Source organism: Felis catus, chromosome A1 (genome assembly GCF_018350175.1).
Source record: "Felis catus isolate Fca126 chromosome A1, F.catus_Fca126_mat1.0, whole genome shotgun sequence".
NCBI lineage: Eukaryota > Metazoa > Chordata > Mammalia > Carnivora > Felidae > Felis > Felis catus.
The window spans coordinates 75,090,322-75,162,410 of NC_058368.1; the positions used below are offsets into that span (position 1 = coordinate 75,090,322).

The 72,089-nt window shown below is 40.6% G+C and overlaps 1 long non-coding RNA gene across 2 annotated transcripts; it reads right to left on the reverse strand.

Annotated features, from left to right (window-relative positions):
* Positions 1-4,153: 4,153 nt before the first annotated feature.
* Positions 4,154-31,879, reverse strand: LOC109499098. 2 transcript variants are annotated; one of them, XR_002156234.3, is made up of 2 exons: positions 31,314-31,879; positions 4,154-4,482 (listed from the first exon to the last, which is right to left on the reverse strand). It is a non-coding gene; the product is annotated as an uncharacterized LOC109499098 (long non-coding RNA). The 2 variants fall into 2 exon arrangements; XR_002156233.3 differs by lacking the exon at positions 31,314-31,879 and adding an exon at positions 4,712-5,131.
* Between the last annotated feature and the right edge of the window lie 40,210 nt (positions 31,880-72,089).

The following is a 72,089-nucleotide window of genomic DNA, read 5'->3' on the forward strand; positions in this document are numbered from 1 at the left end:
ATGGGGTTTACAAAAATGCGTTAAAAAACCCGAGCAAAAATTCAGAAGGGATTTCTAGTGCCTGAAGCAGCAAGACCAGGGGCTGTAATAAGGACAGTCTGGGGACAATTCTACTACGAGGCTAACTCAGTTACCCCAAACTCTCCCCAGCACTGTCAAGACTGGCTCTTTGGGGGTTTGAGCTATGTCAGGGCCTCACCGAAGCTTCGCGGCTGCTCGAGGCCATGCAAGGCAGCACATCCTTCCCGCCACCCCCTTTAGAGAGACAGGTCCCTTTTCTCTCCAACTGCTATCCCCTTCTGGTGCAAGGAGCTTGGGGAGACCTTCCGCACTCCACTGTGCGCAGAGGTTTTCTTTTTTTCTTTTTGTGTGTTTGGTTGATGAGAACAGGAAGGAAAGGAAAGGATTTTGAACAACAGAAATAGAGAAAAAAAGAAGATGGGTGTAGAGATTCAGCGTAGGTGGAAATACTTAAGTTTCTAAACTCTCGCAGTTCACATTGTTAATGGGTCCTGTTGGCGGTATTGCCTGTGGCTTGAGGGGCTCCGTCAAGGCTTCAGGGACTCCTCCAGCTTTCCTCAAGTCATGCTGGGTGTGTGTGTGTGCAAGGGGGAGAAACATGGCGGAGAGATTACGTTGGTTTCTGTTCTGGTGCAGGTGGGGCCATGTGTGATTGCCTCACCCTTGAGTACAAAGGATATTCAATCAAATACCATGATCAATAAACACCAAAGGGAAGTCTCCATGGTGGGAGTGGACATGGCTGGGAGCCAAAAAAAAAAAAAAAAAGCAAGAAAATTGGCCCCATCTACCCTCAACATAAAATGGATCCTGGCCTATGCAATAATTACTGTCACCTCATGAACTCGGTCTTTTCTTCTTGTTCCCATACTCAGTTTCAGCGAGAGAAAAGAGGAGGGGTCTGTAAAGGAACGATAAAGGTAGAGGGTTTATAAAATGTCCCCAGCTGCCATCCTGCTTCAGAAACTCATGCTGTGCCCCCTCCCCACCCCCGCCTTTTCAGAAGAAACCCCGAAAAACTAATGAGAAAAAATTTGAAAGTCCACGAGAAAAAAAAAGAGAGAGGTTTTGCCCCCATCTTTTGATGCATAGAGCCTACCAAATACAGATGTTCCTGAGCGGAAAGCATAGTGAATAGTAAATGAGAAGACAGAGTATGTTCTCTAAAGTGGAGTTGTCTTAACCAGGATTTAGAGTTCCTCTTAGAAAAAAGAAAGAGCTCTGAAAAATTGGAAGATAAGCCTAAGGAAAGCAGGCTGGGGCAAGAAAGACCGGAATCTAAATACATTTACTTAAGTTTGTATTTATATACAAAGAAATACCAACAACGGTCTTTATTAGAAGAGTTGTACTGGGTTTTTCTATATGCAGTTTATCGTGTTCTTCCCCTCCCCCCCCCCCAAAAAAAACAAACTTTAAGACTATGCACACTTTTTTCAGGATGAGAAGAGAGAGGAAATCATGTTTCTTCGGAACCGAAGGTCAAAGGGGAGGAGCACAGAGAGAGGATGAAATGGTCAGCCAGAAAGTGAACTTTGGCCCCGGGGGGGGGGGGGGCCTTAACCTGTGGTTCTAGGCACGGCTTCCAAGATTCTCATCCTGTAGTTATTGAATCAAACACTAACCTAGGGGCCATTGGGAAGGGATTGTTGGGATGTAATTAGGTATGGTGAGGATTCCAGTGGGCACAGCCCAGCTGGGCAAGCCCTTGACACGCACGGATTTTCAGGCTGGTGGAGGAGGTCAGAGGGATGCAAGAGAGAGGGAGACTTGGTGGAAGTTTGGCAGGAGGGTGGAATTCACCTGCTGTTGAGTTACTAGAGGGCTTCGCAGTAAAGAATGGGAGGCGGTCTCACGACCTGGGAGCGGCACCTGCTGACAGCCAGCAGGGACGCAGGGTCTCTCAGTCCGGCAGTCTCCAGGTACCGACCTCTGCCGGTGACCGGGAGGACTGCAGGAGGCGGGGAGCTCCAGGTGGAGCACAGCCGGCTGACCTTGGATTTCACCCTCCAGAGAGACCCGCGGCGGAGAACCCAGCTCCACCCTCCTGGCCTCGGGGCTTGCGGACCTGCAAGGTCACACACAGGTGGTGTGGTAGCACTGGGACTGCGGTACTTGGTCACGACTGCGACACACACCCCCTCCTTACAGAAATCAACGTGAAAGGAAAAGATGAGCAAGTAACCTTGCAGTTCCTTCTTCCTCCATAAAAGGAGCTGGATTTTCTCCTCCCTTTCCTGACACAGGGCCAGCTGGGGGTCCGCGCCACAGGCCATCTAAAGTCCCCACGTCCTCACCTGAGCCTCTCCCGACGGCCTGTGCTAGAGTGAGCCCCATGCCCACGTCGGAAAGGCACCGGCTCTTCCAACGATAAGATTTCTGAGACAACTTTCTCTTTGTGAGCCCCCCCTCCCTTTTTTTTTTTTTTTTTTTTTTTTTTTTTTTTTTTTTTTTTTTTTTTTTTTTTTTTTTTTTTTTTTTTTTTTTTTTTTTGCCCCCCCTCCCTTTTGAACGTGCACTTCAGTTTGTGAAGGAAGAGCTAAATCCTTGTGAGATAGCACCCCTGCATTTCTTAAAGTATACTCTCCCAAGTTGCAACTAAATGAGCCACGAAACGCGAAGTGTTGGCAGATGGGAAACCCCCTTCAGTGTGTGCGGGTGTGCTCCCCAAATGACCTTCCTTTTAATTTGCTGTCATGTCAACTGCAGATTGATTAATAGAAAGGACTGGAAGTGTATTCTATATAGCAGGGGATAAAAATGCCGTTTTTCTCTTGTTTTTGTTTGACATTGGAAATCAGGGAAGAGATTGTTAGGATAATAACTATACAGTGTCTTCCAGGGAATACTAATAATCTCTGTCCCACCCCTTCGGAGCAAATAAATAACCTCATTATTACCATAATGAAAACAAGTTGGGGAATTTCCCAAGGACACGTGGGGACAAATTCCATCTTCCTATCTCCCTGCCCAACATCTTTGGCGTATAGAACGAAAGAAAGCATAGAACCACCAGAAATCGTTTTTTTTTTTTCCCCTTACTCCGTTTCACTGCTGGACACTGTTTCTGTCCACATTCTCTCTCTTTTTCTTTTTCTTTTTTTTTCCGAGCCTCGACATTGAATCCAGTTATTAGGAAGTAAATTAAAAAGAAATGTTCTTGTTATATTTCCTTGTCAATAGGCTGTCCGTGTTGGCAGGAATTCTAAAGTCGAGACACTTATGAAAGCAGCAGGAACCTAACTTAAAAATTACGTAGAGAAGTGGATGAAGTAAGACGTCACAGTGTGAGCTCTCTGCCTGCCGAGCACTTTAAATTTTCTCTCTCATTTTTTTTTTTTTAATGATCTAAAAATATCCAGGGCAGATCAACTGGGACTGCAAATAAAGAAAAAGAGGCATGGGGGGAAATGCAACTCAAGTTTTTGGAAATATTTATATTTAAAAAGAAAAGAAAAATGAAAGAACGTTTTAATCAACATTTTCTTGGTTATTATGAATATAATATACCCAGAATTTTTATCTCGTGGCTTTCTAATTCAGTTGTATAGCTAATGGTTGTAGACTATGGTAGCATTTTAAGCCCTCCTTTCCTATATCTTTATCTTTTGTTATTTATTTCAAAAATCCAGGAATATCTATACAAGTTACCCTGGATAGATGCACATCTATGGAAATAGAGAAACCCAGTTAGGCACAAGGATCTGACTTCATTACTCTACCTCTGGCTTGAACCCATTGTCCTGTAAGCTCAAAGTTCCATAATATTTAATTCTGATACTCAAAAAAAAAAAAAAAAGTGAATTCATTCTAAAAAACCAACCAAACCACCTACAGGTATTATTTTCTGCAGGCATTGGCTATTTGATGTGTATGGGAGTTTTAGTGGTTAAGGATATGATTGCAAGCCTGTGGGGTTTTTTTCAAGGCTTGGTAAAATCAACCTTGTTTTGTGAGGTTGGTTTGATTTAGTACTATTTTGTGACAATTAAGGAGTCAATCATGGAAAATATATCCTAGCTAATTAGAGACCCCCCCCCTTAATATGAGATTAAATAGATCCTTACAATCCTTTGGGAGATTATACCAAAATTGCACCTATCTGATGCATATTTAAAAAAAAAAACAGAAATTAGTTCATTTCATTATTAAATCTTCAGGTAGGCGGTAGGTATAATTTCCCCAAATGCCTGATGGACTCCCACGTAGTAGCTTCTGTGATGAGAAAGTGTGACTCACTCAGCCTACGGATGAACTGTTCTTTGTCATTCTGTCATCATTTTGAATGCGGCGGGCTTCGACTTGGATAAGTCTCCGTAAACCTAAGTGGCTCAAACCATATCTTATTTAGAAGTCTTCGTATCGTTTCCCAAGCACAGGAAATCAGTGGAATTTAAATTTCGTTTTGGTCCCTTGTAAAACCACCGTCGTTCTCTTTATTTGGAACTTCAGGAAAATCACCTAGGGTAACATAAGAGTAGAAAGAAGAGAACCACCATTTATCTCTGACCCCACGCCAGGCACAGCACTACGAAGCTTGCATATTTCATTCATCATTTGTCCACTCACAATGCCAACCCGCTGACACTCTTTGGGAAGTCACAGTCAAGAATCAACACAGCACTTGTGAACAAATTCAAGTTTAAAACCCACACAAATACATTCCTATTAGCGATATGCAAAATATTACCTGCCGCAGTGTGAAGCAGGAATCCTTTTCCCCTCTGGCCAGTCCCCCAGAAGGACACACATGATTGACATTTAGGTTTTGGCTCTTAAGAACAAAGGGACAATGTATACAGTCTGTTTCCTTTGATAGCAGCTCTACTCTTTGTGTCTTATTTCCCCTTTAATGAGAAATCTCTTCTTTGTTTTCAAAATCTAGGCGTACACATGCTTTGCCTTTTTCTTCCACGACCTAATTCTAACAAGTATCTTCCAAATGTCTCTCCGATTTCTCTGGAAAGAGGACTCACCCGGCAAACTTACCCTTCGGGATGAATTTATCCCTACCAGAGCTTATCTCTGCTCTTTGAGATCTCATTTTTTTGGAGTTCCTTTCCCAAGAGAGAGGCCTGCTTGTAATTTAAGCTCGTGCTAAACAATGATATTTCCACATGTTCTCAGTTTAACACGTGAAAAGTGTTTTATTTTGTTTTCTAACCTGACACAAATTTACTTCTAAATGAATCAGGAAAAAATTGTGGGATTTTTTTTTTTTTTGAGATATAGCAGCACAAGATGATATTACTAAGGATGTTTGGTTTATAGTTAACTTTTGTGCACAGACCTCTGCCTTACATTGGAAATCTTTCCAGTAACTACTGACTCAGACTCGCCAAGAGTTACTAAATAAAGGCAAAGGTATCTTGACTGAGGGCCCAACTTTATGTCAACTCTTCCCTCTGGCAACTTGCAGGAGCCTACATGTCACAAGTTTAGGGCTTGGTCCAAGATTTCTCTTCCACAGATACTGGCTTAACTTCGGGACTTTTCTATTTCCTCTGTCAGTGTGCCCAAGCCTGTGGTTTTACTCAGTATGTGAATAAGTATCTCCAGTCCCTGTTTCTGGGATGATAACCATTCAGGTGAATAGGGGAAAGGTACACCATAAACTGTTGACTGAAAAACACATACTACGTAAAAGGGCACTAGAATCTTCTTCAATTTTTCAATGAAATCTAAAACACTTCCAACATTGCTTCAATTAATTATTGAAATCTAAAGAAACAAAAAGGCCCGAGAAGACGTTTATCCCAATTATTTGGCTTATCAAAAGAAAATCATACAAAAGGGCCCTTTAAATTTTCTCAACAGTTTCTCACCACAGCAGAAGTTTGTTCTTCTCTTTGCCTGGAAGGCTGTGTCTCTCCATATTCACTTTCTAAGCATTGCAGCCCGTGTTCAGCACTCCCTCCTGCCACACAGGTAAGTCTTTATTCTGTCCACCTGTTCTACGAGGCCATTTCTGGCTAAGGCTTCTCCCTTCACACCAGACTCGGGACATAGGACACTTCCAACCACTCTCTCCCACCTCCCTGGAGGGCATGTAACCCAGAGAAGCCAGCCAGGCACCGTCCATCCATCACCACTTGGTTCCCAGCCATGGGTCCTCTACCATAGAGGAGTGTGCTGGACATGGGACATGTGGAATTAATTGTAGCATCTTTAGGCTACAACCTAGCAAGTTACTAAATGCTCATCTGTGCTCTAGGATCAACCAAACGTTCTGCCATTTCACTACAACCCTCTGCCTGTGCTTGACTCTGCAGGTTGAAAAGGAAACTACGTCTCCCTCACCAACCGTAGTTGAATTCTAGTCCCAAAGCTTGCCACTGTACCAATATCATCCTCCTCAGCACATTCTATGCTCTGTGGTGTGCACTCCCAGCTGCTTAGCTCTCCTGGGAAAAATTCAGATTTGGTATATCCCCTTACAATGCCAATAGTCGTGACGATCAAACTTAGAAACCCCAGCGACTTAAGATACATGGGAAGTCACTTCTAATTCACATCAAATTTGATCTGCACCAGGGAGAGGGGGGTTAGGGCACAAAAGCAAGGGAGCCTCTACACCAGGGAGGGAGTCAGGCTTCCCAGCAGGGGCAAACTGCCTTCTTCAACACAAGCTTCCATGTTGCCGACATCCAACTTGCTGGATGGTATGGGGTAGAGGCGGAGTAGAGGACCACCCAGGACATTTTTATATGCCAGGCTTCAGAGTGGTAAATATCAGTCCCTGGCCATGCCTAATGACAGGGTAAGAAGACACAGTCCCTCTCTGAGCTCAGGGGGAAAGAGAGGCAGGTGAAGTGAGAAACTGACCGATCTATAACGGAAATTTAACTGTCACATCAAGAATGTTCTTATTGTTTTTGCTCTAAGTTTCGGTGCCTGCTTGGAGTGCCCCCCTCCCCCATGTGCAAACAACACAAAAGTAAGCAAACAAAATACCAATATTTGTTCTCAGCTCCCTTGTCTTTTGTTTTCCCTGGCGCAATACAATAAAGACAGCCTCTTTGCTACTTGAAAAGGGCAAAAGGAATGATGGGCACAAGGAAGAAATGGGCAGTCAAATTTCAATATAGAAAAAATATTATCCTAGTACTTATATATGCACAGAGAATGCTTAACTTTTGGGTGGCTTTTATTTCAACGGAATATTCCCCTGAATGTCTGGCTTCGTACCGTGAGCTGGCAATACACTGAGCACTGTACATAAATTATTTGATTGAATCCTCTCAATCCCTGGGTAATGGGCACACTTATTACTTCCATTTTTCTGAGTGATTGAAATGACTTGTTGAAGGTCCAATGATCCTCCTTCCGGTTTGGCTTCCTGAGGACCCAGTATCTATGTTGGAACCCTTAGAACCGATATATCTTGCCTATAGAATCAGTGAGCTATTGTATTTCATAATGAAAAATATTTCACATGCTCTAAGAAAGCAGGTGTTTTAAAGAGATCCAGGAGGAAACATTTTCCTAAGTCAAGGTTTTGTCCCATAACTGCTATTTTTCTCATAAATGAAACACATGTTTACTGTAGAGTACCTCCTTCCCATTCAGTTGTAAAAAGGAAAGTGTTAATAGCATTAATTATGGCCTCTACCCCCTCCCCGAGGCTAACTAGAGACAAGTCTGGGAGAGAACAATAAATAAAATGCCTCAAACAAATGGAAAGGAAAGGAGACATGGAACCCAGCCTGAATGTTTTCGCTCGAATTGTATATGCTTATTAAGGATCCTGATGATCGGGTAGGGTTCTGTGCACGAGGAGGGAACTGAAAAAGAAGAAAGGATGATGGTGAGGTTGGGGGGAGGAGGGGAGAAGCGGAGGGTGGGGGGAAGGAAGGAAGGGAGAAGAGAAGGTCTTTGAGGAAACCATGGGAAAAAGCTCAGAGGTGAGGAAATAAAATCAGAGCTGGAGGCTGAATTCCACCTGTGGAATACTGGGTGATTACTGTTGACCTGTGGTGAACGATGTTAGGCTGAAGACAGGAACCAACAAGTACAGACACGTGACTCCGGAGGAGTAAATGGTACTTGTGTAAGAGTGGAGGTCCAGACACATATCAGCATAAGGGTACCATTTCCCCACTCAGGACACTTCAACTGCCTCTTTTTTTTTTTATGTTTCAATTTTTTTTAAGTTTATTTATTTTTGAGAGAGAGAGAGAGAGAAAGAGAGAGAGAGAGAGCAGATGAGGGACAAAAAGAGCGGGGGGCGGGGGGGGAGAGAGACAGAGAGAGGATCCCAAGCAGGCTCCACACCGTCAACACAGAGCCTGACGGGGGCTTGGTCCCACAACCCTGAGAACGTGATCTGAGCCGAAATCAAGAGTCGGACCCTTGACCGACTGAGCCAGGCAGGTACCCCTATTACTGATTAACAGATAAAGAATATAATCTTACCTACTAACCTTTAAGTCAGATATCTTTTGTCGCAGGGGATTGTTGCAAAAACGAACTGGACGGATATATGGGAAAATATTGTCTAAACACTAATGCTCTTTAGCAATACCTGTCTCATCTCCCTTTACTGGGCCAATGAACCCGTTTTCTCCACCAAACACCTCTAGCATGTTTATGCCCGTGTAACTTTCTGTTCACATCCGCAGCTATTTACAAAGTTAATTACACATCAGCATAAGAAATAGCTGGTTGCCTGTGCGAGGGGAGTTCGGATTTGAGAAGTAAGTAGATAAGACTCTCTGTCCACCTTTCATCAGATCATCTGGAACTTACTCCTACTTTTGAAATCTAATTCTCCTTAGACCTCTGAAGCCAGGCAGAGCTCTCTGTCCCTCTTACCCTTTACAGGGCTGTTGGTATTTAGTGCTTGTGTCAAGACTTTAGAATTCTAAGCATCTTGCGTATATAATCCCTTAGATCTGAGTCTGATATTTGAAAATATTTGATTCGGTTTTTAAACTCTTTTTACCAACATCCGACTGTTCATCTGCTTTTCTGTCTTACTCTGCTGGGATGAAATTTCCTTGAATCTCATATTTCCATATGAGATTCTCATGCTGAAATTGCTTGTATCTCATATTTTCTACGCTATCACTTGTGCACATGAGTGTGTCTGACACACCCCGGGCACAAAAACAGAAGATAATTGTTGCATTAGGACCTGCCACCCCCATGTGTTCTGCTCACATCCCTGGAGCAAATAGCCCAACACACTCATATCAGTCCAGTTCATTAAGGTTCTTGTCAAGAAAACACGGCTAGCAAACAAAGAATCTTACATTTGAGCAACACCACCCTTGTCCCAGAATCTTTTAGCAATGCCATGAGGAGGAAGAAAAGAAAGGTGCGAATGATATTGGAAAATCAAGACAGTAATAACGCATGATCAGATATTTAAGACAAAGCCGCTGGAAGGCCACGGGTCCGCTAATCAAATACCGGTAATAGGAAGAAAGAGGGGAATAAGGAAGAAAGGTGCTGGGGAAAGACAATGGCCCACTAACCAAATGTGAAGGTGAATTAGGAGAGGTGATTGAAGGTAGAAGATCAAAAATGAGAAAAGGAAAAGGCTGGAGCAGTGGAGGGGAAAGAATTAAAGTCAGTTTCAGCAGCTATGGTTCCAGTCTCAGCTGCACAGACCATGGGCCTGGTGAGCCTGAGGAAGCCTCTTCGCATGGTGAAGTCAAACCCTGTCAACTACTCAACGGAGGCAGCATCGGTTGGTGGTCCATGCTTAGTGTTTTGTGGGGATATGTGAGAAACTATTTTGAAAACTGGAAGTGGCTTTACGGGTGTAGCCTTATTATTGCACGTGTTAAGGTTCATTTTTTCTTCCAAATTAATCGTCATGGAGCCTGTGTCTTCGCCTGTAATTGCTTTTCTTTGGCCAACAAGGAGCCAAGAGAGATCAGTGCGCATGGAGTTGCAAAGTGCACCTGTTATCGTGTGTGTCCCCATTAAAGTTATGTGCGGGGCACCTTGGTGGCTCGGTTAGTTAAGCGTCTGACTCTTGATTTTGGCTCAGGTCATGAGCCTAGCAGGGCTCTGCACTGACAGCTTGGAGCCTGCTGGGGATCCTCTCTCTTCCTCTGTCTCTGCATTTGCCCCACTCACTCTCTCTCTCTCTCCCCCAAAAATTAATAAATAAACTTAAAAAAAACATAAAGTTTGAGGTTCCTGGGGCTCAGTTGGTTAAGTGTCCAACTCTTGGTTTCAGCTCAGGTCAGGATCTTATGGTTCCTGAGTCCAAACCCTGCGTCCAGCTCTGTGTTGGCGGTGTGCGGTCTGCTTGGGATTCTCTCTCTTCCTCTCTCTGTCCCTCCTCCTCTCTCTCTCTCTCTCTCAAAGTAAATAAATAAACATTTAAAAATAAAAATAATGTTATACATGAAATACCTACACAAAGAGAGACAGTAGGATTAGGGATAGGAAGACTTTTTTTTTTTTTTAATGTTTATCCATTTTTGAGAGAGAGACAGAATGTGAGTGGGTTAGGGGCAGAGAGAGAGGGAGACACAGAATCCGAAGCAGGCTCCAGCCTCCGAACTGTGAGCACAGAGCCCGACGTGGGTCTCGAGCTCACGAGCCGTGAGATCACAACCTGAGCCGAAGTCGGACGCTCAACCGACTGAGCCACCCAGGCGCCCCAAGGATAGGAATACATTTTTAAGAGAGGAGCAGAACCTAGCAAAGTAAGACATAATAGTTCCTGTAGCATCTCTGTACCAATCTGTAGAATTTGCAGTCATGTCTGTCTTGTCTTTACAGTAAGTACTTCTAAGACAGCGCTAATCCTTACAAATCGTGCTGTGATGTAGAGGGCGGTATAAGGCATTTTACAAATGAGGACACCAGGACTCCAAATCTGCATGTATTAAAAAATATTGATGTGCTTATTATTTCCCGGCCCTGAGTCCACAGTGTTAAGTAATCTCACAACGATTCATGGGGTAATATACACAACACATGAATAATATTATACACAGCATATAGGTGCGGGAAGACATATATATATATATATATATATATATATATATATATATACACACATACATGATCATGAATATCTAAGTAAATACAATGAACATATGAATGATGATGTTTCAGAGCCCAGATGTTATGCAGAGCATCAACCTGAGTGATGGGATAACATCAGACCAGGGAGGATTGCTTTCTACTGGTTGATCAGGGGACTGCTCTCTGATTTTGGAGCAAAGACCTGGATGAAAAGAGCCAGCCGTGTGAACACCGGCATTCAGATAATTGCAGGCAGTGGGGAAGTGAAGTGAGACGTCCTCAAGGGAGAAGCAACTGCCAAGTTTAAGGGATCTGCAAAGTGATATTACTGGCACTTAATAAGAGACAGGGAGGAAACAGTGACACTAACAGCAGAGACATGGGCAGGAGCCTGATCAGTTGGGCCACGTAAGGTGGCTGGACTTTTATTCTAAATCCAAAGGGAAAATGTTGGAATTTCTTCCAAAAGGCAGTATTGTGATCTGGTGTTTTCAAAGCTCGCTCTGAGGGCACTTGGAGGGCTCTGTCAGTTAAGCATCCAACCCTTGATTTTGGCCCAGGGCATGATCTCATGCTTCGTAGGATCGAGCCCGGAGTCGTGCCCCTTCCTGGGTGTGTAGCCTGCTTGAGACTCCCTCTCTCTCTCTCTCTCTCTCTCTCTCTCTCTCTCCCTCCCTCTGCCCCTTTCTTCCCATTCCTGTCCTCTCTCTCTCTCTCTCTCAAAAAAAAAGTCATTCTTTCCGTTGGATGCAGAAATTATTTGGGGATGGGGAAAGGCATGGAAGAATTGAAGAGAAGGGACGAGTTCGGAAACTTTTTTGGTAGTCCCAGCAGATGTCCATGGGGTGAGCCAAGGGAAAGTGCACAGGTTTGGTAGTCCCAGCAGATGTCCATGGGGTGAGCCAAGGGAAAGTGCACAGGTTCAGAGTATGGCCTGGAGAAAGAACCAGTAGATGGGCCACAAGGGGTTGAGGAGGGAAAGAACAGAACTCACGATGACTTTCTTTTTGGTCTGAACAGCACATGGATGGTGAAGGCATTTGGGGGAAAGGGCTGGAAAACGGATACCCAGCAACTCCGTAAATGATTTGCTGGACACCATTCAGATAGTAAATAGTAAATCAGTCAGAGCTTGACCCCAGCCTTGGAAAGTTTCAAGGAGGTAGACACTTCACCACTTGGTCTGGTGTAGAATAGATGTAACACACACAAAATGTCCAAGATTTGGAAAGACATCAAATTATGAATACATTTAATTGTTCACCTAGAATATGCTTTTATACACTTTTGTTCATGTGAGCAATTCTCCAATCGAAAATAAGTTATGAACATGTTCACCCCGGAGAACTTAAGAAAATCCAGTTCTGGTGCAAATGCCACATTTCAAAGACAGACTTATTTATTTTTTTTTTTAGTTTTAGGTGTAAGATGTTTCTCCATTATTGCACTTTTGCTGCAAAGTTTGCGTCTTTTAAAATACAAAGTCCGATAAACTTGCCACGTAGGTCATAGCAGAGGAAAGTATCAAGGGGCTAACACGGCCCGTTTTGGATAAAGGAAACTAAGTTATGCAAAGAAAATTGTAGTCAGAGTAAAACTATAAATATTGACTTAAACACTAAAACATCTAAGCCAATTGGTGGCCCAGCCCTGGGCTGCTAGAAAGGTTCCCACACTTCGAGCTTAGTGACAAATTAGGGTACGTGTGGCCAGAAAAAAAACTTCCTTATGGTCTAGTATTACTTTAGGTGAATTATGGGTCTCATTTTTCTTAAGCATTTCTCACCAGCCACCTAGAGTTAATGGTGAAGTGTTAGATCATGCATCCAGGTTGCATGAGCATTTAAATTAATTGAATTACATCGAGATTTACATGATTTAGAACTTTCTAGATTCCTGGTTAAAGGCTCTTCATCCTTCAATGTAGCCCAACCCTAACATTTTAGGATTCTAGTTTTAGATCATTATGGAAGTGAATTTTATTTATAACGATCACAGAGACAGACCTAGGGACCATTTATTCAGTAATGAAAATAAATGAATTCAGAGGCACCTGGATGTCTCAGTCGGCGGAGCATCTGACTCCCGATTTTGGCTCAGGTCACGATCTCACAGTTTGTGGATTTGAGCCCCGAGTCGGGCTCCACGCTGACAGCACGGAGCCTGACTGGAATTCACTCTCTCTCTCTGTCTCTGCCCCTCCCCTTCTCACACTCTCTGTCTCTCTCAAAATAAATAAATATTTTTTTAAAAAATACAATAATGGGGCGCCTGGGTGGCACAGTCGGTTAAGCGTCCGACTTCAGCCAGGTCACGATCTCGCGGTCCATGAGTCCGAGCCCCGCGTCAGGCTCTGGGTTGATGGCTCAGAACCTGGAGCCTGTTTCCGATTCTGTGTCTCCCTCTCTCTCTGCCCCTCCCCCGTTCATGCTCTGTCTCTCTCTGTCCCAAAAATAAAGAAACGTTGAAAAACAAATTAAAAATAAATAAATAAATAAATAAATAAATAAATAAATAAATAAATAAATAAAATAAAAAATACAATAAACGAATTCAGATTTAAATGCTTAATTAAAAAATATAGTGCTTTGTGAAGAATAACAGGTAGCGTAACATAGATATATACAAAATAAAACATTTAAAATTAAATATGTATTGGGGCACCTGGGTGGCTCAGTCGGTTGAGAGTCCGACTTCGGCTCAGGTCACGATCTCAGGGTTCGTGGGTTCGAGCCCCGCATCGGGCTCTGGGCTGACAACTCAGAGCCTGGAGCCTGCTTCAGATTCTGTGTCTCCTTCTCTCTCTGCCCCTCCCCTACTCACACTCTGTGTCTGTCTGTTTCTCAATAATAAATAAACGTTAAAAAAATTAGAAATGTATGTATCATAATAGAATGAGATCAATTGATCACGGTGCACGTAGGCTTTTATTCTTTGTATCTGCCATGGATGAGAATAAAACTTCGAGGTAAAAATGACTTAATTGTTTTTCCTTAAATGTCATGTATTGTTGCAATCAATATCAACCCCTGCTTTATGCGGATGGTATGCCACCCTGAATATACGTCTGATATTCTAGGTAACGGGATACTTCTGAAAAAAACATGTCCAAGAACAATTCTAACAGAGAAGAATTTTTGAGGTTTGACTGGATCTGCTTTTCTTTAAGGGCTGACTAACTGTATTTGCCCTTATCCTGGTGAAGAGTTGAAAGGTACTTTTTCCCCCCAAATTAACGTATGGAAATTGGAAAATTAACCCTAAGCTTTTAGTGCAATGTTTTACTCTGGATATAAAGGTTGCGTGGGGCTAAGAGGAATGGGCCAGGAGACCTCACTCACTGGTGTGGCACAGCCCAAGGGAGGAAGGAAGGGAAGGGTCATGAAATCAGAGCCATCTCTCTAATAAACATGGCCCACGATGCATTTTTTGTATTTTCCATTTGTTCTCGGGGAGGCCAGTCATAAGTGGTCAAAAATGAGCATCAGAGGCTGGTACGGGGCATTTTCAATGAACATTTGCAGCTGTGGCTTTTGCACCCCCTGGCAGTTTGCCTGAGCCTACGTTTGGAGACTTGGTGCAAAGACACATCACCCCCTACAATTTCTTGACTGTGGCCTCCACCAGGAATGCTTTCTTTGAAATAGCCAGCGGTGGTTATCAAGAAGGATGGCGATGTCTGCTGTCTGGGTCGGAAAGCTATAGATTAATGTGTTGTTTTAAAGTATGTAATGTGCCCATAGGCTGTTGCGATAGCGAAATAAATCATGTGGGGAGGGGGAGATTCAGGAATGCGAGTGTGGGGGGAAACAAAGTATGCCGGTTGCCAAGGGAACAAAGTTCTGATTAGTAAGAGCAATATACTAACCTGTCCCACATAAATCTTCAGAGCCTTAGAAGAGAGCTTTCAAGTGGGTAACAAAGGTGGTTCACGATTTCTCCTTGACACTCGAGCTTAAGATCTCAATTAAGTTGTTGATGACACTTGATAACTTCCTTCAAGTGTGATAGTACGATTCTTGCCCCCCCCCCCAAAGGCCAACTAAATAAGCACATGTTTTGAAGTTTGGGGACAACTTCAGGGTACAATGAAAGAAGCCACCGCTGAACTTGGGATCAATTTTGACAGTGGATTTCTACAATAAAGTGAAAACATATTTCAGTCCAATTAGGCCCGAAAAACATAACGCACTTTAAACTGTCAGACTACTTTTAAAGTAGAAAATTCTAACAAATATCAGGTTAGGACTGAAGATTATATGGTGAAAAGCATTGCGAGGAAGCATAGTAAAATTATAATGTGAGTTGCAAATAAACTTAGTTTCATTTGCTCGCAGTAAATACATATAATTTATAGCAATATATTATTGATATAATAGGTGTTTTCCTAAGAACACACAGAAATCAGCTTAAGGAAGAAAAGAGGTCATTGAAATCTTTTAGGGCAAAAAAAAAAATACACTAAGCATTTAGATGTCAAATTGGAAACAAAACTACTTTTAAGAATATAGCCAGATCATAGAAATCATTTTTTGTAACGTGATGTATTGAGCAGGAGGAGTGGTAGACCCTGTTCTTTCACTAAAATTAAACACTTTTGGGTACTGTCTCCACTGAAAGGGGTATTAGAGTTTTAGCGTTCATTGTTGGCATCCCGTGGAGGTTGCCTGACTGGAGTATGTGGGAGACCGAGAGGACAGGCTCTGTCTTATCTACCGTTAGGTTTGAACATGCCTTTGTGTAACCTATTTTTTTAGGAATGGCTTTGTTGAAGTTCCCAGAAGGAGCCTTGGGGTAAATAGCGTTGCTTATTGCTACTATCCATCTGATGATAAGGATGAGTTTGGATGTGAAGAGGACATTTCTCCCCTTCAGATCAAACGAGACGCAAAATCATGACAGCTTGCAAGGCTAGCCAATATCTGTAGGAACAAAAGAAAGAGAAAGACAGCAAGACAGGGGGAGGGGGCGGACGGGCTCAGGGCCAGTTACGAAGCCATGTCTGATACTGACGAGAAGTGAATGATACTCTTAGGGGTCCAAATCCCTGGGACCGAAGGACACTCAGAAATCAGGTCTGACTCTTTACTGTCCCAGGGCCCCCCTCTGTTCTGGGAGAGAAACTAAAAATACAAGCTGTGCTCCAGAGAACACACATGAGGGGGACCGCCCTCTGAGAACCGAACAATACCATAATGTTTGTTTCTCACTCTTTTGATGGGTGTGTGTGTGTGTGTGTGTGTGCATCCCTCACGTGTGTGCGTGTGGGATCCCTCACGGATAAGTGCTTTGTTTGACATTTCGGGCATACAATATCCTTTTGTTACCTTGTGGTCTCCACAGAGCCAACGTTTATGGTCCCGATCTGTTCTTTAGGTCCTTTCCTTGGCCGTCCTTTGTTGTTTGAAAAGGCAAGACATGGCTGAAATTGTTTTCAGTGATCCATGTGAAAAATAATGGATAACTAACTGGAAGCATTTGATGTTGTTTTACCAAAGTCAGTTAAGATCTCTAGCTTTAATCTCTGAAGGCAGGATTTCTTTCATGGTAAGGGATCTGTGCCTATCTACTTGGTTTTTTTTTTCTGATATGTACATCTCTCTGGATGTCTCAGAAACATTGGGACATAAGACTTTCCACATCATCAGATTAATAAAAGTGCTGGTGTGAGTGAAATGGGATAAGTTAATTTTAGTTCTAATTTGAAATATCGCATGAAGTTCTTTTGAGCGAAAAAAAAAAAAAGAAAGAAAGAATAAAGCTGTCTCTGGGTACCCTGTCTCAGGATAGAAATTGTTTTGGATCAATGTATGTCCATGAAAGGAAAGATTATGCATTCTATTTCTAGATTTAAGAGCCATCAAAATTCAAAGCACAATATTGGGCCTCTAGAAGATGTTTACGTAGGAAACAAAAATGTTAATTTATCTTGACTTTTGGCAACTTGTAAAACAGAACCGTAAAATAAATAATAAAAATGTGATATTTTTCTAGTATGCTGTAAATATCCAACACAGCTGAGCAGGACCTCCTTGCAAGTTATGCACCCACATGTTAGAGTATTGAGCTTGACTTAAATGCAAATATCACAGAACCCCACTCAACTCTGATTTAGAGGCCAACACCGTGGGGAGTTTTTAGGATGCACCTCACCAAACTGAGGGATTATACCATGGAAAGGGTTATGTGCGATCCAGGAAGCAGGCAGTCACGAAATGGGTTAGTCATTCATTGCTGGTACTTTCGGTGTGGGCTCTGCCCTGCTCTCTCCTATATCACATGACTTCATATCCGCTCACATTCTCTACCAACTCTCCCTTCCTAAGCCAACTATCAACTTCCTCTGGGTTATCTCTGCACTTTGGGAGTTTTGCTAACTTCTTTTGTATTCTGTTACCTGCTGTCCTTTTTGGTCCTTACGGTTTTCTGCATTTTTGATGCCTTTCTAAGCATTTTTGCATTTCAGCGGGGTTGATGGACAGAGCAGAATTGGATCATGCATTCAGCCTACCATGCTCCCTTCAAAATTCCTGATATTTGTGATAAAAATAACAAATCTTTCTCATGATTGCATAACATACACCCCACCATTCCGTTCTTTTCTTTTTGCTTGTGATGTGGAAAATGTTTGGGGATATGATTTTTTTTTCTTTTCATCACAGATTATTTTCTTTTCTTTATTGTTTCAAGGTGGATCGAACAGTTACATAACTTTTCATTATTTTTAAACGTATTAACTCAAATTTAGCTGCGATATATTTTGGTTTACTGCGTAAACTGAGGTACCAATTTGAATTATTTTTTTTACTATTTTTTTTCAAGTCATTTTACTTGAAAGAAAATTCTTGGCATAATGTTCCAGTTTCCAGTCTAGTGATATTTCTATTATATTTACTTATATATTATGAATCCTATTTTGACCTATTACTCTGATGATCTTTCTAGGAGACCATAGCATACTTTATATTATAAAGAAATCCTAAATAGGAGTGTGTGGGTGGCTCAGTCAGTTAAGTGTCCAGCTATTGGTTTCAACCTCAGGTCATGATCTCACAGTTCATGAGGCTCTGTGGGCAGCATGGAACCTGCTTGGGATTTCAATCTCTCTCTCTCTCTCTCTCTCTCTCTCTCTCTCTGCCCCTCCTCCACTCAGGCTGTCTCTATCTCTCTCAAAATAAGTAAATACACTTAAAAACAAAGAATTCCTATATAGACACTATGTTCTAGGAGACTCTCCTTTTTTAAAAAAAATATATACTAATGCCCAGAGTCTAACCTTTCCTTTCTATTCATTTTTAAAGTTTTCTTGATCATTTTGTTTCTTCGAAAGCCTAATTATCAATTTTGCATTAAAAATTTCACTAAGCTTTTGTAGTTAACCTTGAAACATAGAGTGAAAACATCTTTGAAGACTGAATTTCATTTCTATTTTCCATGTAGAAAGGGAATTCAAAATAGCTGTCATAGAAAGAGGCAATCAAAGACGCAGCCAAATAAATCGGTGGGGGGGAGAAACATATTTTATGCACTCGGCACACAGTAAACTCATAAATATATTATGTCAAAATTATCTTATTTGTGTGCATGTGATTTTTATCCTTCTCATCCTGGAATACAGCAGTGGTCTCTCTTTTCCATTTTTTTTTTTATTTTCTTGCAGATTTCTCCTTGAAGTTTTGAGAAACAACTTTCCTCGTTTCCTTACAGAGGTATCACCTCGTGGTCATAGGAATTATCTGAGTGAATTTCACCGCAGAGCAAAAGGGAGTTACTGTTCAGTTGATGAAGCTCAAACTTCATCCTTATTTAATTTCTAAAACCCTAATAGGGGCACTAGGAGGTCCTCCTAACTGTATGTTGTTGTTTTTTTTTTTCAAAATTGTAATAGTAAGTATTTTAAAATTTTCTTGTGCTAAAAGAGGGTGCCCTAGTATGAAAAAAAAGGGAACACTTAAGGGTTCCTCCATTTGAGACTTAGATCTTCCTTTATTAACTGTAATTGGTTCTTTTTGCTCCAAACATGAGCTCATGTGGCAGTGAGCATCAAATGAGATAAAATATGCCAAAAAAAAAATCGGTAACACACTATGAGAATGTCAGCCGTTATTTTAGATTTTTAACAATATATTCGAATCAGAATAAAAAAGGCATAAATTTTGGTGTTGAATGAAAGATGGAGCCAGTTTAGGAAGGCACTAAATGCCAAGGGAGGGGATTTCGAAGGAACCAGGGTGGAATTCTGTTCTGTGTATTTTCTCAGAGTCCCACAAACGTCATCTGTAAATTTCTAGAGCAGACCATGCATTATTCCTCCCTGTCTGTTGGGCTATGTGAATGAACTCTCAAATGATCTCACGAGGTAGCATCATCGCCTCCCTTTTATAAATGAAGAAACAAAGGCGTTGACATGTTAACTAACTTGTTCAAAATTTTGCGGCTTTGTAAAAATGAAACTGTAGGGCAATCTAGGTATCTCTCCTCAGAGCCCACATTCCTAAGTGCTGAACCATTTTGCGTCTTCTTTGGCAATAAATAAAAGTGAGATCGGAAGAATTGTGGGTAACGTGTAGGAATCTATTGCATTCATTCAAGTGTAAGGACACGGTGGTCAGAATGAAGAAAACACGCCCAGGAGACGCATTTCAAGGCCAACATGGGCAAGATCTAATGATACGCTAGTCAAGAGAGTGGGGCAAAGAGATAAAATAAATTCAGGTATTGAGACTGCCTGGCTGTGCAGATAACAGTCACAGCCCAAGACGAGGGATTTGGACTCTAAGCTCACAGATTCGAGTTGTTCACATGCTCATTCTTATCCGCCATCGGAATGCTAAGTCAGAAGGCCCCTGGAGTCAAGTGAAAGCTGACAGAGAGGTCAGACCTTGGGATAAAGTCGGAGCTGTTGGCCTCATGGTGAGTGGCTAATCCATAAGAATAGAAGTTCTCTAAGTAAAGACCGAGGAGAGAAAATCCTGGAGGACCCACTATATATTCTTAAATACCCAGTTATAGGGAGGAAGACAGGACTATCAGATGTGACAGAGCAGGACGCCTCTGTGGCAGGAACTGTGATAAGCACAAGAGTTAAAGCAAAAAAGGCTTCCTCCTCTACCTCTGCTCATGTGTCCGGGGCTGCTGTTTCACAAGCCATTTGGGGATCCTGGGTGGCAGAAACTCTGCTTCCAGAGTCTCTCTAAGTGGAGCCTCTGTAGCTGGGTTTACATGAGTGAAGGCAATGGCATTTGCGCCATTGGGCATGGCCTCAGAAAGTGTAATCAAAAGTCATTTTAATGACGGCCCTACTGAAGGCCTTTGCATCAAAGAGCATGCGTTTGACAGAGTGCCTCATTATCTTAAGTGTGTGCCTATCTATTTGAAGAGGGAACATCCTCTGGACATTATCCGAGTGCACATCCAAAGCAAGTTATTTATACTTTAGTTATGTCTTTGTCAACACATTAGATATTTTTGTACTGTGATCTTTTACATGTAGCCGATATTTTAATTTTTCCATTCTCTGCGGGAAAGTACGAGTGTGGCATATTAGAAGGCTCATCCTCAGTGTGAGGTTACTGTCTCCATTACTGATGAGTCTCAGAGGTTAAGTAAACTACCTCTCTCCATTTGTAGGAGGTGGTGAGTGACCACCGATTACTGGATCCCACCCCCAGGAAAACTGTAGGGGTACTGGAAGGTTACTGCTCATTCAGATTAGTTACCATTCGGCAGCTAACAACATTTCCCCTGCATTACACAATAGAAAAAGAAGAGAAAACAGACAAACTAAAAATTAAAAAAAATATATTGTGTCCATCGAGTTGGAAAGAAAAAATAAAATGAGACGTAAGACATGAGGAAATAAGGAGAGCAAAAAACAAATTGAAAGATTTTATTAGGGAATAATATATAGCAATTAGATGCAATGGACTGAATTCATATGTGTCAACATGAATAGATCTCAAAAACACAACGTTGATCAAAAGAAGCGAGATTGGATTTGTGCATCACACCAAGGGTACAAAACTAGGGCAGCCAAGAAGTATTTTGAAAAATATACCAACTTTCAAAACAAACCAATAGTATTTGGACAGGAAGGACATATTTTAAGTATTTTAAGGTGTATTTCTGTGGAGAGGAGACAGTAGGATTGGAAATGCAGAAAAAGAATAGAATGGAATGGAATAGAATAGAATAGAATAGAATAGAATAGAATAGAATAGAATAGGTGTCCGTATAGACTGTACCATGTAAACTGCAGAATATCAGCAACTCTGTATTGTACCCTGAGGTCCTCAAGGGAATTGTTGTCCTTGTAGAGGCTGGTTGTAGACAACAGGCTTGAGCAGTGGAAACTTGATCAAGTCAAAATGGCCCACAGCAACCCCCTGGTGAAACAGGCCCATGAGGCAACTCACTGCAAAATATCCATATGCCCTAACTAACCAACGGGATACGTGCAAGCAGGTACAGTTACCAAAAATGGAAAATTCCATAGGCCCTCATACTTGTTCCCATTTCCCCTTTAATACATCTCCCACTCATTTCTTCCTTGCAGACAGCTTCCCCGCTGCCCTGCCCACAACTCCCTTGTGGTATATTCAGTAAACTTCTATCTCCTTTTTTCTGCCTCTTGTGAATTTTTTCAGCACCCAGGCCTCCTGCTTCCACCCAATGTTGTCTCACATTTGGGAACCCCCATCTGATCACGAGAGACACCACACTCTTCATTTAAGAAACATGAAAACCCTCTTCATTTTACAGTGTTCTCTAGATTATTTTATTTTATTTTATTTTATTTTATTTTATTTTATTTTATTTTTGAGAGCGACAGTGTGCGAGCAGGGGAGGTTCAGAGAGAGAGAGGGAGACACAGAATCTGAAGCAGGCTCCAGGCTCTGAGCTGTAGGCACAGAGGCTGACACGGGGCTCGAACTCCGGGACTGTGAATCATGACCTGAACTGAAGTCAGGTGCTTAACCAACGAAGCCACCCAGGCACCCCAATAGACTAAAATAGACTAAAATCTATGTTCACACTCTAGAACTCATATAAATTAAAGAAAACATATTCAGATATTTAGGCTTAATTAAAAAAAAATAAGATGTAAATAGTGTGGCTCTCATTAGACTATTTTAGACCATATTTTGCAAAGACTCTCACGAGGCCAGTAAAATGCTTCTCAAAGAAATTTATTTATAAGAAACAATGTGGTCCCATGATGCAAATGTTTCAGGAGCCACTGATGATCATGGAAAGGGAGGTAAGATGCTTCCTGACTAATCGAGCTTTCCTCTACCAGTATACAGACACACAGGGATGCAGGGAAGGCTAAGGAGCCTTTGCCCAGACCTTCAGGTGTCCACCCAGTGGAGATCCAAAATGGCGGCTGCGTCCAGCCCAGCACGTTTCCTTAGCAGGTGTTATGAAGCACCTGAGAAGACGTGGCATGTTACCTGGTGAGTGGTTCCCTGACAGCATTCTGCAAACTTATGAGTAAATAAATGGGATTTGTTTATGAAAGCCTTTAACTGCTTTGCCTAGGTTTCACCACTCAGGACTTGACCATAACAACAATACTGCCATCTTAAAAGCAATTCAGGCCTGCAGGGTTTTCTCAGGGTCTAAAGCAAACTGAATTCAGATAGAGTGAGGGGATGGGCAGGAGGTTCCCATTGTAAGGACTGGGCTTCTGTACAGGATTCAAAGTTTCAGGAAGCTCATCTCCTTGTCTGATCTGCGTCTGATCCCCTTTGTTCTCTCTCTTTGTTCTACCTTCTCCGGGATGATGACGTGCCTACTTTTCTATTGCGTCACCCCAATCTCATTTACCTAAAGACTTTATATTGCTCTTGTTTATATTCCCCAATCTTCTTTATTGAACCCACAACTCGAGCCTTGTCATGCTTACAGCATATTTGCTCTCTACGTGCTCTGGGGCATATTACAAATCCTTCCTCAATTGTCTGACAACAAAGTGTGCCACACCCAGACTTCCTCTCTTAGTCCAAGCATCTCCCTTGGATTCGGTATATATTGTGTGATGTCAGTTTACAGCGGCTTCGTGTGCGCTACATGTCTGGATTTGAAAAGACAGACACCTTTTATTTCCATCTATTATATTTCTTTCACATGGTTTGCAACCTGTTTACTGAGTATCGTCCACACTATACTGCACTACACTACTCTGCCATGACTTTGAGATACAAGATGTCTAAAGTGTGTGATCTACCCACTGAGACTCTGAACATTTGACCCGCATTTCACTTAGAGTAAAGCTACAGATTTTGCTTTTTGCCAAAATTGGTTTTTATGCGTTGACCGATGAGGAATCTGTCACAATTTTCTTTCTATGAAAACTCTGGACATAATATTCCTTTTTTACAAAAAATGTTTATTTATTCATTTCAAGAGAGAAAGAGCACAAGCGAAAGAGTGGCATAGCAAGGGAGAGAGAGAGTCCCAAGCAGGCTTCATGCTGTCAGCACAGAGCCTGATGTGGGGTTTGATCCCACAAAACATGACATCATGCCCTGAACCGAAATCAAGAGTCCCACGCTCAGCTGAATGAGGCACCCAGGTGACCTTGGACATAATATTTCTAAAGATGAAGTCAAATTATGCATCAGTCTTGTTTTTTTTTTGTTGTTTGTTTGTTTGTTTGTTTTAATATGCTTCCCAAATGACAATGACAAGTATCTAATTGGCTTTTGGGTAGTTGAAGAGGGAAGCCATAAATATTAGGATGGACCAAGAACTACACTTAACATCTTCTGCTTTGCCTGTGGTTTCCCCACATGAACTGAGGTTTCCATCTTGCCAACTCCAACTGCAAATTAATTTAGATTACAATTGACATTTAGGGTCGAAGAGGGAGAGGGAAAAAAAAAATCAATGGTATGTGAACACTGAAACCATAAATAGTAACAAGTGGAAATCCCAAACCTCAAATGTTTTTGAAGCATTTTGTAAAATCCTGCAAAAACATATGCAAGATTACAATGTACAAAATAATCACGGAAGGTTGGTATGTGGGGCTTAAACGATGGGACCACAAGGGGAGTTTTTTTTGTTTGTTTTTTTTTTGTGTGTGTGTGTTTTTTTTTTGTTATTGTTACTCTAATACTTCAAGGTAATTCCTGGCATAGAAAAATATGCATATGTTTAAGAAACAAGAAAAATGTGCTTATTTTATTAGGCTTAATTATCAGGGAGAACAAAAAGCACTTGGAACTTTTTAAAAATGAATTCATCTCATTCACCAAAACCAAGAGCCCTGAAATCACTTCTAGATTTAAAAATGCCTTTTTCCCCCTAAGATCAGGGTACCGATTTGATGAATGTTCTCAAGTTAATCACCCATATAGGACTTCTTGAACATTACTCTGACATTGAGTGCTGTCTGTGTAACTTAATGTTATAAAACCTGGAAGGCATATTTATAGCCCAATCCAGATGGACCAAAACAAAGTACAATTATTCCTTCAAAAGCCGACCTTTGCATACAGATTAAAATGGATTGCTTCCAAGTTTCAAATGGAGAAATGGACTCCATTCCCCAATTGTCGCGCATTCATTATGGCCCTATTCGACTTGGTTTTGGGCAGTGCTAATTAGTGACATGTCTGTATTAAAAGTTGGACTCCCAGCCTGATTTGCAAAGTGGCAGGAGGAAGAGCTGTTAGAAAACTAATTACAGCTCTTCGAGATTGTGCGATTTTAAATAGGCTGTGGATTAAGTGGTTTCACAGAATCAAATGAAAATGATTTTACTACTGACAGCGGGCATTCCCATACAAGGATGGCAATGTCTGTGTATTTGGCCATTTCTAGATAAAACTTATGCTATTCTAGTCACCTTGGACAACTCAAAGGGAAGTTCTAATCTCGATTCCCACCAGGATTGGGATATAGAGAGGAAATGTGTAGCCTCTTTTCCTCTTTCATAATTTTAAAATGAGCAAAGATTTATTTTAAAAAACCTTAATCTTAAGGACTTTGTGGTACTCATTTTGGTGTGTTTACAGAATCTTGTTTCCTTGTCAATTTCGTTACTATTACTGGGTGCTATGAATTCTTTCCAAATGTTAAAAACATAGCTTTTAACTCTCATGAGAAAGACCGTATCCCAACTATTTATTTTTTTTTTCAACGTTTATTTATTTTTTTTTGGGACAGAGAGAGACAGAGCATGAACGGGGGAGGGGCAGAGAGAGAGGGAGACACAGAATCGGAAGCAGGCTCCAGGCTCTGAGCCATCAGCCCAGAGCCCGACGCGGGGCTCGAACTCACGGACCGCGAGATCGCGACCTGGCTGAAGTCGGACGTTCAACCGTCTGCGCCACCCAGGCACCCCCCAACTATTTATAAAAGTGTTGCCGGGGCTCAGGTAGCTGAAAAGATTGATATCTCCTCTCAGTCGTGGGGCAGCCTGGAGATACCAAGTCACGTTTTTCTGGTGTTGGAATCTTTTATTAGGTCTAAAACTATTTTTGCCTTGATGAATCTGATTACACAGTCCACCGTCCCCAAAGAGAAGACAGCACAATTTCTAGGAAGCACGATGATGTTGGGATGTACAATAAATATTGATCCCATTCGTAAGCCAGAACAATCAGGTTGTAGAATATTATTGTAAGCAGACTTTTTGATATCAACTGTTGAGGTGGGTATGTGATTTTTTTTTTCTGATGACCATTCTTCCACTGTGTTATACAGAATCTCCCTTCATGCTACATAGCAGCTACTTTAACTTCTTATTGACATATTCCTTAACTTTTCAGCCCCTCTAAGCTAGTAGATCAATCTTTCCTTGGGATTCAAGATCTGCCCTGTTCATTTTACAGGGTCTCCCTTATTCCCCATGGCAAGCTCTTCCCTTTTTCCACACTATAGTCCAGCATGGTGGTTAATAGTGACCTGGAGGTGAACTGGACTTGGACAAGCTACAAAGCATCTCTTCTTTTTGCTCTCTTTCAAGGATGGGTTCCATCATGGTAAGGAAAAAGAAATGCAAAGAAGGAGAAACAGTTGGGTATGGTTGGAGTGGCTTCCTTTGTTGGTGAGGCCTGATACTCCAACATCTCAGCTTATGATCATCTTGAGTCCTGGGGTGGTTCTGATGTATCCAGTCGGGGAGATGCTCATGCCCATGGCATTTTTACCTTCTTTCACATCTTGTCTTCAAGTTACCTCCTTGCCAGTGACACCAGGACATATTCCTAAAATGTGTAACCATTTCCCATCATGTAACAGAGGTCCATAAAAATCAATAGCCCATGATCTCATCTCTTCTAGTTGGCTATATCTGATCTACAGCCATATACAGACTCATGTTCTGGAATTCGGACAAATCAGAAAAATCTGTGGGTGTGAGTGGCAGAGATTGGGGTGGACAAGGAGGAGAGAGGTGGCAACGGAGAGGCAACAGAGTCCATAGGTGCTGAGAGTTATTGGGTCTCAAGCTCTTTTCCCCTAATGGTCCCTCGACACCCACCTCCCCTGGTTTTCTTCTCCCTTCTCCCTGGGAAGGGGCAGGACATCTGGTTTCATAACTAAGCAGACATCTATCAGATAACACAATGCAAGTTTTCAGTTTTGCTGGTTCTCTACTCTTCGTTTGAGATTTGATGCCCCTTCCACTCACATCCTTGGCTTTGGCGAAAGGTGAAAAACAAAACCCTCCTCTACTCCCCTAGCAGGCAAAGGCTAGCCTCTTCTTAGCAGTACTTTTAGAGTGACTTTTATCTACTGACTATGGAGAAGCAGGAGGTGATAGTGTTTGATGTTTCCCACACATCTTTAACTGTTACACAGAGAAAATTCGTTTTCGTAGTCTACTGGATTAGCCGTAGACTAAATGAGGGCTAAGATTGTTAATGTTGTATTTTTAGCATTATTATTTTTTTATTTTTTTAACGTTTATTTATTTTTGAGACAGAGAGAGACAGAGCATGAATGGGGGAGGGGCAGAGAGCGAGGGAGACACAGAATCGGAAGCAGGCTCCAGGCTCTGAGCCATCAGCCCAGAGCCCGACGCGGGGCTTGAACTCACGGACCGTGAGATTGTGACCTGAGCCGAAGTCAGACGCTTAAACGACTGAGCCACCCAGGTGCCCCTAGCATTATTATTTTAATGTATTTTTAAAAATGTAATAGAAGGAAGTTAGACGCTTAAACGACTGAGCCACCCAGGTGCCCCTAGCATTATTATTTTAATGTATTTTTAAAAATGTAATAGAAGGAAGTTACTAAAATTTAGATGTAAGCATATTTCACTTTAAATTTATATCCTAAATTAATTCCATAAACATTACTTGAGTTCCTGCTATGTCATGGTTGCTCAGAAGATTCCAGATATGTGGAGATAATTAAGAAAAGACCATGCTGTCACGAGTCTCAGAAGCTGAAATTTAAAATATTGTGTTCTTGTGCAAAAAAAAAAAAAAAAAATATATATATATATATATATATATATATATATATATATATATATATCCAGTAATGTTTTAAGGATGAATACAGAAGCATTTTAAATGTTGCATTGTGGTGAGTTATACATAGTACATGTTACATCAGTGCTTCCCAGATTTTAATATACATTTAAATGATCTGTTGTTAGGTTAAAATAGATTCCAAATCAGTAGGCTTGGGACAGGACCTGAGACTCTGAATTTCTAAGAATCTTCTGCTGGTCTGTGTAAGATACTTAGAGTAGAAAGAGCTTAGAAAACCCCATGAATCACATTTCTTATTTACGCTGAAGGGTACCTAGGAATCTGTTTGGGTGAATCTTATTCCCCTAACACTGTCACCTACCCTAAAGGAAGAGAATTCTGACAGGGCGTGATTTTAAGACTTCTCATTACTTACTAAAAAATGAAATATAATAAGCTTAAATGTACAGAGAGGTCAAGTGACTTACACATTATCAGAGAGTATAGTGGCCAAAGTTTCAGGGTTTGCCCTGATGACTAGAATCAGCCAGATATTCAGTTGCAAGTCTTGTGTTGCAACCTTTCAGGGGCTGTTAGCTGAAGTGCAGAGAAGTGAACTCACTCCCCCATCCCGATGATGAATGGCCCAGGAGGTCAGCTGACCATCCATCTGGGGTTGCGAGTCAGACACATTTCCTTGTCTCTAAAGTAACTTGATACGGATGCTGGGAAATCAAAATATTGGCATTTGGCCCCATTTAGCGTGAGAGAAACTTAGGGGAGTACTTGATTCTCTTTTATTTTAGTTTTCAATGTTCTTAATCCTGCTCTCCCCCCATCTTCTTTTTGAGACCTATGAGTTTGGCCCCCCTGAATCTCACCATTCTGATGAATTCAACTCGCCCTTTTAGCATATGCATGAACTCCAGAAAGCCTACCGGATTCCATCCACTTGGGAGCCAATGTTACAGCAATTGTACATCTCCCCCCTGCTGCTCGTAGGGTCTAAAGTCCAAGCTTGTGGGTGTGTTTAGCCATTAAAGGATTTTACAATATAGAACAAAAGGATAAAAACTCAATTGCCAGAATAATTTAAGACCTTTTCACACCACTTGAGCTAAATACCCCCATCTTGCAATGGTAAGTTCTAGGGCAGTTAAATAAAACCTTCGCCTTTTCAGTGTTGGAGGGTATGGAATCCCAGATGATTTCTTTCCCAAAGGAAATCATTTTAAGGGCCAGGGAAAAGGAGACAACAGAAGTCATACTATGGTCTTGTTACATAAATCAAATATACATTTTTCTGCCCAAACAAAAATTTCAAAATAAATTAGTGGCTTCCAAAAACGTGTACCACACACTCAAGTTGGGGGGGGGGGGGCAAGGTCGATATTAGTGTGCGTCTTGAATGCTTAGCCTCAGTCCACCTCTAAAGTATATAACTTTCATCAAACTTCTACCCAGTAACGGCTTCTTTATTGTAGGAACTTTTTTATGGGTTTGAAATGTTTTCTGTATGGTTAGTGATCCTAAGTCAAACTTCCCTGATTGCCACTTTATGTAAACTATGTGAAGTTTGAACCACTAGTAAATCAAAATTCAATCCCTTTTTATAAGGGTCTGGACACCTCCATATTTCAACTTAGTTTAAATCAATCACCTCTCTCAACATTTTGCCTCTCTATAATTTCTAATACCTTTAGCCTTCAACTATGTCCTGGCTGTCATTTCTAGAACTGACCCTCCCACTCAGTTCTTATCTCTATCTTTCACATTTAAGACTGTTCTGTAAAGTCCATAGTTTATAAAGTTTCATTAAAAAAACAACAACAACAACTCTTAAATGCTGTATCAGAACTATTTGTTTTTAAACTATAGCATATTTTCCAAGCAGTTTTCCTCTTGGTTTTGTTTTCATAGCACTTCTGTAGCCAAAATAATATAATATACAACTTACATTAAAGCATTCACACAGAAATGTTAACATGTATGCAAAAGTTATATATACATTAATGCAAATTTGGAATTGTGCTCACAGTTCCTAAATTAATAATCTGTCCCAAAGGATACTAAGACCTTGAAATAAGACACATATGACAGGTTCCAAGGAGGCACTCAATAATATATTTGGGGAGAAGGTTGAGTAAAGAAGAGAAGACAAAGGGTAGATTGTTTACACCATTCTGCTGAGAACTTGTGTGCATGCATGAACAAGTTGAAAAGGTAGTTTGGAAAGTTTTGGATAAGCGCTTGAATATTTGGAAATTAACTTATCAGTGCTCGCAAATTGTGGAACCTTGTTTCAGAAAAGGGCTTGAAGGCATCTACCTACGCATTTCCCATTGTCATCCCTGGAACAAAAACTCAGATTTACTTCAGATCAATTCGGTACGTACTGGTACAGTCGTGTGGTTTGGGGCTTACTTTATGAAACCAGAAACTTTTCACCTTTAATTACCAGAATTAATCTAAACTTCAAGACTCCAGTATAAAATCCCCACCTGTCCTATAACATACAAATAAGAGACTTCTAAAGCCATGCACCTGTCAGAAGTTACTTTGATGATAAAATGATAAACTAGACAAAAGAATTTATGCTTCTTCTCGCGAACCTAATGAAGTAATAACAGTTGTAGACACTAAGATATTAATCTTCTAGAGGGGTGTTGTGGGGTTTTTTTTTTTCCATCCCCTGGATGAATTTTTGAGTATATGAGCCTTTCTGGTTTCAAGGATTCAAGTTTTTGATGTGCGTGACTGAATCTCATTCCTAAGGTACTTTAAAAGACTAAATACACCGCAATTCAAGAAACAGGTGTGTTTCAAGGTTTCAAGTGGAGAAAAAGGTGAATTTGAAGTCTTCCTCATTGTCCTAACTCTGCAGGTGACTTACCAACAAACCCCGGAACTTACATACCGAAGAAAGAAAACAGGCATTTGCATATATTTTTAAATCATTCTATTCATTCATTCATTCATTCATTCATTCATTCCCCTATCTATTCATGTATTCTGTTAGTCATTAATATACTGCTAGTTATTTTAATAGTCTTAGTCATAAATCATCCTTTGTGTTTCAAGTACTCTGTTGGGTACATACAAAGTGAGGCAAACTTGAATAAGCTCTTACTGCAAAGAATTTACAGTCACATAATAGCAAGGGGATGTTCTGAGGGCTCAGAACATGGCATCATGCAGCAGGTGGAATTTTAACTAAGTTAGGAGGCATGCGTAAAAAAGTGACAGGCAGACAGGGAGGAGATGATATTCCCAGGGAACAGCATGATTGCAAATTCGCGATTAAGGTGCAAGTCCCAATTTGAAACTACGGAGAGGAGATCACGTAGAGGGTTGGAAGAAAAGTACAGTCGGACGGATAGTTGGATAGTTGGAAGTGGTGTGAGGTGAAATTGCGGAGGACAGAGTGGTGGTAGTTCCTGATATTCTTTCCTTATTTTTTTTCCCCTTTCACTTTCTTTTTTTCAATTTTTTTAAATGTTTATTTATTTTTGAGACAGAGAGAAACAGAGCATGAACGGGGGAAGGTCAGGGAGAGAGGGAGACACAGAATCCCAAACAGGCTCCAGGCTCGGAGCCGTCGGCACAGAACCCGACGCGGGGATCGAACTCACGGACTACGAGATCGTGACCTGCACTGAAGTCGGACGCTCAACGGACTGAGCCACCCAGGCGCCCCATCTTCCCTTTCACTTTCAATGCCTAATATTTAACCTCCTCCTCCCTAGGGAAGCAGAAAGTATGGGTGGTAGCTATCAGACAAATTTGGCAGGGAGTGGATGTCACAACTGATCTGGGGTAGTTTGGGAGTCATGATGCTCTGAGTGTTTATGCCCAGGTCTCACTTACCGCTTCAAAGACTCTTCTAAGGTACAGCCGGAAACAGTAGCCAGGTAAACATGAAGGCAGTCTTATTCAAACTGACATTTCTCTGCACGTCCCTTTGAATGTCAGTCCATCAAGCAAAATCCCTGGGCACTTTTCTTTTCATCTTCTGGATGATGATTATAATCTCCATCCATACAGTTGGTTGGATCCATGGATTTCCTTTAGAAATCAGTTCTATAATTCTATGACCATTTGTTCATAGTCATTCATCGTGAATATGAAGAGAAGCGACATTTCTAAGATACTTAATCTGACCTAAATGATATGATTCACTGTTGCATAATGTGGAAAGTGTCATGAAAAAATTTAAAAGATTTTGAAAGGGGTAAAAATGAACATTAGGTGCCCCGTTTAGCACACCTTTCTACATTAACTCCCCTTTCATGGTCTTTGAACTTCTTAAAACGTTGCATAAATACTGTGTACTATATACCGTCAATATATCCGTGCCTAATAGTGATAGTAACGCAAACAATTGTCGTCCATAAAAATGCAAATATTTTCAGGTGGCGATTCAATTGACTATTGTCTTATGGACATTAACCAATTTATAACTTTACTTCAGCATTTCTCATGACCAATATGTGTTTTTCAAATCCTCCTTTGAACTAGTTCCAACAGCTTACAGATTATCTCATTAATTAGCTAAATAAACCTTTGCTATGTCTCCATTGTATACTTGTATAAAAGTCATGATTTCATAACGAAACTATTCTTTAACAGAGATAAGGGATCTGATCACATATCCTGCGGTCCCAATTTACCTGGCAGATACAATGCACACCCTTCGCACTGCATTCCTCTCTGACGCTACAGTGGAATAAAGGTCATAGGAGGATTAAGTAGGAGGGCTTATTCTGTTTTCAACAAATAGCATGAAAAACACGTGGATCGTTAACGCATGGGATGAATGCCACCAAATGATTTGTCAAAATTACAAGACACAACAGCCAACCACCTCACCCAGTGAAATCCAGGATCTGAGTTTGTATCGAATTGCGGTTCAGCATTTCATTTTGCACTCTTCCTATTTTTCCAAGACAGTAATTTTCAGTATGCCAGAGATGATCTCTTTGAGCGGTACCTTTATCGCAAACTTTTCAAAATAAATTAAACAGCAATTTTTTAAGTTTAGTTATTTATTTTAAGAGAGAGACAGCAGGGGAGGGGCAGAGAGAGAGAGAGAGGATCCCAAGCAGGCTCAGAACTATCGGGGCAGTGCCCCACGTGGGCTCGATCTCACAAACTGGCAGACCTGAGCGGAGATCAAGAGTCGCATGCTTAACCAACTGAGCCACCCAGGTGCCCCAAGGGCTGTGTTGTTTTTTTTTTAATTGATAAGTTTCAGGGTAACATAAAAATGATTAAATGCTGAGAGAGAAAGCAGGAGGGAAGAAAAGAGGAGGGAGGGAGGGAAGAAAAGAGGAGGGAGGGAAGGAAGAAATGGAAAAACCTACTGACCGGTTGCCCGTTTAGGACCTGGCCTCCTGGGGGCAGTGCTGGAGAAGAGAAGAATGCCAGCAGGCACATTGAATGATAATTAAGAAACATTGTTTCAGGCTCTTTCAGCCTTTCCATAAAACACCTGAGCAATTCCTACCCTTATCTTATTCATTAAAGAGAAACCATTCGTCATCAAGGCTGTTTCATTGTCTCCTTCCCACAACATACCACTTTGCTGGACCATCCCCAAATTCCTGAGTCTTTTCAAGATTAGAGATCAAACCTTTCATCAACTGAACCATGACCATTCCTTGGCTTGGTGCGGCATTGGCTTCCGCTGCATTATTTTCTATCTAGATTAAAATAATTACATTTTACCCGCCCAGCATTCTGTGTCGAGACTGTAAAATATTTTGACAGCCCTCACCAATAGGCATTTTTTTATGATTTCGTTTTCTAGAAAAGCATTTCTTGTGCCTAAAGTTTTCATGTGAGTCATTCCCACCCCTGAACCTCCTTCGACCAGCCTGGAGAGAGTGAAGTTTTACATGTAATTATGCGATATATTCTTCATTGTAAATAACATTTGAAGATGTATTAAACAATTATTCGCTCCTGAAAAACAAACCAAACCAAACCAGCAACAACAACAACAAAAAACAGTCCTAAGCGTGACGATCTCTTTGGGAGAAACAAATACCGGATCAACAAACCAAAACTTACTGCATTGTTCATAAGTCGGATTACAACACAGTGAAAAATGTGACTAAATTTTCACACTGGCACTTAAAAGTGAGAATAAGTGAAAATCCAAGTAAAGAAATTATTTACTACAAGGAGACAAACCTCAAATTTGGGTTTTTTCAGCGAAAGGTTTAGTAGTTTTGTTATTTACTCTGACCATTCAGACTCAGTAGAGAAGATACAGCAGAAAATCTAAAACATGACTTTAGATTTTGGTTATCAGGTATTTTCATATATAGTCCTCATTACGAAAATATTGATAGTGTATTGCAGAGAGCCCGGAGGGCAGACAAATATTAAGAGCATATTAAAATCAGCATTAATTCCACTCTTTGGACATAATTACCGTTAACACTGTGACTTATAACCTACCAGGATGTTTCATACACATACATATATTTTGCATGTTTTAAACAGCTCTTCATGTTAATAATGTATTGTGAACATTTTTTTCTTACAAATTAACAAATCTGTGAAATGTTATGTATAATGGCTGCATAGACTTGATGCTATAAATGTTTCCAAAGATCATTTATTCTAATCCTTTGTTAAAGATGTGCTTTTCCTCAATAATTAATTATTATAAATAATACTTTGCTGAACCTTCATATCTATCTATGAATATATCTGTCTTTGAATGACTCTATGTATGTTGTCATCATTCAATCCCACAAATACAATGGTTTCACCAAAAGGTATTAACATGTTCAATTTTAAAGATTCTAAAAGCAACTAAATTTGAAAAAGATACTCATACTTTAAGGTGTTTTAGTCCATACTGTCCAATTGCCCTCTAGAATTATTAAAGTGTTTGATGCACTCACATCTCACTATTTCTCAAAGTAATAGGAAGAAAAGCATTTAAAATAATTTCTCTTGGCTAAGCAATATTTATTCAATGCCCGTCAGAAAAGAATGATTCCATTTGAAATATTTTTAAATTATTTTTGAAAAACTTATTTGGAGTGTCTGGGTGGCTCAGTTGGTTAAGTGTCCAACTCTTGATTTCAGCTCAGGTCATAATCTCAGAGTCATGAGATCAAGCCCCACATGGGGCTCTGAGCTGAGGTGGAGACTGTTTAAGATTCTCTCTCTCTCTCTCTCTCTGCTCCTCCCCTGTGTGCTCTCTCTCTGGGAATGAATGAATGAATGTGTAATGGAAACTGGTCTGGATCACCCGGCAGAAGAACCACGTGGCATTCGGAGATCTTGGAAGGCAGGAGGTTTATTTTACACCCATGGGCTCAGAGGAGATCATTCTCCAGAGGTCTTAGCCCCTGGGCATCAACAGAGGGGACAATTTATAGTCTGTTACTTCCACATTCCTCATTAGTAGTAATTAGGCATGAGCTGCAGGTGGGGTAGGAAGAAGAAGCTGGAAGGGGAGTCTTCAGGCAGAGACTGGCATTCTCCTATCCATCCTGTCGTCCATCTTATAACAGATTTTTCACTATCAAAGGAATGAATGAATAAGTAAATGAAATATTTCTATTTTTGGTTATTATTAAGTAAAAATATTCATCATCAAACTGGATAATGTCACGATTAGATTTTAAATTTGTTCTTTAAAAAATACAAAAACAATTTCGGGGCTAACACTTGAGCATATTTTTATCTCAAGTTATATCTGACATGGACACTGGTAATTTGATGGCAGACTAAGATTATTAGAAAGAGAATTAGATAATTAGAAGAGGAGGAGAGGAGGAGGGGGAAATGGGGGAGGAGAAAGAAGGGAGGGGAAGGAAAAAGAGACACTAAAAATCTTTTTTGAGTTCCCACCATTGGGAAGCCAACATTGTCCCTTCCTTTCCTGAACTCCACCCACCTCTGCAAAAATGGAATTCGTATATGGAAAGGGAAATTGCTCCTTTAGGGAAAATTTCAATTAAATGTCTAGCAAGTGAAGCAAACACAATGCAAACTTAAGGATTATCGAGGGTCATCTCAACCATCACCAGACAACTGCAGAGCTCTGTAATTACTAACAAATCCTTACTGCTCTGCTTCACAATCATGATGAACCCAGATATACATTTGCTGACAAATCACAGTCTGAGGTAATTGCAAACATCATAAAAAGTTACGGCCATGGAACTTAGTTTGGGAGACTTTGCTCTTATGTTTCTGATTATTACTTTTATTTTCTATTTTTAGGGGACATTTCGCAGCTGCTCACTTGCACGTGTGTGTGTGTGTGTGTGTGTGTGTATCTTTGAGGAACAATAAAGCTGTTAAAAGACCCAGTTAGATCTAATTATCGCCTTTAACTTTATAACCTTATAAGCAGTCATAAATAGTAACTGTTTGCATTATAGAATGTTGTTGAGGACATTTTAAGTCACAGAACTCAGAGAAGTGTATGTCACTGACAACATGTTCATTGGCATTTGAAAAATACCCACTTATCAAAGCACACAGTAGTCACAGATAAGCAGATATGGACCGGAGAGCATTTCCTTCCATTGTCCACACAATGCTGTTGATTGATATCTATATGACTATTTCTGCCTCCTCCGGGCTTGAGGTGGAGATATAGAACAAGGTTGTGTTCATGACCTCCTTTTACATTAAGGTCTCAGACACTGAGGCTTTCTAACCCATTCATTGTATTTGCCTTTTGAGACATGGAGATGGCAATCTCTTCTTTGAACATTGTAGCTATGGCAAACTCTAAAAAGAAAGGGACGTCAAATAATCCACGTAAAGGATTAAAATCAAGAAAAATAGTCATTGTTGAACTTGAAAATATGCCTCTTCTTACCAACAACAAAAGAGGAGTAGAAAACCCTATATGACCTTTACAACTAATCCTTGGCATTTTTCCCCCCAATGTTTCTCCAAGATTCACAGATTTTAGACACTAAGGAAGATAAACGATGAGTGAATGATATCAGGTGTCCTTCAATATTCTTGGCAATGCCCTGGGGTTCCATTTGCGTTTCAGTGTACTCAGCAGCCAGGTGAGCTGGGCTAAGCACTTATTGAATTTGTAGTTTAGGTGCTGGAGAAACAATCAGTATCTGCATAGCCTGTCTTCTGGGCAATACTTGTTAACCAAATGTATTTTCTTTAAGAATCTAATAATGAATCCCAACAGCATTAAAAGAAACAGAAAGAATGCGGTAACTTATTCCATCCTTTCCTCTATAGTTTTATTTTAAATTGCTTTATACACATCCCAGATTTTCACTGAACTAAATAGAAACACTCTGGGCACCCTGGTTTTCCAATACTGTCATCCCAAAACATCAGAATTGTAATGATGGAGCGTAAAATAAATGCAATAGATACAGTGACAAATGACAGAGTCAAATCTCAAGTCATAATTCCCTCAAAGGGACCCGCTGATATCATGAGCTGGGAAAGTAAAGCTTGAGTTATTTATACTTAGTAGAATTTGAAGAGTCAACTATCATAATTCATCCAACTCATGGGTATCAATTGGCTTTTCTGTGTCTATCTGTCTTGAAAAGCAAGGGAAAAACAAACAAACAGATGATTCTTTTGGAGGTTTTTACACCCTGTGATTGATAAGCAAAAGCCATTGTATTGTGTACTTAAATCAAAGCTGTATGAATACACTTTAAATACAATAGAGGAAAGTGCATAATTGAAGACAGAAAAATCAAATGCTCGTTTCTGTCCTCAGTTCATATACCTTGCACTTTTTGATCAGATAGTTTCCCCGATATGATGAGAAGTTTTATTTTACTTTTTGTTACTATTTCTCTAAATGAAAGGAAACGTTATTAGATATTTGAGGATTTTTTTTTCCTCTGGACACTTGCACAGAGGAGGACACTACACAGAGGAGTCATCAGCTCATGGGGCTTCATGTTTTAGACTGAGCTGCAGACTCCCGCTGGGAGGCCATCAGTGGGCATGAGTTTATCCCTGGATTCCTGCCTCTTCAGCACCTCAACCTGCTCCCAGCCATCATTCTGACTTCAATATTTGTCTGTTTGGTGTATTACATCTACTGTCTTTGTATTCAGTTAATCTCAGCCTTATTTGCTTTCTGTGTTTGGATTTGAAGAAGTTGTCTCCATGCTTCATACATAGGCCTGATCACTGCAGTCTAATCCCGTTCTAAGGGAAGGAAGATCTCTGGGAATTTTCTCCTAGTAGAATCATGAGTAAGTGTTCTCTCTCACCCCCTCCCATGCTGATTGGAACAATAACAACAACAAAATACCTCCTGCTCTGAATGGAAATTCTATCATCTCACTATCTCATCTTGTTTCTTATCCGTGTGTCATCCAACATAAGGCTTTCAAATGCCTAAAACCTCTAATACTTTTCTTTGTTACCAAATAAATGTAGAGTTTTCTACACCAGTATCTTCACAAAGAGGATTTCCCTGGCAAATAGGCTCTGTCCATTGCCTTGTTCTCTTTCTTTTGCTTCTATATCTCTTCATACGTTCTAAAAACTAATTCAGCCTAGAGATGGCTTTTTTTCATAGCATCAGAGAGCAAATTCTCAGGATTGTTCTCAACGCTGTTCTTACGTTCTTGATAACAATGAACATTTCTCTACTCATCCAAAACTACTGAATCAGGGTTGCTAGAGACAGATTTAGAAGGAGGATTTTAAGTAAACACCCAAATGTCATCCTTTAATTTCCCTTGAATGGGAAATTTGGGACAAATTAAGGAGTACATCCAGATTCAGGACTTTATTAATTTTCCACAGTTTTCCTGATTCACTATAAAAATCTGGTACAAATGTCTCCATGATCATAATTTGCATATAATCGTCTGTTGAGGGGATGGGGGAGAATCCAGCAGATAAAGTGTTGCAGAGCAGTTTATCCCTTGTCAAAATAAATGCCTGATAAGTTGCTCTCATCCCCACCATGGTATGTTACTCCACAGATACCCTAAGATATCCTAGCACCTCAAATGTAAAGGGGATACAATATTTAAACATACTGTTAAATATTAAGTATAGCATTTTGAGTCACAAATGAATAAAATGCGAGTAAAACATGTATTTGAGACTAGATAATTGATTCACTAATACGTCACTAATTTAAAACTGCATTATTTTGCCACATGTTCACCAATGCTGAAGTAACGATTCATAAAATGAATTTGTCCCTGGAAAACAGCGTCAAACATTGTTTCTGAATTAGAGCCCTGTATTCAAAGCAACTTTTAAAATACACTTTTTGGGGCGCCTGGGTGGCGCAGTCGGTTAAGCGTCCGACTTCAGCCAGGTCACGATCTCGCGGTCCGGGAGTTCGAGCCCCGCGTCGGGCTCTGGGCTGATGGCTCAGAGCCTGGAGCCTGTTTCCGATTCTGTGTCTCCCTCTCTCTCTGCCCCTCCCCCGTTCATGCTCTGTCTCTCTCTGTCCCAAAAATAAATAAACGTTAAAAAAAAATTAAAAAAAATATTCTCCCAAATCCTTGAAGAAATTAACTTAAATGTTCAATAACTCTACAGTTCTCATATTAACATTCCATTAGAATGTTATAAGCTAGAGGCTGGGCACATCAGAATTATCTTCACGACTATTTCCTTCCAAGTTAGGACAGGTGTATAGACAATGAAAACAAAATGATAAACATGAGAAATATTTTGTGCTTCCATGGAAGAATCCTGTTAGGAGAGGAGAGTCGCATTTGAAGGGCCCGTAGCCAGGAACAGTATCCAAAACATAATGCAGGTTATTCTGATAAACTACTGTTTCATGGGGTCCACTCAGTTCATAGAATCAATTCTATACACCAGGTAGATTTACAACTTTTGTAATAAATAGTGCTGTATTGATTGTTCATTGTAATGATGTCAACAAAGTATTATGCAGTCAGTGGCCTAACACTAGTATAATTCGAATTTAGGCTTCATATATATATATATAGATATATAGATATATAGATATATAGATATACACACACACACATATATACGTGTATATATATGTATATATATGTATATATATGTATATATATATGTATATATATATATATATATTTTGCATTTTCCATTTTGTAGGACATTTGTGTATATTCCATAATATACTGTCTGTGGGGCACCTGGGTGGCTCAGTCTGTTAAGCCTCCAACTCTTGATTTCAGCTCAGGTCATGATCTCACCGTTCTTGAGTTCCAATCTGTCATTGGCATCTGTGATCACGGGGCGGAGCCCGCTTGGGATTATCTGGTTCCCTCCCCCACTCACACTTTCTATCTCACTCTCAAATAAATAAATACAAACTTAAAAAAAAATAATATACTAGGGGCACTTAGGGGGCTCAGTAGGTTAAGCGTCTGACTCTTGGTTTCAGCTCAGGTCATGATCTTGAGGTTTTGTGGGTTCGAGCCCTGTGTCGGGCTCTGTGCTCGCAGCCCAGAGCCTGCTTGAGATTCTCTTTCTTTCTCTCTCTCTCTCTCCCTGGCCCTCCCCTACTCACACTGTCTCTGTGCCACTCAAACTAAATAAATAAACTTAAAAAAAATTAAAAAAAAAACTAGTTTACTGTCCTTGTTCCAACCCTAACTCATAACCGCAATCTTACTCTTCGCTTTTGGGTGCAAAGATGCTGGGTTACTACCACTCACAGGGCTACTTTTGTTGTGCTGAATGATAAACTTTCAGGGTTTCCAGGTCATAAATTGTCATAGGACCACCAGGGAAGCCCCAGAATCTTGGTCTCTTCCACGTAAACCAGTACAAGTGCGATGTGATGTGCCAATCACCCGAAGACAGGGCCATCTTCGTGGGGGTGTGACCCGAGCTGGTACACAGAGGCTTGGGCTGAGGAGGGCCCTATGCCCGTTTGAGGGTTCTGCTGTTGCCATCCTAAATTTGTAGTGTTTGAACAGAGTGTCTAGCCTTTCAGTTTGTGCTCAATCCCATAAATCACGTAGCCAGACCCGAATAAGGTTGTCGCAGAGACTGAAAAAAAGAATATAACGTGCAAGAATACCAAAAGCAAAGAATATGATTTCTTGTACTGTCCCCATAAAAGCACTTAGGGAAATGCCTAAACACAAGGAACAGGCAAATTGTTCACCATTGAACCATATTTCAAGGTCCAGCTAAAGAAAAATCCCCTCAGTTTTAAAGTTGTTTATGATTCTCTAGTTGAAGGCTGTTAGCAGTAAGCACTTAAGTTTTGAAAAGGAGAATCATAATAGCTAAGTTTAGCAGCAAAAAAAAGTTTCTCTTTTTTTCCTCTCAACCCGTTTTCTGTGTGACAATTTAGACAATTGAGCCTTAATCTGCTGAGGCATCTATTGTACGTCAAGAGGGAGCTTCTGTCCTAGGCTTGTAGAAGGCCGCTCTCATAGGCCATCTTCTAGAAGGCCGCTCTCATAGGCCATCTTCGGGAGAATTGAGAACATAATCACTTAGGTTATTTGTGCATTGTGTGGCTCAGTTGAGAAATCCAGTTAAAATAGTGCTTCAAGTATCTGGAGGCAGGAGCAGTATCCTAAATAGGAGACAGGACGCCTCCCCACACCCCATCACTGCCTCAGGCAAGGCCAAGTGCCAAGCAGCAGAGCACGTGTGTGCCCTCACCACTCCCTAAATTCCCTTCTGGCTCCTCTTCTGGGTCCAGCCTAGGTCACATGCAAATGGCTTCAAGAGAAGCTGGGAAATTGAGGGTACGGCTTCTACATTATGGAGGCAGGAGTTACACAATAGGAAATGTTGACCTACTATAATCGTGAAAAATGTCTAACGGAGGGGAAATTGCTTCTGAATCCAGTGACCATTAATGGGATATTTTTGTTCCAAGGACCATTAGCAATACCTAAAGACATTGTTTTAAGGTTTATTTATTTGTTTTGAAAGAGAGAGAGAGAGAGAGAAAGAGAGAGAGAGAGAGAGAGAGAGAGAGAGAGAGAGAGAGAGAGAGAATGAGCAGGGAAGGGGCAGAGAGAGAAAGAGAGAGAATCCCAAGCAGGCTCCACCCTATCAGCGCAGAGCCTGATGCAGGGCTCGAACTCATGAACTGTGAGATCGTGACCCGAACAGAAACCAAGTGTCGGATGCTTAACCAACGGAGCCACCCAGGCAGCCCTAAATAAAGGCATTTTGGATTATCACAACTTGCAATGGTAGAGGAGGGGAAAGGGGTGTGGGACCCCAATGGAGTATGGAGGACACCGATGTTGCTAAACATCCTACATGCGCAGGTCAGCACCCCCCCCCCACAACAGAGAAGTATCCAGAACATCGATAGTGTCATTGTTGAGAAACATTGCTCTTTATTTTTTTAATGTTTATTTAATTTTCAGAGAGAGAGAGGGAGAACACAAGTAGGGACAGGGCAGAGAGAGAGGGGAGCAGAGGATCAAAGTGAGCTCTGCACTGACCGCAGAGAACCAGACGTCGGGCTCAAACTTGCAAACCACGAGATCATGACCTAAGCCGAAGTCAGACGCTTAACTGACTGAGCCACCCGGGTGCCCTGAGAAACACTGCTTTAATGTTTCTTTCCACAGCACTTCCCATGGGTTTCTCACATCATGATGACTAGCGGTGAAGCCCAAGAATCTGTATCGTCTTAAGTTCCTCAGGTGATACCAAAGTATCCAGGTTTTGCGTTCAGCACAAAGCGCCTCATTGTAGGGCACATGTGTGTTTTTTAACCCAGAATTTTAAGTACTAAGATTTCTGTTAGACTGTAAATTCTTTACTGATTAATTTTTGGCAAAGACTAATCTGTATCCTCTAGAATAATAGATCCAGTAGCTCTCAAAGGATTTTTGTTTCTCGGGTGAGGAAACAAAGTTGCGTAGCTATTATGATACAGACATTGTGCTAAGTGTTTTTACATCATAATGCCACCTAAATTCCCAACAAAACTCCACTGTAGACTACCGATTTTGTAAATGAGAAAAAACATGGAAGAAACATCATTTTATAACTGGACCATGTTTGCAGTGATGGCGCTGCCATTTAAATCAGTTCCTGTAGACTCCCAAATTTTTTGTTGTGTTTTCGCCCGTTCATTCCTTCTTTTCTTCCATTGATTCCAGAAATATTTACAAATAGTAAATAAGAAAACAATTATTGCTTGGGCATCTCATTTGGAAAGACAGAGAAATGAATAGGCCATTTTCAATTTGTTGAGGAAAAATCATGGAATTACGAGACGTAAAGGGTCCTTGTAGAATCTGAAATTAACTCCAGACTGGGGGTTTAAGGAAAGCCATAGAAAAGGAGACGCTGTCTGCCCTGATGTCGAATGAGGAAAGTAGCCATCAGGGGGCGCAAAGGAGGTCATCTCCAGGCAGGTGCAAGATGATAGTGTCTAAAGGATCCTGTTGGTCCTGCAAAGTGATGTTTTTAAACGTCAAATGTCATACAGACAGAAAACGGATCAGACCACTTAGGAAATGGTGGAATAAAGAAACTGCCCAGTTTAAGTAGAAGATACTGATTAGTAAGTGTTAATAAAGCAAGAGTCAGAAGGGGCATTTGGAATCTGAACATGAGGGAAACAAAAGGCAGTGAGCTACCATGGCACCCGGGCTCCCAGTCACCTGGATGGATGGTGATACAATTCACTGCTCCTGGGATCAGCTTCTGCACAGTGAAAAGGGAATGAGGTTGCCTTCCAGGGCACAGGCCCCCTCCTGGGCTTTCTCTTGGATGTATTCCCTTTCTTCTGGAGTGTTCCTCTAATATTTATTCCAAATATAGTCTCTGTGTTTCCAAGTCTGAGTCTTTTATGCTGAAAGATTTTTTTTTACCTTTTCATTTAAATATGAGTTTGGCTTGATATAAAACGCTGAGGTCTGTGTTCTTTTCCTGCAGCTCTCGAGAAAACCTTCATCTCGAATACGATGTTGCTGTCAACATAGGCAGTGTCAATTTGATTCCTAGTTCGTTGTATACACACCAGAGGCAAAGGGTCATGTTTTCATTCTGGAGGATCCCAGATTCATTTCTTGGTTTCTGATTTTTTTGAAAAGGCATTCAAAGGGGGTGAGGTGTGTTTTATTTTTGCCTTCCATGTGTAGTGCTGTGGGCCCATTCACTAAGAATTTTTAATTGATTCTTTAAATCCCAAGAAAACGTGACTCGGTTTTTAAAATATTTGTTCTTCTAAGAACTATTTTTTCTTTACTTCTGAGATTTCGATTATACAGATGTCAACACGTCTTCTCTTGTCTACTATCCCCTATTAGATTTTAAATTGTACCGCTCACTTCGGATTCTGTGTCCCCCTCTCTCTCTGCTCCTCCCCTGCTCATGCTCTCTCTCTGTCTCAAAAATAAATAAAAACATGAAAAAAAATTAAATTGTACCGCTCAGTCAATTTCTGGAACTTCTTCAGCCTACTCTTTCAGTGTCTTATTCACTTATTGCCTTAGCCCATCTTGCTATTGATCCCATCTACTGAGTTCTTTACTTAAAGTAGCATGCTTATCATACTCAGCACCTTCTTCGTGAACATCTGTTTCTGTTCTTCACGGATACATGCTCCCCTTTCATTTTCGTCAAAATCTATCTCTATTCCTTCAAAGATATTTATTATGATTGGGGTGTATTATGCAATTCGTAATCACTCTGGTCTCTTACTTGTGCTACCTCTGTGATGGGTTGTCTATTTTGGATTCTTTTTTTTGTTGCATACATTCTGTAGATATCACAATATACATATATTTTATATATATCATATATCATATCATTATATATATATCATTATATATATTTATATATATCATATATCATATATCATATATATGATATATGTCATATATATAATGATATGATATATATATGATATATATCATATATATCATATATAATATACATGATATATATCATATATCATATATAATATATCATGTATATTATATATGATATATATGATATATATCATATATATATATCATATATATCATATATATATTTTTTAATTCATAGCCTTTTGGAGTATCTACTATTTCCGGTTTGGGGTATCCAGAGAGGTGATCAAGTCTCAGGATCTAAGCAGAGACTCTGGCCAGATTGTAAGTATAGAAGTATCCTTTGTGCATGAGACCTTCTGGTATGACATCGAGGACTCAGCTACTCTGTATCTTCTCTTCCTGCATGCACACAGATGGGCCATATGGGCCATACCAGCATCCCATCTCCACCCTGGACCCTCCTATTTTTTAAAGAGATGCCTTATGCATTTCAGGAAAGAAGAAAGAGGCAGGCTATCTGTTTTTTCATTTTTTCCTATCCCTTTCCGTCCAAATGAGTTTCTATATCAACTTACCTTGCCGTGTCTTTTTGGCCTTCGGTCTTGGCTGCCATATTTCTCCCCTGGGGGTGACAGGGCTGAAATATTTCCTCTCAGGTCAAGGTGGAGGTAGAATGTGGGACAACTCGTGTTACTAACACTTCTTTCACACGCTGCTGTTATCCCCCTACTTGAGAACACTCCTGCCCCCTCCCTCACCCATGGCACACCCTGGACCCCTTTCACCTTTGGCCTCTAAGAACTTCTGCGTAGAATTATATGAACAATGAAAAGGCTTGCCCATGCCTCTTCCAGTGTCTGTGATCATTCCAGAGAGAGCTCATGCAGCAACTGTGGGTTTGCAACCTACTCCAGAACTGGACTCCTCACATCCTCCATCTCGTCACCTGCTCTCTTACAACATTGGTGTCACCCTGTGGTCTGGCTGGTATTTCAAGAAACCCTCTTAAATAAAGGCAGTTAAGTGTTTCTCTCTGTAAATGCTCTTCTCCATTGGAGATGTGATAATTGCATGTGATAATTATACTTGAAGATTTTCGAAACAATTATCCAAGCCACTCAATTGTTTTACCTTAAAAGGTTGGAAAACTTTATACAAAAAGATTTTTGGGTAATGTTCTCTGCAAAAATATTGCATTTGGAATGAACTTCTCAGAGAACCAGGGTTAGTCACTTTTACATGTCTAGCATCTAACTCGGGTCCAAGGATGTGATATAAGAAGGATGCTTTAATAATGTCCATTTTATTGGATGCTGGAAAACCAAGGGGGAATGGTGCTTGGTTTAAGAACTGGGTCTAAGTCCCAGCTGATGAGCTAAGTCAGATGTTTGCTTTTGCTAAATATTAATTGTCCTAGGATAGAAGGATAATATTGACTGTAAAAATGTGATGCATTAATATGTATAAAGTTCTTAATAAGTACAGTTATTGATGCTTAATACATTTTCAGCATACGGTAGCCATTACTTCTGTCATAGTAAGTATTGATTTTATTTCAGTATATGTACATTTACAAATCTGATTCTCCATGTACTGTATGAATCTCTGATTTGGCTTGTGTGATTCCACAATAATCTAATTGATCCTGAATACTGCTGCCAAATCCCTCTTTCTTAGAACCACTTTGATCATTTCACATTCCTATTCAAAGGCTTTGATGGTGTCATTTCCTATTATACATAGTCACAACTTTTCTGCTCAGCGCTCATGACTCACCATGACTTGGCTTCATTCTACATATCAGTGCTAGTCAAGATTCTTTGGTTACAAAAAAACAGAAAACCACTCGAGGAATTCCAAGCAAGGGTGGTCAGAATAGCAATTTTCATAGTGCAATAGCCCTTGCGATGAACACAAGATCTAAACCACAGTGCTCAGTGAGAACATTGCTGGGAAGAGGTTGGGAAACCAATCTCTTCTTGTGTTCCAGAAATGGCAGACCCTCTGCCTTCTCTGCTTCAGAGTTTCTTCCATTAGGGAATGACAGTGCATGGCCACCAATGTCCAATCAATATGACTGCATAGGACCAACAATTCCCAACTACTAGCTACAGCCTCTGAATCTTTTCAGATGTTTTCAGCCATCCACCTCTGCTGGAGAAGTGACAGAGTTTGGGAGGAACCAGGTGGGTGGATTGTGCTTTTCAGGCATTGGCTGTTAATACCAACACTACAAAGATTAGAAATTATCTTTTTGTTACAGATTATCTCTATAAAGACTCTACATACAATGGAGTATCCAATAGAAGTTTCCAGGATACACCTTCTATGTTATTCAGTCATGTCTCTCCTGTAATCAGGAAGTAAACACATTCCAACCTTCCCCATTGTGTTTGCTCCCAACACCCAGGCTTTAACAAACAAGTAGCATCTTTCTCTTCTTTACTTCTACAAGCTTGCTAGGGTCTTAGACTGGGCATAGATACACGCTTAATAAGTGGGTAGATGAATGAATGAATACCATTTGCCAGGATTGTTCCAGTTTCCACTGTTTCTCATTGCTGTGCATCCAGAAATTTTTCTGTTTACTCCATAAAATTTGGCTCACAATTGATGTAATTTTTGAAAAGGAGTTTCTTTAAGCCATCCGTACACTTCCTGTTGTTACATGTGTGCTAATCAGATCTTCTTTGGGTGTGACACATCCTAGGGCCGAAATTATATCTAGTCTTCTACTATGTCTTAAAATCTCTTTTTAACACTAAGATCATGGCTTGTATACAATAAATGCCTGTTGGACCAGGCCAACATTGGGTCAAAACCAGACCAAACTAATTCGGAAAACTGGATTTGCTTTTATATTTTATGGGGGAATCGTGATACGAAAATCATTGGCAAAATCATAATTTTCTTATGTTATTCTGAACAATCATTGCCCATTGTTCATTGTTCGAAAAATAACACCTCAATGATATCATTTGCCTCTGATCTTATTTAAAACTTTTCATAGCAAAGTGAAATTGAAGAATGATAACATACAGAAGTGAGACAATGGCCTGGATTATAACTTCAGTTTTTAGCCAGCACAAGAATGTGAAAGTAGGACTTGAGCGAGCTCCGTTCAACATGTTAACATCAAGGGACTCAGTCAATATGCATCAGAGCCTTCAACAATATTATTGCCACAGCTATCAATGAAGAAGAAGCTCTAACAGCTCATGTTGTTAAATATCTTAAAAGTGATTGAAGAGAAGGTTTTGAAGCATGTAGTCATAAGTCTGTAACAACAGCATCAATGCTTAGTGACCACCAACTATTTGTCAGGTATTCCATTAATTGCTATACATAGATTGTCTATTGTATCATCATAGCTATGGAAGGGTTTACTTATTAGTAAATAAGTTTATTATTTACTTATTAGTAAATAAGTTTATTATCCCATGAAACTGAGGCTGAAGTTGTGCTAGTAATTTGCCTAAGGATGCAGCCAATCGGTGATCGATTTCTAATTCAAAGGTGTTTGGACTTTGTAATCTGCATTAGCTCCAGGCCAAACAGATAATTAAAAATCCCTGATGAAACTAAATAGGGTCTTGGGGGGCGGGGGGGGGGGAGGGGTTGCTTGTTTCTTTTTGTAGAACACAGTTGATTTGGGGTACATTTATCTTTCAAAATGTAAAAAGCGAAAATTATGTTGAACCCTTAGTAATTTTGAATGTGATTTATTGAGAAGACATTAAAACTAGATCATTAGCTCTTTGAGAAACATCAAACGTGGGAAGAAATTATTTTTAAATGAAGTTCTCTCTCTCCACTTTCTTTTATTGTTCAAAACTTTTATTGAACTTGATGGTTCATAGAACCATAAACTCTGAATCTTTGGTGTACTTATTATATAATTTTCTATAGTTTCAGAGGAATTCCTTAATGCAAAAATGTCATTTGAATTCTAACTTCAAATAATTGCAGTGTGCCACATCATGGATGACTCATATCTTTTGCTAAGCCCAATGAAGCATAGATCCCCTTGCAATGGTAAGAGAGATACATGGTATTATGTTGTCTTATGTTTTCTTCTCTTTCTCTTAATGACTAAAGAAGTTGAAAAGCCTAATTTGGGAACCTGAAAATAGTTCTTAATTCATCTGATTCTCTTCTGGTGAGTATGGCATTTCCAGCTTGACTTTATAGTTTAACCTAAATTTTATTTATCTTTGCTTAGAATAGGATGAAGTGAGGTCTATGGCTCTGGTGAGTGCCCTGGTCAAGCTAAAGGATAAAGAGAAAATTCAGGTGCCTCAGTAAGCTTTTACCACATTGAGGTAGGAACTAGGGTTCTATCAACTCCAATGTACCCATGGACTAGACAGGTGATGGGAAAGTGTGACAGACACTGACGTAAGCAGGTGACTCTTAAACTGTGTGTTGCGTACCTTGCAGAATCTCAGAGAACTCCCCACGTGCAGTGACTATGTGTTATCTTCTCTGAGTATGGGTAGGAGTTTAACTGGCTTCCAACCAAGAGATTTTGGCAATGGTAGAAGGAGATACCATTATCCATGACAAAGGATTCTGCAGCTGTTCCAAGGTGCTTAATTAGTGGACTTCATGTTAATCAAAAGGGAGAATATCCTGGGTGGGTTTGGCTTAATCAGGTGAGTCCTTCATATATGAGCGGAATCATATGGTATTTGTCTTTCTCTGACTTATTTTGCTTAGTATAATACACACTCTAGCTCCATCCACGTCGTTGCAGATGGCAAGATTCCTTTTTTTTCCCGATGACTGAATAATAGTATATAATATATTGTATATATAATATATATGATATATATTATATATACTATATATAGTATATAATATATAAAATAATATATAATAATAAATATATAATATATACTATATATATGATATATATACTACATATATAGTATATATATAATATATACTATATATATATCATATATATATACATATATATGTAACATATTTTTTATCCATTCATCAGTTGATGGTCATTTGGATTCTTTTCATAATTTAGCTATTGTTGATTATGCTGCTACAAATATCAGGGTGCATGAGCCCTTTTGAATCAATATCAAACTACCTTTATTTATGCAGTCTGAAAGCCTAAAAGCCTGCTTGAAACTTAGAAATGGTGTGAGCCTACACCATTATTCTTATCTTCTCAGAAATATTTTCGTATAGGATTATATCAACATACTCCTGAAAAGACGGATTGTTCAACTTCCACACTGAACATTGCATGGCTTTATAAGGGTAACGTTCTTACCCTAACTTTTCCAAGTCTTCCCAAGAGTACCTCAACCTTTTGTTTTTTTTTTTTTTTTGGTCGTCTCCACTGATCAATACCCTTGTCATTGTTTTGTGAATCCAAAAGAATAAATATTTGTTATTTTTTTTTAATAAATACTGTTTGAGTGGTTTTATACGTTCAGGCACTATTCTAGGCCTAGGGACATAAAGTGGCTCCTGGGCCCATATGTGTAAGCGTAGCGTACACAGAGGCTTTCAATTACAGGAAATAATTGAAAGAAGACATAATGTATGAGAGAGATGGGAAAGAAGAACGGAAGACCCTGGGAATTTTTATAAATGAAGAAATACACGAACAATCCTATTGCGTGTAAAAGCCAGCGCACTAAAAAAACAAAACAAAACAAAACAAAACAAAACAAAAGCAAAAATCATATATCAGTATTTCCTGTGTATTGCCAAAGTTTTAAATATTTAGCAATAATGGTTGGTAAGTATTAACTTGGGTAAATTTGAGACATATACACATGATTAAAAGCAACAATAGCATTATAGAAAGTCCTTATTTCAATTCTCAAACTATCCTAGGGAAAACTTCTTTTTTTCTTTTTTTCAAAATAAATTATCCCAAAATGATAGCCTGTGATTTTCCGTGTGCTTTAATGGATTTTGTCCAAAAACCTGTCAAGCTACAGCAGTCATCAATAAGGTCTTGCGGTTTTCGGGAGAGATCAAAGGAGGCTTTCATAATGCATCAAACATGTGTGTTTATAATATATCATAAACATTCAAATGGATGTGACCACGAGCTCCTTAATAAGGCTATATAGTAGACTTTAAGTTAAGCCATTGGGTTCATTTTCACTTTTGATTTGAAACACTGTACCTTGGGTTCCGCTAAGCTGAACATTGTTTTTAATCTCGCTGGATCACTTGATTGGTTTCATCCTAATGCCCTGTTCATACCATATTTTGACCTTAGGCAGAGACCTCTCTGGATACCAGAGGGCTGAAGAGATTGCGAGATTCTCAACCGATTTACAGAATGCCATCAGCTTCATGGTAATTTTCAATTCTTATGCATGAATCCCATGGCAGGCCATAAATATATTTATTGGAAAGATGCAATTTACTTTTTTTTTAAAAAATAGTACAATATATGAATAAAGTTAAAGCATATGAGGTCTTGTAGTCAGGAAATTAACGTTCTTTTGTTCTATCAAAACCACACACGCAAACTTGACAGAAATTTCTTATGAATTACTAATGGAGGTTTAATCCTGACAAGGCTTTATTTGTTCAAGAGTCAGCTCCTGGGTCTGGTTGCTCAGAAAGCCAATTATCAGAAAATATCGTCTTGCGGCTGTCATTCAGAGACAGACACGGAGGACAGTTTAGTTTGGTTGCAGGGCAGCTCCTGGGCCACAGCTGCTGGCCCAGGACCACTGGAAAAGGCTGCTTTGCGTACTGACCTTGTGGTAATTGAGGTTATGAAAAGGCTCTTGTTCTCAGAACTCTTGAATGAGCGCCTCTCCCAGAGGGACCCAGCAGGACCCTTGAGGCGAGCAGACCCCCCTTGAAATCCTGGACTGTTCAGAATCTCAGGCGTAGGCCGGGCGAGGTCAGGTCAAGAAACAAATGTTAGGGATGGGTATCAGAAATGCCAGAGAGTAGCCCATTCATCTAAAATCCCCGATTCTGATTCTTTGCGTTGTTTTGCTGGATGTTCTCTTTCATCTGCTCTGCACCAAAAATAAGCACAGGAACTGAAATCTGTTAACACTTTAACCTGGGTGTCACGTCAAACCTTCTCTTGCTGAGTTGTGGCCGTCCTACCATTAAAAGCCATGGGGTGGTGGTGGGGACCGATTTCTTTGGTGCAACAAACCGATGCATGCGTGGAAACTGACAGCTTTCTATCATCTGAGCTGGGCACCAAACCCAGCGCCTCAATCTTTCCTCTCCCACAGTAATTGTCATTCCTGTTAGGTGGGAATTAACAGGGAAGTGGTCAAGGAAAATAGGTCAAGGAAAATAGAGATAATTATCCCAATCAAATAAATTGCACAACAGCGTTTTTAGAAAAGCATCTCCCATCAATTAGTTGTGCTGTTACCTATGATTGATGTGATAAGTTTGTTTTTTTTTTTTAATTAGTAACAACAGTTACCAAGAAGGAAAATTATTGATAGCTCAGTGGGTTTTAAGGGTCAAGATTAAACATGCTGGGTTTTAAGTATGATATAAAAGATAATAGCTTTTATTTATGTATTTATTAAATAGTCTTTTATTTATGTATTACGCAAACGAAGAGTAAACATTTGTAATTATTGTCTGGCAGGTAGTTGTTTTATATTTTCAATTAAAGTGTGAGTATATGTGTGCACAGTTAAAAAAAAAGGAGCCAGTTGTTTTTTTTTTTTTAATTTATTCGACAAATATTTATGGTGCTTCTTTTTTTTTTTTTAACGTTTATTTGTTTTTGAGACAGAGACAGAGCATGAACGGGGGAAGGGCGGAGAGAGAGGGAGACACAGAATCGGAAGCAGGCTCCAGGCGTGGAGCCATCAGCCCAGAGCCCGAAGCGGGGCTCGAGCTCACGCGCCATCAGATCGTGACCTGAGTCGAAGTCGAACGTTTAACCGACTGAGCCACCCAGGCGCCCCTTTATGGTGCTTCTTAATTATGTTCTGGGAAGGATGGGAAAGGCCAGAGATACAGTGGTTAGGAAAGATGACAGTCAATGCCATGACAGGGCTTACAGTCCGGTACTGCTCATTTTCTAGTGGAACATGAATAGAGTAAAATGTGCAAGACTACTCCGTAGTTTTCAAGATCTGAGAAGTTGATACCCACCCACAGTAAAGAATTCTGTGATAAAAGGAGCAACAAAACGTTTTCCAATTCTCTTCTGAAGTAGTTTGAACCCTTGGAACAATATCTCAGCCAACAAGGTCACACTTCTAACAGGGGAATTGTAGTAAAATAGAAGTTCTAGTCGCCACATTTATTTCTCGTTTCTCATTTCTTTTGATACCTCTGCGGTCTAGGCTCGCGTGCATTAACTTGGCCACTTTGATAACCTTTTCACATGGCTCCCTGGAGAAGCTGAGTATCAGCTAAGGTTTTCGTATAAAATTCTGTCAAGAACTGGTAGACTTTGTGCGAGTCTAAGTTAAAGCTGAGCTCAAAAGATGACTTACTGCTTCTAGTGAATTTTTATCCAATGTTAAAATAATGCTTCTAAGAGTGAACTAAGTGGTATAAAACAATTTTAGTCCAGTGATCAGTTTAATGGGGTGGGTGGCAAAAGTGTTTGTGGATGTCACATTGTTGGGTGATTCACTTTCCTTTGATATGAATTTTTCATGATAATGCATAATTCACGTCCAGATAGTTCTACTATTTTGAAATTAAGTAAACGTATATATGATCGTAGTTAACTACGTGGAGAGGGTAAATGGGGGAAGGTAGATGATTGGTAGTTGGTGGGTTGAGAATGTAGAATGTGTAGTAATATTGCTTGGAAAATAGATAATTCAAATAACCTATATTGTGTTATTATTATTATTATTATTATTTACTATTTGTTTATTTTTGAGAGAGAGGGTGGGGGCAGAGGGAGACAGAAGATCCGAAGCAGGATCTCCACTTTCAGCGTAGACCGAGGCTCGAACTCACTAACCGTGAGACCATGACCTGAACCAAAGTCAGACGCTTCACCAACTGAGTCACCCAGGTGGCCCCTATCTTATGACTTTAAAACAGCACAATGCACAGTAAACTTAGACGGTTACAGAATCTAATTTGTTTTTCACTTATGAGTTAATTCAAACAATGTACCCAAAAATCTAATGAGAAAATAAAATATTGTACAGAAACTACAATAGGATTTCCAAATGGTTCAAGTCTAAATCAGCTTTCTTTCTTTTTTTTTTTCAAATTTTTTTAAAGTTATTTTTTTTTTTAGAGAGAGAGAGAGAGTGCCCAGAAGCAGGGGAGGGGCAGAGAGAGAGGGAGAGAGAGAATCCGAAGCAGGCTCCATGCTGTCAATGCAGAGCTCGATGCAGGGCTTGATCCCATGAACCAAATCAACTGTGAGATCATGACCTGAGCTGAAATCAAGAGTCGGAGGCTCAACCGACTGAGCTACCAAGGTAACCCTAAGTTTATTTCATTTATACTTTCTCTCATTTCTACTTTGTGAAGGTTAACTGTAGTACAGTTAATGGACGATTCCTTTGCTGTTATTTATTATGAAATGTCTTCCCTCTACAGTTATCCCCTACTTCTCAAAAGTTTGTGTTACTCTACTTTGCTTCTATGAAAGACCTACGTTAGTTCCTGGTTTTACTAACTGAAAGAAACCAAAAGGGACTTTCGCTCTTACAGAAAAGGCGAAAACATGCGTTTGGACTTTGTTTGGCAGGGAGCCCTGGAGGCAGCTCGCCCCCAGCAGCGAGAGTGGCGCCACCAAGCACCTTTCCTTGGAACTACACTCGGCGTCTCGGCATTAAGCTGGGTGTCTTTGAACCTTGTCTGCGGGCATCTGTGCTTTATCACATTTCATTTTGTGTGTCCATCAGCAAGATGTGTCCCAAGGTATCAGAAAAGCCTCGGAGAGGTGATTTTTGGGGTCTCGGAGATGCTCAGTATTCTTCGATATAAATGAACGATAAATGTTCTCTTACTTTCATTTTGGCTTACAAAAGATTTTATAGCAATGCTCTGTTGTCAGATAGTGCAGGGAAGCTGTATTGTTGTGTAATTATGGCTGACATTAAAAGCAGATACCAGCTGATTATGACTGATTTTCGACTTATGTATCAGATCTATAGATGTTGGAAGATGGTTTGCTTTTTGATAAAAAGCAGAGAGACGCATGGGAAAATCCTGTTTAAGGTTCTCTTGCCGTATTTGTCTACTGAGCTCACTAGGATTGCTTACATAACTCCTTCCCACCTCTGTGGAATAACGATCTGGAATACCATCTCCCTTCAACAGGAAACAGGTAGCTTTCACATCGCGAGTCTTATGTACAGATTTTTGAATACCTCAAATCGTAAACCCCCAAGAATTCTGTCCTTCACTCACTGTTATATCTGAGTTACACATGGAGATTGAGGTATTGAAAATGTTGACTTGGTGTTTACATAAATGGATTGTCTTTACCATTTCAGTGCCCTTTCACACCACCACCGATTAGTAAGCGCTTCTTAGATTAGAATGGGAATGAACACAATAGAAAATTGTAAGTTGAACATGAGACTGTCATTCGGTCTTTTGAAAACATCTGTATCCTATCACGCTGGCATCCAATAAATGGAGAAGACATTGAAGCCTCAAGGAAGGACCCTGCACTGACCAGTGGAAGAAAACTGATCTCAGAGTTTCTTGATAGGAGTTACATTTCCCCTGTACTTTGTTGGTCCTTCCAATGGATTGGTTCAGGTATTAGTTCTAGAAGGTTTTCTTAGATTGAGATGTAAATATTAGTTCTGTTCCCCTGTTTTGTTCTTACTCCCCAGGCATGCCAATTATAGGCATAGTATTTCTCATTTGGCAGTCTTTTATTTTCACATCTTTCTCCTTAAACTTCTGGAATCTTTTTTTTTCCCCCTTTCACATTCTCACTTGGTTGTTTTCCTACTTTTCTTCAAAGATCATTTGAAAATTATCTTTTGAGTATGTTCCCTTGAGTGTCTTGACATTTAGTTATTTCTGAGTTAATTTTGTCTCTTCTTGTGCATTTCTTCTAAGTTCAGTAAGTTCTTATTTTTCTTAATTTGGTGTCCTTTCCTTTCAGTTTTGAATTTATAAGTTTGTTTATGATATTTTTGAGAGAGAGAAAGAGACAGAGCGTGAGCAGGGGAGAGGGAGGGTGAGGGTAAAGAGAGAGGGAGACACAGAATCTGAACCAGGCTGCACGCTCTGAACTGTCAGCATAGATCCTGACATGGGGCTCGAACTCCTGAACCGTGAGATCATGACCTGAGCTGAAGTCGGATGCTCAACCCACTGAATCACCCAGGCGCCCCTTGAATTTCTACTCAAGGTGGTTTTCATATCCCTGAATGCACTTTTGAGAAGATTTAATTTAGTTTGGATTGGAGCCTGACAGTTTTCCTCTGCTTCAAGACCGATTGTTTTGAGGGGCAATTTTCATCAGTTGATGTGTGTTCAACATAATTTTCTGATTATTTGTAACAAACATGTAGGACTTTACTATTTTTCCCCATTCACTTTTGTTATTGGTGTGGTTGATAAGAGCTCTATTTCAGTGATATCCTCTTCTGTTAGCATAGCAAAATCCTGATCCTTAATGGATGTGTGTGTGTGTGTGTGTGTGTGTGTGTGTTGGTGGTGCATTTGGGTAGTTGCACAATTTTGAATTAAGATTGTTTACTTTGTTCTATTTGTCACTGAGGGCCACCTATTTCCCTTTTATTGCTTCTTTTCATTTCCACCTCATTTTCACCATTTGGTAAAAGGTGGCTCACTCTTTCCTCTTTGCCGCCTTCTCCCCGGAGAGACAGAGACAATGAAAACTGCCCCCTTGGACGGCCATCTTTTAGGTCCTTTGCCTGTACACTGTGCTTTGGGGTCGCAGAACATCCTTCCTCCTTCAGCATGTTCGGGGTCAGAGGGGACTCATTCTTTCATGTCTGCTTCCCTCCGGTTGCCCATACCTCTTCTCTCCTTGTCGATTTCTCTTCTGTCTGCCTTGCTTGCCTCAGAGCTTGGCGGTGGAGTGTAGGGCTTGCCCACTGGGCTTCAGGTCCCATGCAGGGTTACTTTTTGGTATATATAACTCATTATATATATATATATATATATATATATATATATATATATATATAGGAGTGCCTGGGTGGCTCAGTTGTTTGAGTGTCTGACTTCAGCTCGGGTCATGATCTCAGGGTTCATGAGCTCGAGCTCTGCGTCTGGCTCTGTGCTCACAGCTCGGAGCCTGGAGCCTGCTTGGGATTCTGTCTCCCCTCCCCCTCAAATACACACACACATACATACATGCTTTTGGTCCACTGTCATTTTCTTCATCTACACCTACCACGTCACCCGTTTCTTAACTCTTACTAGTTTTTCCTTATTTCTTGAAGTTATCATATAAAACTCATTGGGGAAATAAAAAGGGAATTAAAATATTTAACTACCCACCAAAGAATGGAAGGATATCAAGTTAGGCCTTTTATATATAACAACAGCAACAAAAGAAGTGTCCCAGCGCTTACCCTGTTTATCACCAGGTTTTTACACTTAACAATGTACTTTGAGACATTTCTCCTTATAGCTAAATGGAATCAGTTTTATAACGCCATATTAAAAAATTCTAATTTTGAAAACTGATTTCTTTTTGGTTGGTTTTGTTTTGTACCCTTGCAAAAAGTTATATAAAAAAAAAGAAGACCCTAACAGCAAGTAATATGCTTTATTAATCCCAGTGGACACATTCCTTAAAGTGTTATGAACACAAATAATCACTTACTAAAAATATTTATTGTACTCGGTCAAAATGCCCTCTGAAACGTCAACATAATTTATGCTTTAATAGGTCTTAGGGAAAAATGAGCATTTATTTGCCTGAAATCCTAATGGCACTAAATATTGTGCATTTTAAGTTCAATCTTGCAGAGGTGTTAGACAAACATTTTATGTATGGAGTGTCTTAATTTATATTTCTTGAATAATTGAATATACCCTTCTGTATCAGTTATGGGGTCTTTTGTTATTTTCTTTTGTGAGTCACATGCTCATATTTTTGAATTTCTATTATAATTGCTTTTTCCTAATTCTGAAAATGTTTATGTATTAGTTATATAACTAATATGTCTTTTTAAGCTTATTTATTTACTTTGAGAGGGAAAGAGAGAGAGAGAGAGAGAGAGAGAGAGAGAGAGAGAGAGAGAGAAAGAGAGAGCGAGCATATGCAGGGCGGGGGGCAGGGGGAGAGGGAGAGACAGAATCCCAAGCAGGCTCCACACTGTCGGCACAGAGCCCAACACGGGGCTCAATCTCACTAACGCTGAGATCATGACCTGAGCTGAAATCAAGAGTCAGACACAACTGACTGAGCCACCCAGGCACCCTTATAACTCACATGTTGATCCTTGTTATTTTTCTTTAGGTTGTTTGATAATTTTTGAAATGCTGATTATGATGATTTTGCCAGACAAGAGTTTTTAAACAGCAGAATGTATCAATATTCATGTTTTAGCCTATGGCATTGTGTTTAGATATACACTAACTTTCTAAAGCAGTATGGTGTATGAGCTAGCTTGGGGGCTCAGTCGGTTGAGTGTCCAACTTTGTCTCTCAGGTCATGATCTCAAATGGTTTGTGAATCCGAGCCCCGTGTCAGGCTCTGTGCTGACAGCTCAGAGCCTGGAGGCTGCTTCAGATTCTGTGTCCCTCTCTCGCTGCCCGTCCCCAACTTGTCCTCTGTCTCTCTGTCTCTCTCAAAAATAAACAAACATTAAAAATATTTTTTAATGTGGTTTAAGTTAAATATACTTGCAATCAAAGTTATAGAATGCTATGAACTAAGCACTGTGTGTCTCTAAACAAATATAGGGAAAGAGGAAAAAAATATGGAGTGGTAATCATTCCATTTTTCAATCTCTTCCTTCTGTTCCATTTTGTCTGTTTCAAATGCTTTATTTCTTTTTCTGAAAAACAGGAAATACAAGTATATATGTGTGTGTGTGTGTGTGTATTTATACAATATAGACACATATGTATGTAACACATATGAAAGAATCAAACGGAGGTTCAGAGAGAGAAAACAGTGTGATGAGAATGGGGGAGACAGGGGGAGGTGGGGACGCAGGGGGAGGTGGGGGAGGCAGGGGCAGAAAGGAAACCTCCTTGGCAACTTTTTAGATCATCTTCAAAATACTCCAAACATATCATCTTCGTTTTTGTTAAGCAAAGAAAACAAACACTTCCCCTTTCCCCCCCTCCTGCCTGATACCGGTTTATTTTAAAAAGGCAATGCAGGAAATTATGAATGAGAAGATAATACACTGGCTTTCAGCCGCCTCGGTGAAACATGCATACTGCCAACATTTTTGTCACCAATAATTCTCCCATAAACATGGGTCTCTCCTCTCATTATGCAAGCTGTCATGCTTTATTGAACCACATAATTTCACCTAATTAAAATAAGCAGTATGTAGATGCCTCCCCCACTTTTTTTCCGTGGCTGGACAAAAGCCAGTAACGATATTTAGAGTACCCTAAGTGGACACCATATTAAATATTCATTTTGGTGTTCCTCTGGACGATCAGATAGAACTCCTGCTGCTCTTAAATATTAACATTCATTTTATTTATCAGATGTAAAAACCCTGCACTTGTAAAGAGACAGAATGCGTTCGGTCCGTGGAGATGTTGGTAATGGTGGCAACGTGGGGGTAAGCTGGTTGCCTCGAGTTAAGTTTGTGGTGCGACCCTTGACAAAGAGCTCGAATGCGATTCGCTTCTAAACTGCTTAATTTATTTCAACTTGTACAAGTTTTGTGTAGGCAGCCTGTCGGGTATGTGAACAGATGTTTCTCAGTGTTTTTCTTCTCCATACAAAAACATAAATAAAAACAGGGGGTCTTTAGCCTTATCGGTCATCGTGCTGGAATTGCGCGGCAGCTCCCCAATGGAGACTCAGAAAAGACCCCTAATACAGGTCAGCAGAGGTGCTATTTGACCCACAGCTGGAAGGAACTCAGGTGCCCCTAGTCCAACGTAAGGCGCCAACTTAAGACATTACAACGAAACAAAGGTCGCCTTTTCCTGTGCTGCACATCAACGTGATCGTCTATGGGAGGGAAAATACTACGCAAAACACGCTCCCGGAGTTGAAAAAGGCCAAGACACGTAGCCTAACACCTACTGAGAATTCGGTCACCTTGACTGTCCCCTGAGGTGCCTCCTGTTTTGCGGAAAGCCTTAGCGGTGTCCTGAGTCACCGGTAAACTCGACCTAGGGCAGCACTGTGAGAGGAGAGTGATCACAGCCGCAGGTTACTGTCATATTAAAAAGAGATAGTTGTGTGAAGTCAGCTTACAATTTAACATATCAACACCTTTGGATTCCATTTGTTCACTTCTATTAACAGTTCTTACCTTGCAACTGAATCTCATTTTCAGACAGACTTAAGATCACGCTGAATCCCATTTGCACAGATGGGTAGGCAGACAGGAAAGCAGGAAGCTTACGGATACCAGAAGGGCTGCACTGAGCCCCGGCCATCACCCCCAATGGGAGACAGGGGGGCAACAGTGGCCCCCACAAAGATTTCCCTTACCTGGGTGACCGCTGCCCTCCCCTCCCCCCTGGGGTGTTGCATTAGGTCGACTTCCCCATAAGCTCAATAATGATGGATACGAAGTGTTACCCAGTAGATAACATGTGCTGGGAGACCCGCTCACACCTTCCTCTGACCTTTTAGACACGTTTTGTAGAAAACGTTTCCAATCCACGTGATTTAGCCATCTGACCCTTGTATTTGGTGCTTTGTCATGGCTATTCTTTTCCGCTAAATGCTCCTTGGGAAGTAGGTAACATTCCCCAAAGCCATGGTATCCATAGTGGGCTTACATTCTTTAAGTCTGTGTATATGTTAATTATAGCAAAACGGAAGAAGGTTCTGTACGGCAGGAGGAATTGTTGAATGCCTCAGTGAAGGAACCTCATATATAAAGAAAGTGTCAGTTTGTACAACAGAAGATAAATCCGCTCTCACTCTCGCCCCTCCCCACCATTTTTGCAGAGGATAACATGCCCACTGTTGTCACGCTGTAATGCGAAGCAGACTTTAATGGCAGTTTTGAACCATCTATTAGCTATTCAGACGTTTTCTGTCGTGTCCACGTCTGAAACTACCAAGGGTGTGATGTTGAGATTAATTATTTCCTGCTTCATCTGTTCCATAAAACAGCAAGAAGCAGGGTTCCTAATCAACCAAAAGTTCCTACGATGTAGGACAGGTCACTTTGCCGGCAACTTAGATTTTTTTGACGATGATCAAGTTGATCTGTCCCAGGGGGGAGGTAATGCTTTTCTAACCCGGTATTTGTCAATGTCGTTTTCCGTTTTAAACCTGATTTCGTGTACCTTTAGCGACTCTCGTAATCGTTTCCTTTCCTAAAGAGAGGGGGGATGCGAGAGGGAAAATGATGTGGGTTCTGGAAGTGTGAGCACAAGATAATCACAAGAGGGTGAGAAGTAGAAGATAAACTGGAACTTCCAAACAAAAATTTACTTCATCACATTTTGCTGAATCTATGGTGCGGTTTTATTTAAGTAATTAATTGATCAATTAGACAGAGAGAGAGCTCTTGGGCCAGCAGCCAAATATGAGGGAGCTATCATTTTTCCCTTGGAGAAAGGTACCGACGCCTGGAGGAAGATATATAACAGTCAGTGACAGACTTAAAACCCAACCTGTTACAGAGGGAAAAGAAAGGAAGGGTACTAGGTTTCTTTTGCTGCTGTTAGAAATGTTTTTCCTACCAATTCTGGAGATCAAAAGCCTGAAGTCCTTCCACCTGGCTCACATCAAGGTGTGGGCAGGACTGTGCCACTTTTGGAGGCTCAAGGGGGAGAATTGGTTCCCTTACCTTTCCAGAGGTTTAAACTAAACTAAAAAAAAATAAAATAAAATAAGTGTATTTATTTATTTTGAGAGAGAGCACGTGCATGCACAGGGGAGGGTCAGAGAGAGAGGAAGGGAGAGAATCCCAAGCAGGCTCTGGGCTGTCAGGGCAGACCCCACGTGGAGCTTGAACTCATGAAGGGTAAGATCAGGGACCTGAGCTGAAACCAAGAGCCCCACCCTGAATGGACTGAACCACCCAGGCCCCCCACCTTTCCAGACTTTGGCACTGCGGGGGCCTTCTCGTGGCCCCTTTTCTCCTCCCTCTCAGCCAGTGGGGTGATGTTTTACTCCTTCAAATGCTTCTCAGGCTACAAATTCTCCGGCTCCTTTCTCGTGCCTCCACCCTAGGCTTTATTTATTTATTTTTTAATTTTGTAATATTTATTTTTGAGAGAGAGTGAGAGAGCATGAGACACAGAATCCAAAGCAGGCTCCAGGCTCTGAGCTGTCAGCACAGAGGGCCACAGGGGGTGGGGGTGAGGCGGGTGGGGGGTGGGCTTGAACTCTCGAGCCTTGAGATCATGACCTGAGCCGAAGTCCAACGCTTACCCGACTGACCACCCAGGCACCCCCTCCATCCTCCACTTTAAAGGGCCCCAAGGATTGGGTCTACCTGGGTTCTTCAGAATCAGCTTCCTATCTTAGTTTACTTAATTAGCAATGCCAGTTCTATCTGCAGCCTTCATACTGCTATGCCCTGTGATAGAATTTATTCACGGATTCCAGAGATTACGATTATTGTGCCACATAGCCAGTAAACTTGAAGGGTTCCCTGCAGCATCCCTCAGACCCTTCCAGGCATGGTTGAGATTCCCCAAGGAACACACGCTGAGATGCTGAGGTTTGAGGCCAGGGGGCTTCCTGGGAAGCATATTCAGAAGCATGACCTTCCAAGGCTCGAAGCAAGGTTGGGCAGAAGGTGCGGGTCAACTTCAAAGTGGTTGGAACACAGGACGCACAAGAGTCAAAGCAGAGCAGGAGCGCTGGGCTCGGGAGACCCCCTCCCACTTGGGGTGGAGGCGGGGTGGAGGGAGGGAGGGGAGGTGGTGGTGGCCTGGCGCCACTTTACCCTCCCCTGTTCTCTGCAATGCCCAGTCCCTGAATGCAGAGTGGCTCAGGGACAGGTAAACAGAATGGAACACTGGGCTCCCTGAGAGCAATTCCTGGAGACAGTGTCACCTTTGGTCCATCAGCAGCTGGTACGACTGGGCTCGTCCCAAAGGGGTCATCAGACAGCTCTAAGCTGATTGGACGGAGGCCTGTCTGCAGACACGACAGGCTAAGAATACGGAGCCCTGATTACCTCCACTCCAGATCATTCCCTGGGAGGACGTTCCACAATGGAAGAGGGAAGTGGGGAAGACCAGTCTAAGGAGGCCACCCAAGGATCCAGAGCAACGGCTCAGAGGTTTGTCCAGGGAGGAAGGTTGGAAGGCCCTAGGAACCGAGAGCCCCAAAATCCTCCAGGAAGGGATTGACTCTTTGCCACAGCCCAGCTGGGGGCACTTCATACCTAATGGCGCATTTGCAAATGACAGAAATTTTAATGACAAGTAATTAAGATGAGGCTGGTAATCATATTACAACACAAAGATAAACCACGGGACCGCCAGTTTATCAAGGAGAACCAGCGGAAACAATAGAGCCATCAGCCAACAATTCGGTAGCGTAGGCAGGCTAACAGCGGGTTGTGATCCCAGAGGCGGAAAACGTCCCAGGAGATTGGAAAGAGACAGAGAGAGCCACCTGTATACAGCTGTAAATTAGGGCTCCAAATGCCCTAGTTTTGCGGTCCTTTCTCAGGTTAGATGCCAGAGTTCTATCTCAGCTTCCCCCACCAGCACCTGGCTCCTGTGGTTCCCCCTCAAGTTAAATCCCTCCTAAAACTTCGCATTGTTTCTTTCATTAAGTGGTGGTAAAAGATAAACCATTGAAAAGGTTTTTAATCCTTTTTAGGTATACCCTTCAGGGGCATTACTTGTATTCCCATCCTTGTGTAGAATATGAAATGGTCATCCCCAAACTTCAGATTAAAAACCTGTTAGCATGAATCCCTCACACACCCTTTTAGAAATGTAGTCGAGCATTTGAAGTCTCATCGTCCACTCGCAATGCTTTGTCTAAATTATATGTCTAAAACCACACGTGCACGTGCGTCTACATTGCATGCAATGGAAATGCAATTGTGTACATTTTCTTTACATTCACATAGTATATTTTACAAAAAGAAATTCTGTAGATCAAGAGCTAAGAAGATACCACTTCTCATTCAGCTCCCTCTGATCTCACTACTAGACTGGCTTTGAGGTCTCCAGTGAACTTGTATTGACTTTTATTGACAGCTTCCTCTGTGGCCGCCGCTTGATGTATAATCCATTTATAAGCCCTGGGAAGTAGATGCGTCTCAGACGAAAACCCCATTTAACAGATGAGGAGTCTGAGGCACTGAAGTTGAATTAAGCTGCCCAAGGTCACACGGTTATGAATGGGCCCATTGAGGCTTTGGTCCCAAGCACTAGCTCTCCTGCAGCCTATCTCATGACCAGCCTGTAAGAGCTCCAATCGTGGTGGGACTATCCCGCCTGCCACCTTGTTTGATTTTTTATTCTCTTTAAATATAGATAACTACTTATCTATTTCAAACGCATGTCCTTTTGGTTGTTGTTTGGTAGCATTTCGAAAATATACTAAAAACTGTTGTATAACATGAATGATGTGAGAAGGGAGAGGAAACGTCCTCAGGTGGTCTCCCGATGAAGTATTACTCATTTTTTTTTGAAAGTTTATTTCTTTTGAGAGAAAGAGAGAGTGTGCATGCATGTGGGAGAGGGGTAGAGAGGGAGGGAGAGAGAGAGAATCCCAAGTAGACCCCATGCTCAGTGCATGGCCTGACACAGGGCTCGAACCCACGACCCAGGGCTCAAACCCATGACCCAGGGATCATGACCTGAGCCGAAACCAAGAGTCAGATGCTCAACGGACTGAGCCACCCAAGCACCCCTTACTCGATTTTTAAATGCTCAAATGCTAATTTGAAATGTTACAATGTTGCTCCATACTTCAAACATTCAAACCTTTAGTTCTTGCCTTGGACAAAAGGACACAATTCAATTGCAGAAAATAGAGAAAGTGATTCATGTTGATATTGACTGATGAAAAAACTGCTATCGCCCTTTATCCCCAGTAAGAAGAATTACTGTGTGTTCTTTTTGGGGTTTTGAGGAAAATGATTTAAGATGATATGGTATTTCATTTAAAAAAAATATTGGATATTGGGGCACCTGGGTGGCTCAGTTGGTTGAGCGTCCAGCTGCAGCTCAGGTCATGATCTCACAGTCCGTGAGTTCAAGCCCTGCGTCGGGCTCTGTGCTGACAGCTCAGAGCCTGGAGCCTGCTTCAGATTCTGTGTCTGCCTCTCTCTCTGCCCCTCTCCCACTCATGCACTGTCTCTCTCTGTCTCAAAAATAAATAAACATTAAGAAAATGTTTAAAAAATATTGGATATATATGATAACCATAGTTTATGCCACAGATCAAATCTTAAAATATATTTTAACTCCTATAATTTTATGAATACATCGTAAGAACCTTCCAACCTATTTCTACTTGTATCAGCCATTTAATGACATATTTTATTTGTATATATTTGCATGTATATTTCAGAATCTATTTTGAGGGGCGTGGGATATATCTTTACTGTGAATTGAGGTTCTTTATACTATAGTTGAATAAGTTGATCTGTCACTAATGAAGTGTTCTGGTTTCTTTTATGGAAATTAACTCTCTTTTTACTTTATTTTCCCTCTATTTTCACATATCTCATTAGCATTGTAACCATGCCTATACACTTTAAAAATATTGAACTTCAGATGCCAGACCTATGCATTAGGGATAGATGAGAAGGAGAAGATCACACATCCAAGCGATATAATATAGCATCACTAAGGCAAGAGGAAGGATCTAGGGAAGAGTTGAGAGGGATGAATATTCTACATGTGTTGAGAAGTCGTCTTTTCCCCACTCAACTGGCCTTTCTTGTGGAGTAGGGCCAATGCCATGTTCTGTTGCTACCTCCTTTGACAGGTGGCTGTGAAGAAAATACCCAAACCACAAATGACACTTGTGTTACTGTTCTATGTCTGAGTAACAAAAGGAAAACAGTCTGAAAGTTCCCCTCATGATTAGACGGGGTTTCCAAAAGGCCCCAGTGATATCACTCATAGTGGGTACCCAAGAGAAAAGAAAACACATGTCTACACAGAAACTTCTACGATATTCATTAGAGCCAAAAGGTGGAAACAACTTAAATGTCCTTCAGCAGATGAATGGTTAGACAAATGTGATATGTACATGACATGGAACATTATAAGGAATGAAATACTGACACCTGCTACAACATGGATGAACCATGAAGACGTCACGCTGAGTGAAAGAAACCAGTCACAAAAACCCACATGCTCTATGATTTCATTCCTATGAAAGTTTGAAACAGAAGAATCTATAAAGACAAAAAGTAGATGAGCAGTGGTCTAGGGCTGGGGGAAGGAAGGGGAGAGAAGGGTGATGGTTAAAGCATACAGATTTTTTTTTTCCTCAGGTGATGAAAATGTTCCAAAAATGACTCTGGTAATGGCTGTAGGGATTTGATAAAATACCACTGAAATCTGTACTTTAAAGGAGTAAATTGTGTGATATGTGAATTATATCATAATAAAGCTATGTCATTAAAAAATTGAATTTCATAATTTACATACAGGCATAGAAAAAGTATTGGCAGGTTTTGGATCCAAATCTTAACGCCGAAGGGCACGGGGGTGGCTTAGTTGGTTAAATGTCTGACTTGGGCTCAGGTCATGATCTCACAGTTTGTGACCTCGAGCCTTGTGTCAGGCTCTGTGCTGCCAGTGTGGGTCCTGCTTCGGATCCTCTGTCTGCCTTTCTCTCTGCCCCTCTCCCCTCCTCTCAAAAATAAACAAACAGAAAAAAACATGTATTAACATTGGCTTATCTCTGAGCCTCAGAGTTACTGTTGATTTCTACCTTTCACTTTGTGCTTCCAAATTTGCTACTATATGTGTATACACATACTTGTTTGTATGTATATACGTACATATTTATTAATACTTGCTCTGATTTTTAAAATACCATTTTTATATTATATTGCATTCCAGTAACTATAAATGTCATGGGAATTATTGATCAAGATCTGACATGACATAAAGCTAAGTTCTGATGGGAAAAAGATGATACAAGCCTTTTGAGAACACATGGTGGGGAAAAATAGAGGTTATGGTACCACAGCTGTGGGGTATGCATATGCTCTACTTGGGGTGTGCATTTCTGGAGAAAAAATGCATTATCTGGCTATATTAACTCTGGCAGATCTTGCTTTTTTTACTTGTCCCCACATAAAGCTCAAATGTAGATATTGCACTCCAGCGTTCGTCTAAGATCACAGAATGAAGTAACCCATTGTGTGAAAGTATCGAGAATTACAGCTTATAAGTAAGTATCCTTGTGGATTTGCTTTTGTTTGTAGCTATTGTCTTTTCACAGTAAGCGTGGCCAAGTGAAACATAACCACTAGCTGAATGCTCACTTTACACAATCTGTAATATTTCTAAAAGCAACCTGAGGACTGAGTATAGGGAAAAATGTTACTTTTTTCCTGGGTTTTATGACTAAAAACTGAAGAACAAATACATTAATGCATTGGGTTGGATTGTACAAAATTGCCATTGTATATGATAGAAACAGCGAGCTAGTGGCAATTTCATAGGACTCAACTTAACGTAAATATGATTAATGCATAGTTTCCCCGATGGAAATATTTTAGTTTTAGATCCTTTCATTCGATTAATATTATTAGGGCAAACACTGGTCTTTTAATTATTCACTCAGACATTCTGCTTTTTTACCCTTTGACAGCTATTTTTTATGCACAAAATATCATAATCAGCTGGATGCACTCTCACTGTTGCATGAATTAATCCCTGCAAAAGCTAATTAGTTTCTTAAGTATAGAAGTACCTAAAATTAATTTTAACTAATACAGCTGTATCTCTGACCTCTAGCCCAACGTGTAAAGAAGGAAGAGATGTAATTTTCAATAGGACTCCTGGCTATTCTCAAACTAATTCCTTTGAAATCAACATGTAATTGTTGGATATCCACAGAGCACAGCTATCGTGAAAGGCACAAAGACAAAACTCATTGCCAGTCATCAGTCCAGCAGAGAATTAGACATGTTGGCACCAAAGATCGGCAAAGCGCAGGTACACAACGCATGTATACAACAAAGTGCAATACAACACATCAGGGAACAAAGGGGTTGTTAGAGGTAGATTAATCTGTCCTTAGCACATTGTTGAAGTTAATGAAGATAAGCTTATTTTTAGGGATCCGTCATTGGGTGGAGTCCCAACAATGAAAGGAGCTATTTAACAAGAAATTGTTGGACTCTAGGCTGTCTTTCCGGTCATCTTACCCCCTCATCTGTTGCCTTTCCTTTGGGTGATGGTGGAGTGGCCCGGGGCATTAGCAGGGTGTCTGCTGGGAAGACGGTGAGTCAGGTGTACATTTAGAATGAGTTTGGCGGAATAGTTATGTTGTTTACAGTTACTTCCATATGGAATTGACTCAGGCTAGGCATTCTTGGGTAGAAAAGGATTCTTCTGTCACTGTGCATTACACCCAGGGTCATGACACCCTCTTGCCAGGTACAGTTGTATCACAATATCAAGGTATCCTCAAGCATGTACCCCCGAAAGTGTCTGTCTCTAAATTTGAAATGTTTAGAGAGAGAGTCTAGTCTATGGAACATTCTTCAAAGTCGTCCAACTCATATATGAAAAAAAAAAAGTAGATGAAACTTCCTCAGATTTGATAATCCTATGATTTTTCATAATAGTAACAAGTTTTTAGACAGAAGTAAGTTCTAAGCTATCGATAATCTGAAACGTATTTTGATCAATCATGATGAATGTAATACTGAATTACATTTCTTTACCGTCTACAGTAAAAAATATGATATAATGTTATCCTTGATATTATAATACGTATGATATATTACATGTAACTATATTATAATATATAAATATTACCTTTATTATAGAAAAGATTATCACCAGTGCTATACAGATCTGGCAGATAACTCATTCATGAAAATATTGCATCATATTACACAATTTGTGATTTTTATACTTTTCATCAGCTTAAAATTTTTTTAACATTTATTTATTTTTGAGAGACAGAGAGAGACAGGCCGTGAGCAGGGGAGGGGCAGAGAGAGAGAGGGAAACACAGAATCTGAAGCAGGCTGCAGGCTCTGAGCTGTCAGCACAGAGCCTGACGCGGGGCTCAAACTCATGAACTGTGAGATCATGACCTGAGCCAAAGTCAGACACTTAACTGACTGAGCCACCCAGGTGCCCCTTCTTCTTCTTCTTCTTCTTCTTCTTCTTCTTCTTCTTCTTCTTCTTCTTCTTCTTTCTTAGTTTTAAGTAATGTTTAAGATCGTGGGATTTCTTTTCTCACTTGGAAAAATATGCACTTTCCCATCAAAATTTTTTACTCATAGTTTTCTATCCCTTTTCTTATCCAGGACTCCAAAAATTCTCAGAGGTTCAGGCTCTACAAACCCAAATCTTCCCATTGTTCTGAGAAAGTAGATGGAGGAATTACTTTGTGATCACTAGTGGAATAAGTGAAATCTCCAGGAGGAAAAGCAACAGAACTTTGGAATGTGGAAGAAAGGCAGGCAAATACATCATTTCAGGTGAGGGGCACTTGAGCAAGGGCATAACTGTATGTGGTTATTGCACACTCGGAAGTGGTGTGTGAAGGACAGAAGAAGGATTTGACCAGAGGTGGGGTTCGAGCCAGGTGTTGGAGAACACTAAATACCACAGTGACCTTTCCTCGGCCAGCCATGGTGAGTCACTGGAGTTCTTTGAACAGATAAGTGAATTATCTCTCTTTTATTAAGAAAGATTATTATTTATTATCTGTCTTTTATTAAGAAAGATCTGGCAGCAGTATGGGAGATGAATACAAAAAGCCATAGATTTTATCCAGGGAAAGCACTGCAGAGCAATTGAAATAGTTCATGTAAGAGATGATAAGCATCTGACCCAGAGACACGGTCATGGGGATAGAGCCAGGCTAAGACTATGAGGCCAATATAGATTAGCAATTTTCTGGATTGCGTGAGCGGAGCCTGGTAGGCAAAGGCCAAATGAGAGCTGGGAGGACCTAAATATAATTTCAAGTGTGTGCAAGTGGGAGAATAAAGGAGAATTGCGACAAGGAGTGTGATAGCAGGTAGCAGAATCTTGGGCAGGGGTATAATCAAAGTCCACTGAATTGACTGGGAGCCCACGACATTTAGGGTTACCCAGTGTTCACATGTTTGAAGGGAAACCGATCAGACATCTTAGCTGGAGTGACAATCACTTAGAATAATAATAATAAAAAAAGAATCCTAGAGACAAAAATTCTGAAAACATCTACAATTAAAGAATTGAAGGGATTGCCAGAAAATTAAAAAAAAAAAAGTGAGCCAAGAATTTTGATTTGCATTAGTACTTTTTCCTCTAGCTACTTAAGTAATTTTAAAAAAAATACATTGAACACAATCATTAAAATAGCTGTAACACAGATAATTTGTGACTTGAAAGAAAAAATATCGCCCTAGTCTTTAATTATAGATCAGTGATAGCTGTTCTTTATTGACTACTCACTATGTGTCAGACCGTATGTTAAGAGCTTTACACGTATTAACCCACTCAATTCTCCTGATGATCCATAACTAAGTACTATTATAAATATTCCCACTTGCAAAAGGAACCAGTAGTGCAAAGAGGTAAAATATCTTGCCCAAGATGTCAGGGGGTAAACTGAGGAACCTGAGTTTCCACACCAGCATCCTGGCTTCAGACTCCATTGTCTCCACCATAGCAGGAAACTCAAATTTAGGAAAATGTTTTGATTGACAAGGAAGAAACACACAATCCACCTTCACCCATAAGCTTGGACACTGGAGTCTGGCATTCCCCCCCACATGCGGTACTCATAATATTGGCATGGCTTTACCATTTCAGGAGACTCTTGCCCCAACAAATGGCCTGGTCGTTCATTACAGAAACTCCCCATCCACCCTTCAGTGTAAAGATCAACAGGCAGCCTGGGGCCTAAGTTTCTTGGAATCTCTTGCCTCCAAAGCTCTTGCTCTGCCGTTTCCACCAATGTTCAACAGTTGTATCATAACCCTCACACACTCTTGATTAGCCCCTACTTTGGAAGACCTGCCCGAACTAAACCTCAAGTTCACACCGATTCCCACCTTGCCCCCCTGCCTCTGACGCCTCGCCAAAAGTCCTTGGATTTGGTGTTCTCCCTCATAGCAGTAAGAGATGAGCTCAACTCCGTCTTATGTGCAGATTGCCTAGTGGTTTTAGGGAACTGGCATTTGACAACACCGTACTTGTTGCTATAATTCTAACAAAATGGCAGATATTCATGAGCAAGAAGGCACACCCTAGAGAAAGAAATTCTAATTTAAAAAGCAAGTTTCTATGGAAAGGAAAAATTAACAACAGAACAGATGATACACTGCTCGAGACCACTGAATAAGAGATTTCAAGAAGAGGAGGATTTTCTTTAGGGTACCTATCCACTGAAGGGGGATTAAGAAGAAAACAAATCTCTAGTAAATTTTTTACCAGGAGAATGATGCCCATCACATTTCAATTAGAGCCTTTATCGTGTGCTATGGGTTAAAAGTTTCTAATGCTTTGCAAATGTTAACTTATTTAATCTTCGTAGCAGCCCTGTGGGGGTAGGGCCTATTATTATTCTCATTTTACAGAGAGGAATAGAGAGGTTATATAGCCTGCCCATGGTTACATAACTCCATAGATGGAGCCAGGATTTAATCAGGCAGTCTACATCTAAAGGGCAGTTCATTACACAACTTCGCTAGGAAAGTCATGGATATCCATTGAGCATTGCGTTCATAGAGAAAGATTGTATTTCTGTGGAGAGCGTCCATGGCTTCAAGCATCAATTTCTTTGACATTTCCTTTCCACCTTTCCCTATCTGGAATGTAACTACCATCTCTCAAGATTGAACCAAATGTTACCTCCCCCAGAAGGCTTTCCTGGCTCTTGGTGTAGAAATGCAGAATCACGGACAGTTCCTCCTTGGGGTGATGGTGCACCTCTGCCCCTGTCCAGCTTAATTGCTGATTTATTTATTTATTTATTTAGCCCTATACAATTGTAAGCTTCTTATGTTTCCCATCTCTGGTCCATAACACATGAGAGTTGAAGTAAAAAAAAAAAATATTATCGGTTTCATTGAGTGATCTTTCACCCACTAAATTTGAGAATGTATCATGCATTCAGGGCAGCATGATAAAACCACAGGGAATTTTCTTCTCTGCGGGTGATGCTGCCTCCCTGGTCCCTCCCTGTAAAGTCTCAGAGTCTGAACATTCCTGCTTCTTCCATACCTCCTACCTCCTACCTTCCATACCCCCTAAGCTTCTGTGTCTGCTTTGGCAATTGCATTCTGAAACATAGTTCTGACCATATGGCTTATTTCTTTTATCGGCCTCCCCCCAGATTCTGAAGTCCTCGCTGAGGCAGCTGGCCTGATAATCCTGGTTGTCCTCTTTAGTGGCCTGTGTGGGCTGATGTTTGGCCCTGGCAATGGACTTTGATCTGAATTACTTTTGTCAAAGTGCTGTAAGGGAAAGAGCCTGGGATCCAACTCCTGACAGCTATTAGCAATGCAAATATGAAGGTCCTATATCAGACTTTCTTATGAGCAGAATAAACAAAATAATGAACTCATTAGCAAGGCCTTGTGAAATATTCAAGCTTTGAGAACTTTGACATGGAAGGCCTAAGTATGTAGTAGAACTAATTCCTTCATTC